General features: G+C 32.3%; 11 protein-coding genes across 12 annotated transcripts; 4 read left to right on the forward strand and 7 right to left on the reverse strand.

Moving 5' to 3' along the window:
- Positions 1-2,189: 2,189 nt before the first annotated feature.
- On the reverse strand, positions 2,190-4,779 carry LOC123886516 (60S ribosomal protein L7-4-like). Its single transcript, XM_045935832.1, has 7 exons — positions 4,673-4,779; positions 4,398-4,578; positions 4,200-4,297; positions 4,052-4,109; positions 3,084-3,163; positions 2,889-2,991; positions 2,190-2,594 (listed from the first exon to the last, which is right to left on the reverse strand). Exons 2-7 carry the CDS (start codon positions 4,575-4,577, stop codon positions 2,379-2,381), a joined length of 735 nt encoding a protein of 244 aa, XP_045791788.1. The 5' UTR covers position 4,578; positions 4,673-4,779; the 3' UTR covers positions 2,190-2,378.
- A 2,117-nt stretch (positions 4,780-6,896) lies between these two features.
- LOC123886535 lies at positions 6,897-8,251 on the forward strand. The gene is made up of 4 exons (XM_045935846.1): positions 6,897-7,124; positions 7,261-7,379; positions 7,601-7,728; positions 7,878-8,251. Exons 1-4 carry the CDS (start codon positions 7,073-7,075, stop codon positions 8,011-8,013), a joined length of 435 nt encoding a protein of 144 aa, XP_045791802.1. The 5' UTR covers positions 6,897-7,072; the 3' UTR covers positions 8,014-8,251.
- Position 8,252: 1 nt separating this feature from the next.
- LOC123886523 (pentatricopeptide repeat-containing protein At5g09450, mitochondrial) lies at positions 8,253-11,204 on the reverse strand. Its single transcript, XM_045935838.1, has 3 exons — positions 11,054-11,204; positions 10,683-10,962; positions 8,253-9,501 (listed from the first exon to the last, which is right to left on the reverse strand). The coding sequence occupies exons 1-3, from the start codon at positions 11,092-11,094 to the stop codon at positions 8,608-8,610; spliced, it is 1,215 nt and encodes a 404-aa protein (XP_045791794.1). The 5' UTR covers positions 11,095-11,204; the 3' UTR covers positions 8,253-8,607.
- A 1,058-nt stretch (positions 11,205-12,262) lies between these two features.
- Positions 12,263-16,217, forward strand: LOC123886540 (gamma carbonic anhydrase 1, mitochondrial). The gene is made up of 5 exons (XM_045935851.1): positions 12,263-12,582; positions 13,648-13,791; positions 14,038-14,163; positions 14,247-14,398; positions 15,612-16,217. Exons 1-5 carry the CDS (start codon positions 12,468-12,470, stop codon positions 15,894-15,896), a joined length of 822 nt encoding a protein of 273 aa, XP_045791807.1. The 5' UTR covers positions 12,263-12,467; the 3' UTR covers positions 15,897-16,217.
- Positions 16,218-18,444: 2,227 nt separating this feature from the next.
- LOC123886550 (proteasome subunit alpha type-1-B-like) lies at positions 18,445-20,678 on the reverse strand. Its single transcript, XM_045935859.1, has 2 exons — positions 20,142-20,678; positions 18,445-19,134 (listed from the first exon to the last, which is right to left on the reverse strand). Exons 1-2 carry the CDS (start codon positions 20,490-20,492, stop codon positions 18,646-18,648), a joined length of 840 nt encoding a protein of 279 aa, XP_045791815.1. The 5' UTR covers positions 20,493-20,678; the 3' UTR covers positions 18,445-18,645.
- Positions 20,679-25,434: 4,756 nt separating this feature from the next.
- LOC123886555 (auxilin-like protein 1) lies at positions 25,435-31,839 on the forward strand. Its single transcript, XM_045935863.1, has 7 exons — positions 25,435-26,189; positions 26,934-30,103; positions 30,205-30,302; positions 30,398-30,463; positions 30,532-30,621; positions 31,142-31,318; positions 31,636-31,839. Exons 1-7 carry the CDS (start codon positions 25,822-25,824, stop codon positions 31,669-31,671), a joined length of 4,005 nt encoding a protein of 1,334 aa, XP_045791819.1. The 5' UTR covers positions 25,435-25,821; the 3' UTR covers positions 31,672-31,839.
- A 77-nt stretch (positions 31,840-31,916) lies between these two features.
- Positions 31,917-34,674, reverse strand: LOC123886563 (ornithine carbamoyltransferase, chloroplastic-like). Its single transcript, XM_045935869.1, has 5 exons — positions 34,461-34,674; positions 33,323-33,657; positions 32,971-33,102; positions 32,600-32,875; positions 31,917-32,513 (listed from the first exon to the last, which is right to left on the reverse strand). The coding sequence occupies exons 1-5, from the start codon at positions 34,672-34,674 to the stop codon at positions 32,331-32,333; spliced, it is 1,140 nt and encodes a 379-aa protein (XP_045791825.1). The 3' UTR covers positions 31,917-32,330.
- Positions 34,675-38,288: 3,614 nt separating this feature from the next.
- LOC123886574 (dihydroflavonol 4-reductase-like) lies at positions 38,289-41,171 on the reverse strand. Its single transcript, XM_045935880.1, has 6 exons — positions 40,788-41,171; positions 40,502-40,671; positions 40,214-40,408; positions 39,908-40,067; positions 39,198-39,390; positions 38,289-38,660 (listed from the first exon to the last, which is right to left on the reverse strand). The coding sequence occupies exons 1-6, from the start codon at positions 40,903-40,905 to the stop codon at positions 38,477-38,479; spliced, it is 1,020 nt and encodes a 339-aa protein (XP_045791836.1). The 5' UTR covers positions 40,906-41,171; the 3' UTR covers positions 38,289-38,476.
- Positions 41,172-43,570: 2,399 nt separating this feature from the next.
- On the reverse strand, positions 43,571-46,822 carry LOC123886567 (dihydroflavonol 4-reductase). The gene is made up of 6 exons (XM_045935873.1): positions 46,615-46,822; positions 46,306-46,475; positions 44,868-45,062; positions 44,458-44,617; positions 44,132-44,324; positions 43,571-44,002 (listed from the first exon to the last, which is right to left on the reverse strand). The coding sequence occupies exons 1-6, from the start codon at positions 46,730-46,732 to the stop codon at positions 43,780-43,782; spliced, it is 1,059 nt and encodes a 352-aa protein (XP_045791829.1). The 5' UTR covers positions 46,733-46,822; the 3' UTR covers positions 43,571-43,779.
- A 4,127-nt stretch (positions 46,823-50,949) lies between these two features.
- On the forward strand, positions 50,950-51,600 carry LOC123886582 (50S ribosomal protein L31, chloroplastic). 2 transcript variants are annotated; one of them, XM_045935893.1, is made up of 2 exons: positions 50,950-51,055; positions 51,146-51,600. In XM_045935893.1, the coding sequence occupies exons 1-2, from the start codon at positions 50,990-50,992 to the stop codon at positions 51,488-51,490; spliced, it is 411 nt and encodes a 136-aa protein (XP_045791849.1). In that variant the 5' UTR covers positions 50,950-50,989; the 3' UTR covers positions 51,491-51,600. The 2 variants fall into 2 exon arrangements, with proteins under 2 accessions (XP_045791849.1, XP_045791843.1); XM_045935887.1 differs by having other exon boundaries at positions 50,952-51,055; positions 51,140-51,600.
- Positions 51,601-53,348: 1,748 nt separating this feature from the next.
- On the reverse strand, positions 53,349-56,284 carry LOC123886605 (probable jasmonic acid carboxyl methyltransferase 2). Its single transcript, XM_045935912.1, has 4 exons — positions 56,146-56,284; positions 54,861-55,304; positions 54,467-54,739; positions 53,349-54,007 (listed from the first exon to the last, which is right to left on the reverse strand). The coding sequence occupies exons 1-4, from the start codon at positions 56,221-56,223 to the stop codon at positions 53,678-53,680; spliced, it is 1,125 nt and encodes a 374-aa protein (XP_045791868.1). The 5' UTR covers positions 56,224-56,284; the 3' UTR covers positions 53,349-53,677.
- Positions 56,285-69,235: the final 12,951 nt, after the last annotated feature.

The following is a 69,235-nucleotide window of genomic DNA, read 5'->3' on the forward strand; positions in this document are numbered from 1 at the left end:
CAAGTGGCCATATCTATCATGCCATAGCTGGGTGCTTTCTTGCTTGGCAGTTTGCAGACACATAGGCATTATAACAGGTGCAGAGATCACATACATTCTATTCTTAGACATGTGTGAAGTGAACAATAAGCCTCTATCATCATGATACACCTTACATTCATCATTCTTAAACACCACTGAAACTTGTTTTTGCTGTATCTGACCAATACTCAGAAGATTGGTCTTCAAACCAGGCACATAATATACATTGCTAATCACATGAACAATGTTATTAATGCTGAGTTTGATGTTGCCTTTCCCTTTCACAGGCATCTTTGAATCATCTCCCAACTTCACAGAGTCACTATAACTATCATCAAAATTAAACAGTCATTCTTTGTGTCCTATCATATGATTACTACAACCAGAATCTAGAAACCAATTTTCAGATTTTCCAATTGTATCAGAGAATTGCTGTTCAGTTTTAGCCATAAGCAATAATTCTTCATTACCATCATAAAATTCAGCATAGTTGGCATTACCTTCCCAATCTGGACATTCAGATTGATAGTGACCTAGCTTGTGACAGTTGTAGCATTCAACCATCTCTTTGCTTTGTCTACCTCTTCCTCGACCTCTATTGGAATTTCTTCCTCTCCCTCTACCAGATCCAGATCCTCTTCCTTGTGAAACTTTCAAAGCTTGTTCTTCTGTGTTCACTTGTGATTTTGCTGAAGGTTTCTTCATCCTTCCTTCATGCACAATTAGACTACTCTGCAATTCATCAATTGACATTGTAGTTACATCATTGGATTCCACAATTGAACACACCACATAATCAAACTTTGTCACCATGGATCTCAGGATCTTTTCAACAATTGCAACTTCTTGCAATCTTTCACCTTGTGCAGACATTCTATTTGCAATAGCTAGGGTTCTTGAAAAGTAATCTTCCACAGATTCTCCTTCCTTCATTTCAAGAACCTCAAACTCTCTCTTCAGAGCTTGCAGCTGAGCTATCTTTACCTTTGTAGAACCTTGATACTTTCTTCTCATCGCATCCCAAATACTTTTGGAGGAATTACGATCAAGAATCGTATCAAGAATGGAACGATCGATCGATTGCAACAAGTAATTCTTCACCTTCAAATCCTTCAGCTTGCTAGCATTAGCAGCTTGAATTTCTTCAGCTGTGGCGTTTGCAGGTGCCACCGTGACTCCATCTTCAATTGAGGACCAAAGTTCTTTGGAACGAATGAGATTCTCCATGAGCATTGACCAATGGTCATAATGTCCATCAAACTTTGGAACACGAGACTGTGAGTGTTTGGATTCATCCATTAATGGATCAAGGAAGAAGCTTGAAGATGAAGAAGAAGCTCGCGCAAAAAAAAACGGTTATAACGGTTTTGTTCTTGAGAAAACTGCAGTTTTCTCTCTTTCCTCAGGTTTAGATCTTTTAGGCTCTAGATACCACTTGTTAATTGCAAAGTGGAATCTCTCATCTTATTCCTCATAGGCAATGTCTTATATAGGCTTATTTACAACTCAATTGTTTAGACTAGCAAATTGGCCAAGCCAAGCCTAAGCCCAACAGCAGGCCAGGCCAGCCTTGCGCGCGCGCCTGCATTATGCTGCTTGCTGCACAAGCCAAGCCACACAACACTAAGCCTAAGCACATAAGCCTATTCCTAACAGTTTAAGTTTGTCATTTTTTTTCCAATAGAGTATTTAAGATCATCATTATATTTACATTTACATTAAAAAAATTAGAATAAAATATTTTTATACTAAATTTGTTATAAAACATTGTTATAATATAAGTGAAATTATTTATAAAACTTGTTAAATTAATACAGTCTGTGTAAATCTTTGTTTTTATTTAATCTAATTTTATTTCAGGTTAAAAATAAATGTTTTGTTTTTTTTAAGTAAAAAAAAATAATTTTGGAGAAGTTATTGTCCCGTGTATATTTTATAAATAAATTATAATTAGTATGTTCTATTTATTCAAATTTTTATTTAAATGACCACATGTTTATCAGGTTGAAGTGGACAGATTGTGTATCAAGGTGAGCATAAAAACAAGTGATCACAGTAACAGATTTATATTTAAATGATCACAGCGAAGAAGGGTGGTTTAGGATACCATAATTCCCATCCCCCTATAAAGCAAATTATCAAATATATATCTAAGGACATCAAATGAATCAGAGTAAGCATTGAAACTAAATTTACCAAAATTAGTGATAAATAAGTAAAAGTAGAATTTTTCACTGCACTTCAGGCAAGACATCAGTTCAAACAACAGATGAAAATCTTTTAAAGCAAAACTGAAATTAAGAAAAAACAATATCTCAACCTCGATGATTAATCTTAACAACACAATATGACAAAAACTAATTCATCCTTCTAATGAGTTCATTGATCTTATCTTCCCTGTTGCCAGCGTCACCGCCTTCAACATAGTGATTTCTTTTCTTCTTCAAACCACCTAGGGGAGCTTTGAGCTTGAAAGGCCACAGGAAGTTATTTGCCTCTCTGAAGTGAGGACCAACTGTCAGTATCTCATGAATCAGATCTTCAATGCAAATGATCCCGTGCTTCCCGAGAACCTGCCATCGAATATTAGGTCAGTCGAAGAATAGAAAAATACAATCAAAAGTCAGCATAACCATTCAACAGCATCGTACATGGGACATCCAAATTCCCATCAGTCAAGAAATCACACATAAGATAATCTTACAATCTGGACTGTTGAATCAAAGATCAAACAACTCGTGTTCTGATTTTGTCAAATTGGGTCCAAAATACAAACTCAGAATAAAGAGCCATCTCATCTAGGTCCAACAGTTCAGATTGTCGATTACAAGATATATGATTGCAGTGAATCCATATCACAGACAAACCTGTTCGATGATAGAGTTGTCTGTCAAAGGAATTCTTTGTCTGTCCACTTTGCCGTAACCCCTCTTGTAGATCAATTCCTTGACACTCTTCAGATTAGGGTACCTGAAAGAAAGTACCGTATAGTAAGAACCCATACTGAGTAATAATGAAGAATGATATCATCTGGAGGCTTGATAATTTGAAATGTTGTATACCCGTATGTAACATATGGCTCTACCCTGTGGAGCATATTCACAGTGGCTTTGTTGACTTTGAGAAAGACACCATTAAAGATCTGCAGTCAAAAGTAACGGAAGAATAAGTCTACACTGTAATTGAGTCTTGGAAACAGTATTTGAGGGGTTGGAGAAAGAGAACCAGAAGCAAAACAAAAAGAGAAATAATAAAGTAAAAACTTTGTGAAATAAAGAAAGGAATAAAATATTTTATATTAGGTGAATGCTCAAAAAATGTTGTCTAACATAACATATCGCTCTCCATGAGATGATCAATCAACAATGCAGGAGACAGAACAGAACAGCACACAATCTATCTAACAAGGACCAATTCTATGAAAAGCTATAGTTGTAAGGTGCAATCTTATCAAACATGGAAATCCTAACTAGTAGTATCAAATAGTGGAGTATAGATATACAAAAACAATAGATCATAAGTCGATGCACAATACCTAATATCTTACACATTGTATTAAAATTATATTCAATTCAATAATTCAACATTCAAATTATACCCAAGTATTAAACATTATAGAAAGATTATAGATAAAAGAATCATTTCAAAGAGCAAAGAGCTTTAGGCTTATCTCATGAAGGAAAAAAACAATAATACTTAACAATTAGCTGAAAGCTTAGTTCAACAAACTCTACGTGTATTAATTTAATAATAAGTGCTGATAAGTTCCCTAAAACAACTCATTGAACAAACCTTTAATCAGAGGTGCATTGCAATTGCTTGTATACATAATAATACAGTCACACAATAAGTATACAAGTAAACAAACATACAATTCCACGCTAAAAAGTAGTACACAAACAACCCTTGACAAATTTCTCAATCCAAAATGAAGTTACTAATCAACAAATTCAACACCAATCAAGAACAAAACCAATAAACACTGAACCAATTCATTGAGTAGCAAATTAAAACACCATTTTAAAGTTACCTGTCTCAAACGCAAAAGCTGCAAAATCTTCCTTGATTTTGGGTCCATAGCATTGATACTGAAACCCCAAAAATCATAAAATTCCAATTAATAAAAAAATCACATAGAATACAAAAATATATATACTATAAAATAAAAAATAAATTACCCTCTGATCCTGATAATGAACAAGAGCTTAGCTTCAGGATCAACATAAAATCCACCCTTAAGTTTAGCTTCACGCTTCAACCTAATCAACTCCTTTTGCTGATAAACACAGATTAAATTAAATTAATAAATAATCATACAAATTAAAAATGTAATTGGATTAAATTAACGAAATTTATGAAAATTATTAATACAATACCTGTTCATCATATTCCTTAGCGTACTGTTTGGCTCTACTCAAAATGAGTTTCCTAGTTTCAGATCTCTTCTTCTTAGCTGATTCAAGTTCTTGCTTTTTCACCAAAGCCCATTCTTCGTTCCTTTTCTGCTTCTTCAAAACCGATTCAGGAACAACTGATTTCACTTCCTCTTTCGCCATTCTGAGATTCAATGAATGATTCAGAATATGAAATTGAAATGAAATCGAAAATTGATATGAAAAATTGAAGAGAGATTGAGATTGAAAAATGTTACCTGGTGCCGCGCAATAGAAGGTGATGGAGAAGAAATGTTGCTAGGGTTTTGTACTTCTGCTCTCTACCCTAATGGGCTGGGCTATTCATACCAAACAAATATGTGGGCTTTGTTTTTGTACAAAACAATAAAATATATTTTTCTAGCATTATATTTTTGGAAATTGCTGTAAAAAAAAAATAGATTAATTTTTATGTTGCGACAATGCAAAATATTTTTATGTCTTTCAAGTGTGTGATTTATATTGTAACATAGTCATATTTATAGGAGATTATATGGACCAATGATATAGGTCAAGACTAATGAAGATCTACTATAATTATTCACAACACTCCCCCTTTGGTTGTGAAAACTTTGATTTTAATATTATTAACTAGTTTAAAGACTAGTGGATTCGCACGAGTCAATTGAATTTTATTCGATATTTAAGTTTGTTATATAATATATTAGAAATTGTTATATGATATTGTTAACATATAAGTAGAATTATTGTGTTTTTTTCTTGTAAATTTGGAGCAACTTATTAACATAAGTGGCTGGTAATTTCATTTACTCTTCCAATTATAGTTATTGGTTCACTAGTTTAATATTTTTACACTTTTATTGTTATTGTTATGGACGATTAAATCAAATTAAATTTGGTATATGGTTCGACTAATAATTTGAGTGCAGGTGTGGACAAAGAGTAGATGTGCATTTTTGAATGAGCTACCAATTATGGAAGCTGCATCAAACAAGTATGCAGCGGAGTTTCATGTTACCAACTTGAGATGAAATTAGAGCTTGATCATATAAATCTAACTAAACACTAAATATGTCTAGTGTGAAACATCTTGTGTTGCTATGTGAAAGCTTATTGTAGTTGTAGTGTTAAGAGTGTGTTTATAAGGAGTGGTAATTCTAACCATATAAATCGAATTTGTAAGGTTAAGTTAGATTCAATCCAAAATTTTAAAATGGTATCAACAGACTCCACTCCAAAATTCGTTGAGCTATTGGTTATCATTTTTTCACCATCTGATTGTCCACTATTTATATTCACGTATCAATCTAATAATGTAGGACGTGAGAAAATGTGTTAAAACTTCACATTAGATAAAATAAAGATAATTGTCATTTTATAAACTGATTTTGTAAAATTGAGGTAGGTTTTCCTTCATAATTTGGTTGAGTAGTAGCTAATTAGAAGAAGATTGTCACTAATTAATCCCACTGAATAATTGAACACACAAAAGTCATCGTTTGGAGTGATATGACATGAGTGAAAAATTTGGTGGAAATATATATTTTGTCGAAGATAAGATTCTTTTGAGGGTGGTGGATCCTATCTCATAAGGATAGAGATGATTTAATTTGTAATCATACATAATAAAGAAATGAAATTTTAGTGACTTTAATCTTTGGAACTTTGGTGATATAAAGTTAGCTCTTATTGTTGGAGTAGAAGAGTACAAAAGTGTATTAATATGGAGGTTGAGTATCCAAGTATAATTAATACTAACAACAATACTAGTTGTTTCAAAAAATAAAACTATATAGATCCAAGGTTATCGTAAAAATGTTTTCCACATGTGTGATATTTCTTTTTTCTAAAATTATTGTTCATTTTAAAATTATGGTTGTAGTTGTTTTAGTCCTATTATTTTGTAATTTAGTTTTATTCATAATTCATGACATGTCTTGTGCTGTGAATAATCTTTTGAAAATATATTGTTTGTTTGTATTTAAAAAAGAAAAGTGAATCAAAGTTTAAAGACCTATTATACCTTAGGCTTCTTACACAGTTATCAATCAAATTTTTACTTTGTTATAACTACAAAAAGAATTGTTAATAACTCCTCAAATAAAGAAACTAGGAAATGAAAAAAAGAAATAATACATGAAAAAATTTGTTAAAAGATTTTTAAGGTTTAAAAACCATAAACTTAGGCACATTGTTTTCTATATATGTGGGCTACATGAACTGAAACATAGAATATTCAATAAATTATCACACACTTCATTGGAGTGATTTGCTGTAGTTGTTTTCACACAATTTTGAATCTCGAGGAACGATCCAGATTAATGCAGTTATAAAATCATTTAAAACAATTTTGACCACATATTTTAGATCGGACATATGTAATCTACAGAAGTATCAAAACTGTAGGAAATCTGTTTTCCAGTGTTACTATTTTGAGTGGGACCCATTTCATCCATTATATTATACTATGCATGAATGAAAATATCATCGTAGGATAAGACCAAAAAAAAGAGTAAATAGTAGCACACCCCATCAACAATATATAAAATTAATAAGAAGGCTAAGATAAGAACAATACAAAGTGGATTGTGATCTATCATCTATCCACTGTGATGTAGGATTGTTTGATTTTATACAAAAAAAATTAAGCAACAAAAATGGGTTCTCTTATGGCAGGATGGGGTTCTTCCTCCATTGATCCAAAATCAGGTACCATTTAATAACATTATACTATTACTATACACATATGCTTTGTGCTTAATTAAGCAGTTCATGTTGTGGAGTAACTAATCATATTAAAAGCTAGTTTTTTTCTGATGGGGGAAAATTTTCCATATTATTTCAGCCACACTTAAAAGGAACCAGTCACTCACTAAAGATGAAATTGATGCTTATTGGAAATCAAAGAAGAAAATAGAGGAAGAACACCTTAGAGCCATTTCCAATCTTTCAGAGACTATTCAGGTTAGATATTTGAAACCTCTACTTGCCAACTTTTATCTCTTCTCTACTCTTTTCAATATTTTTCTTTTCATTTTTCTTGTTTTTATTTTTTACCTTTTTCTTGTGTGTTTGTGTAACTGTCACTACTAAATTATTGAAATAAATTAGAGACAAAAGATTAAGTATTAAATAAGGCTGTAGTCCTATAAAATTAATGTATGATGATGCAACCTGATGAACAGGGTAACAAATACAATGATCCTGAAAAGAAGATTCAGAGGTCAATGACTATGCCTGTGACCCATGTAAGGGACTCTAATATGGACGTACTTGACACAAGTTTGGAGCAACTTATCAACAAAAATGGCTGGTAACAGATAATTTTCTCTTTCAATTATAGTTATATATGATTGACTCAATAGTTTAATATTTGTTACACTTTTATTGTTGTTTTAGAGGAAGTAGTCCTATGGTTATGAATCATATATATGGTTGGTTGGACTAATAATTTGAATGCAGGTGGACAAAGAGTAGCTGGGCATTTCTGAATGAGCCTCCATTGATGGAAGCTGCTTCAAACAAATATGCAGCTCAGTTTCATGTTGCCAACTTGGGACCGTCAAAATTGAATCCTGAAGATGAAATTAGTGCTTGATCATATAAATCTAACTAAACACTAAAGCATGTATATATTAATTGATCAATCAAGCGATTAATCAGTATTTATGTCTACTTCAATATAAGATGTCTAGTGTTGTAACAATAGTGGTGTTCGTTTTTGGAGTCTCGTGTTGCGATGTAAGAAGCTTAATGTATGTTAATCAACGTGTGTTTCCTGCTTTGTTTGAAGAGTGTAATGAAAATACCGAAACAGTGTGTTCATTTGATAGAGAGTTTTTATCGTAACATTTAACAGTTTCTTGATTTGAACGCTAAAAACTAAAACCACTAACTTACTGACAATCGTCTATAAGAAAACAAAACATTTGCCTATAAAAAAACAAATGCGATCATAAAAAAATTGATCGTTCTGATAATAGCAAAGATGTTAGCCAAGTGAAGGCTGTGAAGCATAAAGGGAAGTTATAAGAAATGGAGAACACAGCCACAAAAGCAATAGAATCTTACATTGCAGGTTATTCATTCGGGATGTATTAGCGAATTGCACAATTTCCTGCTGAAGGTTGCAATGTAGTTGATCTTAAATTTGTATACGCTAAATCAGATACATGACTGAATAAACTCCTAGTTAGTTATTTTCTGGATTGAGGTTCTTCTCAGTGAGAATCATATTCAAGTTGTTGGCTGCTTCATCCAATCCAAGGCCTGTAAAAGCATCCATAATTCTTTTACAAGCAAGCGTATCAAAATCTGGTGTTGTCGCTTGTTTCCATTGATCAATAACTTCACCAGCTTCTTTTGCATGATCAAGAATGAGATATGCAGATATGATGCAGATATAATTCCTGCTAATCATTTTCTGTTTAGTCCTTCTCAATGAATTCCATATCATATCAAGTTTATCCTTATTTCCCAACCCACCATAAAGAATGATCAATAAGTCATATGTTATCCATTGACTTTGCGTGATCTTTTTCTCAGTCTCGACTAGTGAGTTGGAACTTGCTCTATCAAGATGACCCGCGGTAAAATATACGTTGGCCAGGTTCAAGTATCTAATCCAACTTTCATCAGAATCAGCACTATTGCGCATTTCTTCAAGAATCCTTCTAACTTCATCAATATCAAGAGAAGCAGCACATGAACTTATCCATAGATTAAAAGTAAAGATATCAGGGGTAACCTTTTGTTGTTTGAGGTCTTCGATAACCGATGGGACCTTTTCGACCTGCCCGACTGACATGTAAAGAGTCATCATTTCATTGTAAGTAAGGGCATCAAAGGGGAGGTTTGAATCTTTTATCCTTTCATATAGTTCCTCAGCCTTTTCAGTCATTTTTGCTCCTGCATAACAATGGAGGAGGGCTGTGTAAGTCTCGCATGTCTTTGCGGAAAGTGGTAAAGCCTCAAAGTAGCGCTCTGCAGCATCAATGCCAAAAACCTTGTTCATCAAATCTATGCGGTCTGCATAATCAGAGTCTGATAACTTGTATTCTTCATGACTAACCATCCATTCCGATAGCTGAAATCAACAATATTAAAAAATGGTGAAGCCCTATATCCAACAGAAAATGAGAGCCATGTTCATAATAAAACTTTCCAAGTCCAAATCTTATTACTAGAAAAGACTGCAACATTATTTAACAACCATCGAATGCATTTGATTCTGAGACCGTTTTATGGAGCAAAACTAATACATGAAAATACAATGCATCAGAAAAACATTCAGGAATAGAGGCCCTTAGCCACTGGATGACCCTTTATTATTCCAACAATTTTAGGCATTACAGAACTACGTAAAGTATTAATTTGTGGACCTTACAAAGTCTATTAATTAGGTAGACACCTTGCAATATTCCTTCTTCTAAACCTTATAAAACTAATAATAATCATCGGTGAAGATTCAGTAAGAGTCTTGATTTGTTAATAAAAGAATAAGATCATTATCTTAAAAGCAAAAAGATCCAAAAACTTCTATGATCTGCTACTACTTCATGTGTTATAAAGATATTCTCTTCTTTTTTTTTTCCACTTGATCTAAACAATTTCCAGAAGTTATCGCTAATTCATGGTCAGATAACTATAGTACCCAAAAATAAACTTCAGAACTCAAAAAAACTGCCATCTAATGAAAGCCTGTTTGGATAAAGATCTTAAATAAACGCTTATCAAATAAGCTATTTCTGTAACAAAATATCAAAAAGAAGTCTAACAATTCTCCTAAAAATTATAAGTTGTTTTCATGAGCTATCCTAAAGAGCTTATTTAAATAAGCTGAAAAATAACGTCATAAGTTATTTCCATATGCTCTCTCAGAGACAATCTCACAAGTACCAGTACGGCAGTACCTATGGTGCTGTTTGGATAAACGCCTCAATTTGCAATTTATAATAGCATAAGCTCTTATCATAATATACTCTTATGTATAAGCTATTTCTATAACAAAAGATAAAATAAAGCCAAACTATTTTTGTATAATCTATAAGCTGTTTTCATAAGCTATCCTCAATAAATTATGGAAATAAGCTGAAAACAGTTTATGAACATATTCATAAGCTCTCTCAAACAATGTCACAAGTGATTATGCCAGTAAATAAGCTCAAATAAGTCAATCCAAACACACTTTTTATAAGCTATTCTAAAGAGCCAATTGCAATAAGCTATAAACAAATTCAACACGAAGAGAAATGAAAGAAACAAAACCTCTAAAGCGTGTTTATAACGCTGAGAATCTCTAAGTTCTTTAGAAATATCACGAAGCTGAGAAACAGGAATAGAATTCCCTTGAAGAACCCATTTCTGAAGAACATTAGTAGCACTTCGTTTGGGAAGTCTCAGTCTCAAGATTCTGCTTCTTAGATCATCATCATCACCCTCCGCAGAGTTCGGAGTTTCTTCTACATAATCACTGCTCACAGCATCTGAAGAAAAAAATCTTGCTGAGCGATGATGGTGATAACTGTTATTGATTAAACCACTGTTTCTGCATCAACATGGTTAATTGAACTTTGGTGAATTCTTAGCTATGAATCTGAATGGTTATTTGGAAAATTGGAGAATGAAATTTGCGTTACCTTCGTTTGATGAGAGAGAGAAATAGAGAACGGTAAGACATTGACGGCGTTTGTTGTAACTTGCTCCGTTTGATTTGGTTTTGACGGAGGAATTTGGTCGGAGATGAGAGACTCTGCTTTGTTTCAGAGACTGTGTGAATGGGAAATGTTTTTGTTTTTGTCAACTTCAAACGAAATGGGTGTGGGCCTATTATGGACTTTGGCCCAGATATTGACTAATTTTTATGCAGAAGTGCACTAAGAGAATTTCTTTTGAAGCCCCCGTGTTTCTCGCGCACTCTGCTGATTTTCATTTTTGTCATTTCAGTTACTTCAGTAGCGGACGTTATAAAAATGTGTAATTTAAGTAAGATTTCCCCGAAACATAAAATTTTCAAAATTTTACACTTAAATAGCTTAAGGAGTATTTTAGTAATTGCATGGGGAGAGAAAAGAAGCTCTTGTGTACTAGTATCATTATGTTCCAAAATGAAGTAAAACAAACTCTTAAGCCTAAAAATAGTGTAGTATTGAACAATATACACTCTCTAATAATAATACTCTTTTTAAAATCATACATTTATACATACTAATTCAACTCAACTATTGAACTGAGATTGATCGACTTAGATTACATCTTTTTTTTTTATACAAACTTAGATTACATCTTGATTAAACTATTGTTACGATTTAAATCCTCTAAATATCATTATGTAGTTGAGACTTGAGATGAGTGTAATTGCTAAAACTAGGTAAATGGTACACATATGTATTAGAATTTATTTTAACTTCAAATACTAAATTCAAAATTTAATTTGAGTTGTCTCTTCACAATTGCAATTGTATAATAGTTATAGAAATGCAATTATGTTAAAGCTATTGCAAAAAAAATTTATCATCAAGTTCAACCGTAATTTTATTCAAACTCACTTGGGTTGATATATTGGTATTGACTTGAGACTTGGGAGTGTGCTCCTCTTGAGGTCTGAGGTTCGATTCTCTCTAATGTCAATTTGGATGGACTAATTTAGCTTCTTCAAAAAAAAATCCGTAATCTTATTCAATTCGATTCAAAATATTAGTCTATTTACTATAATTTTATCTGATTCAAGATGATATTAATCTCGTTACAAATTGTATCTAATTATTAAAAAAGAAATTCATAATTACTTAATTAATTATACCATTACTTTAAATTTATGATAATTACAAAACTAACCTGCTATTGAAAACCCGAAATTACCCTGCCCTCCCCAAAAGGGGGAATATACTAACCTACGACGCGCTACTACAGGCAACACAGAACGTTACCGTGTTTCCTTCCTTTCTTCCACTCGCCACCATCACCATTTCCTTCTTCTTCGATTCCATTACATCACAGAGAGCTTGTTTCAGATTGGTTGACGAATTTTCGAATTCGAAATCAGAATCGGAAATGGGAACATTAGGCAGAGCTATATACAGCGTTGGATTTTGGATTCGTGAAACTGGTCAAGCCATTGATCGCCTCGGTTCCCGCCTCCAGGGAAATTACTACTTTCAAGAACAGCGTCAGTCACTACTATTCTCTTCTTAGATCCATTTTCTCTTTCCGTAATTACCCTTCATCTATGTCTTAGATCAATTCTCTAATCCATTTCTTCAAATGCAGCGTAATTGTTTTTATTTTTGTAGCTTTTCATTATTGTTCTACTTATTTATTATTAGTACTTGTGCTCTATGTATTGAAAGCTTAATGGAATAATTGGTACTAAGAAATATGATGGTATGGTTGTGGCAAAATGTTGGAAAGAAATGGATATTTATGGGTAATTTGTTTTTAGCGTATAGTGGCTTGCAAGTGGAACAAACTATGAAGCACACACTGGACACGCACAGACGCTGACATGTCGACAGTGATAATAATTGGAGAAAATGACATAATTCAATGTAATTATAAGTATTTGTGTCATGTCAGTGTCAGACACCGGGACAGCATAATTCGAGGAGTGTTTGTGCTTCATAGGGAAAAACATACCGAGATTCTGGAGATTGAATATATAATTATATTAGGCTGTGGTGTAGTAGAAACTTGTTGATTTGGACTTAGGTGTATACTCCAAATGTTGTCTTGACATTGACACTTGGGAAGAAAACAGAAGATGAAAAGTGTAGTTATTCTTGCATCACAGAAGATGTTTAAATGAAATGTCCAATTCACGTTAAAACCTCTGAATTTGTATCCTACAGTGACTCAACTATATTGGAATTACACATACTTCTCAATCTTATTCTCACAGACATGCAGTGCTTAAATTTGTTGGGAATGTTTTGGTTTTACTTTGAAATAATGTTTATTGATGTGATTAGAATCTTAATTGGCATGGCAATAGTAATGTATGGATTTGTTTGTGCATTATCTTGCTAGGACCTCTTAGTGTTTATAATTTGTTTCTTTTTCCTCATTTTTTGATGTTATGAAATCTTCAATAACTTAATAGTATTATTTATTTTTCTAATAGCTCTTCATCATTTAGCTTGTGGAAAAATGGTTCTATGGGCTGTCTGTCTTTACTTGATTTTCCTTTATGCTATAAAACATAATATCAATTATTCCTCTTTGTTATTATTTTTAGTGTCCAGGCATCGAACTCTGATGAACATATTTGATAAGGCTCCTAGTGTTGATAAGGATGCATTTATTGCACCAAGTGCCTCCGTCATCGGTGATGTTCATATTGGCAGAGGATCATCCATTTGGTATGGATGTGTCATGAGAGGTAAGGTCTTTGATTTTATCAATTAGACATTAAAATTTTGACTGGTTTATCGTTTGGCGCTTTAGTAAGCAACTAACCAGATCTATTCGTGGAATACATTTTAAAGGAAAAATAGGAAAAATCTGTCCAATACAATAATGTTGCATTTCTCTGATCGTCGAATGTAATTTATAGGTGATTTTTTTTGTTGAGTTTCTGTTTTGTGATATAAATTGTAATCATATTCAAACTTCACTTTATGCTTAGGTGATGTGAACAGCATCAGTGTTGGAAGTGGAACCAACATTCAGGATAACTCCCTGGTGCACGTTGCAAAGTCAAATTTAAGTGGGAAGGTGTTGCCTACTACTATTGGGGATAATGTTACTGTAGGTGAGTCTGTGAGCAATACTTTTCCATGATCATGAATGATAACACATTTTTCCTCTCATGATGTTAAAATTTGCACTGAGCAGGTCATAGTGCGGTTTTACATGGTTGCACTGTTGAGGACGAAGCTTTTGTTGGTATGGGTGCAACTCTACTTGATGGTGTCGTTGTTGAGAAACATGCCATGGTTGCTGCTGGTGCCCTTGTTAGACAGAATTCACGGATTCCAACTGGAGAGGTATGTGTGCGTGTGTCTTTTTAGGTTATTATGTGTGTGTTTTAGATTAATTATTACAGTACCGCAGATCTAGGTAAAGGGGTGACATGTAATTGTGCGTTCGTGTGTGTGTGTGTGTGTGTGTGTGTGTATGTGTGTGTGTGTGTGTTCCTTTCTGATTTTGTATACACTTTATTTACATACCTTAAAGAAACCATCTTTGCAAAATTTGAGGTTGCTATCACGGTCAAAATTATGGTTGAATCTCATCTTATTTGATTTGGATGTGTAGAATCACCAATAAGGACAGTGTTAGACCAGCTGACTGTAACCCAAGTAATAGGAAGAAGCCCATAAGCAGGGAGAGAGTGGGGACATCAATGAATAGGGTAGGATTGCATACAAATTAATATAACAGAATGTTTATTTTAAGGGACCAGCGATGGGGATTATTATAACAGAACATGTGTGAACTGAGAAGATAGAGGGAAAGAAGATTTAGGGGTGGGGGCGGTGTAATCAGTAGGAAGGAACATTGCAGCCACTCAACATGTCGTGTATCCAGCATTTTTTATTTCTATTATGCATTTCCGCGCTGGTCAACTTCTTCCATTATTCCGAAATCAAATAAGATGAGAATCCCTTCATAAATTGCATCAAATCTCAGCTTCCTATCTATTCTTACTACTTGGTTCCCAGCAAATAGTCCTATATCTAAAGGCGAAGGGAGACTAATTAAAACTATAGGTCTAATCATCGACAGATTTAGCATGAGTGGTCTATCTTTATGCCTAATACTAATACATGATGTTATGACGTTGATCAATCCATGTAGGGTACTGCACCTGGTGAAAAAAAGGCTATGTGATTGTTGCTGGTGTGTAAAACAACAAAGATAGACCACGCATGCTATGTTTAGCGATCTTACTACTATTATTATTTCACCCCACCTCGTTGCTCCCATTGTGAACTAATTCATGTAAGATGGGTTTGTGATTGCGATAATTAACACCTCTCTTGTTTCAAGTATGACGCCCTTTGCTCATTTAATGTTATCATTAACCGAAAAGTCAGCACTCCTTAATGTTGCTTATAATATTTACATAGACTACATATTGAACTTTTAGTTTTAATTACGCTAAAACTACGCTACTATTCTTGAATTCTGTTTATGCTTGTAATGTGTATCATCAATGATCTGTAAATTTAACCATAAAATTGCCTATATTTGCAGATTTGGGCAGGAAACCCTGCAAAGTTCCTGAGAAAACTCACTGCCGAAGAGATATCATTTATCTCTCAGTCAGCCATCAATTACAGTAACCTTGCACAGGTCCATGCAGCTGAAAATGCCAAGCCTTTTGATGAAATTGAGTTTGAGAAAGCGCTCCGGAAGAAGTTTGCACGTAAAGACGAGGAGTATGACTCAATGCTAGGCGTTGTTCGTGAGATCCCTCCAGAACTCATTCTTCCAGATAATGTCCTACCTGCTAAACAAACAAAGGTTTCCACACAATGAGATCTTTTAAGAAAAGTGTCTTTCAATTCAAATCTTGAAATGACATCGAGCAATATACTTGTTTTGTTCAAATTCATGGAAGATGGATTATTTTTTCTTCCCAATAATAACAAACATGTCCCAGGCTAGGGTATGACTTCTTTTCAGATTGAGGAATCAATTGTTCCATAATATTTCAAGTTGTTATCTGCTTTGGAAAAAGGAAAGTTCCCTGAACGATCGTGTATGTGGATCTTTAGTGTTTGATGTATCCAATGCACGTGAGTTTCACATGAATGTTTGTTTAATCATGGTATTTATGTGACATTGTTTTGGTCATTAGTTACTTTAATGAGTTCCTTAATAACAAGGTGATGTGGGAACTGTCCCAAGTGATTTCACCACAATGAAATCGCAGTCTGCTACACATATGCTGGAAGACACAGAGTCATGAGAGAAGCCTAAAATTTTGGGAGGCCTAAAGTTGTTGGTTAACTTCAAAAAAATACAAATAGTAATACTTAATATAGCATAGCTAGTTTAAAATACAATGGAGGTACTTGAACAAAGTTGCACGCAGCTATTAATCCTTAATCTTGATAGCACACTTTGGGTTAGGATACTTTCCACTTCTTAAATAAATAAAGGGTTAGCTGGTGTTGATCCCATTGTAAGCGAGTTTCGGATTTTCCCCTATAATTTTTTCTTTTTTTATTCCAAGTCATATAAAGGGAACAGTCAGAGCCCAAGTTGTCCACTAAGAAAGGTACTTCCTCCGGCCACAAATATAAGCAAAAATGCGTTTTTTAGATTTATTGAATAATTGATGTATTTTGTAGTATTATAGTCCACATATATTAGTTATTCAATGAATCTAAAAAGTACATTTTTGCTTATATTTGTGGCCGGAGGGAGTAAATGATAGAATCTTCACTTTTTTTTTTTTTTTTTTGAACAAGTAGAATCTTCACATTACGAAGAGGAATAAAATAATTTTACGGGAGTAAACTTAAATTCGCTCATTATTGTTACTCGAATTTGGACAAACTCCACATATCTTCAAGTATCCGAACTTCCAAAATTGTTTCCAATCCATCAATGTTATCGAAATTTGGACACAATTTCCTCATATTGAATTTGAGGAACTAATTTTCCGATTATTTTATTAATTTTTCTGATTAATTCGTAAAATAAGCAACAAAAAATTCCGATTATATAAGCAAAAAAATTATTTTAGCACTTAATAATAAAAGTAAAATATGATAATTTGAAGTATGACTTTTTGTGTTTTCTTTGAAATAAATTTCATGGGAATAAGTAAAAATAATTTTGATTGGTTATTAATTATGGGGAAAAGAAGAGAGAGAGTAAATTAAACGTAGTTTGCATTTAATTTCATGAAAATAAGTACGGAGATTTCCTATGACATCTCAAGATGAAACATATTCCTATTTAAAAACAGTTTTAATTTTAGTCACAAGAAACACGAACAATTATATATTGAATACACCCCAATCTATTTTGTATAAAATACATATCTCTCTCTTTTTTTTGTTTTTCATGTATATAATATGACTTATGAATTCATGCATGTCATGTGAGAATAAATATTATATATGATGGAAAAACAAAGCGATCATACATTTTAACCACTATTAATTATTTTTTTAATGAAACTCCTATTACATTTATGTACGATATCTTTTACTCCGTGTATATTAAATAATTTATTAAATTTAATTGATAACATAAAATTTTGTAAGATTTTACTATTTTATCAAAATTCTATTACTTATTTGTTTCACCTCAAAATTTTATTAAAAAATAGTAAAATCTTACAAAACTTACAAAATTTGATAACATAACTTATTTGACTTTATATATATATATATATATATATATATATATATATATATATATATATATATATATTGAGATGTATATCAAAACCAATTTGGTGAAGTTAAAATATAAGTTGTTTGATTTTCATCGAACGATCGAAATTCTAGACTTTGTGCGCTTATGATTACCGAGAATCCGAATATGTAGTGTACTAACATCTCTTTAGTGCCAAAATGGTTGGTTGACATTCTTCTTTTAAATGTCAGATTGTTCGTTTTTCGGCTATAGGAGAAGCAAAGGCAATTGGTGCTACAGGTGCTCAATTTCTTCATGGAGTTGATCAGCTTTTTGCAAGTGAATTTCTTCATGGAGTTGATCAAATTCAAAGGTCTGCAGTGGTGGGTCTATTGTGTGCTCTTATGATCCATACTTTGATTTAATAATGTAATGAAAAAGACTAATTCATGCATAGAAATTTGTTGCGAACACCAAATTCATGGAAGCTTCAATTTCCTTAACTGTTAATTGAACAAATTATCCGAGTTGTATGAGTTTATCATCAAAATTTAAGCTTTAATATAACGATGTTAATATTGGGACCTGTTTGAATTTGACTTATTTTTTAGTTTATAAAAATAAGTTATACTAATAAATAAACTTTTATGTTAATTCATGAGTTTTCACTAAAAATTGTATTTTTGTAAGTTGTTTTTTATAAACTAAAAAATTTATAACAATATATAAAAATTCATTTAATTGTCTCATAGAGAATATTGTAAATAGTGTGTTCAAATCCATCAAAAGCAGCTACTACAATGTTCACAATGATCAGCCATGGATTAATTTAAAAACAAACAAGATTAAGCAAATAAAATCCATCAAAGAGATCTCCTATGACACACATGAAACCTATTCAGATTTGTTATCATCAAATATCCATTGGAGAACCACCTTGATTTTCAGCGCCACCTTGGTTTTCAGTACCACCTTGATCTGCGGCAGCACCTTGCTCAGCTGCTGGCTCAGGATCAGCAGGTGCAATTTCTTCCTCCCTCACAATCTCAAAAGTATCGATCAACTGTTGAACAGTTTCTTGATCCAAAATGTGGAATGGCTCACCGACTCCAACCACAGCAATGGTGCATACGGAGCTCTTGAGCTTTTCACCTTGCAAGGACTCCCTAGTTGCAATGAGTGCATCTTTGATCAGATCTTCCCGGGAGGAGGCCGTGAAGTTGTTAAACTTGCGTTCCAAATACGTTTTCGCCGCTTGTGAACGTGAACCAATTGCGAAAGCCTGATATTCGAAGTAATTTCCGCTTGGACAGTTGTAATAGAGGTGAGCCCCTGATTCATCTAATCCAGCTACCAAAAGACCAACCCCATAAGGACGCTTCCATGATCTCTGAGTGCATACCTGCCACTCAAAATTGCAACAAGAATACTGCTTAGAAACAGAGTTTTCAGTTCTAATAAATTTTGCAGATAATTATGTTTCTTTCGCATAGATAAAACACAAATTTTATCATCAATATATCACAAAAATAATGCAGACTGCAGGGTAGGCTGATGATTAACACACCTATTTTTTTGTTTATTGTAAATTAAACACATAAGCTATACCCAAAGTAACTACATCAAGAAACAGCAGAAAGAGGGGGTATAACTAAAAGTGTGGTTTACCATACATTGCATCTCTATCAACTGAAGAACATTGAACCCAGTAAATTCGATTCAAACAGAGAGTTATTATTTCTTTGATTAGCTGAACTCATTCAACCAGTTCACTTTTACAAGCAAGTTATATTGAATCAATAGAACAATGATTAACTAAAACAACGATGAGATGCAAAACTTGAAACTTCAAACATAAATATTAGTTCCATTCAGGCTTTCTCTCAGTACACTTCAAACATACTAATCGCTGTCAAATCTATGGTTAACTAAATCAGTTAAGAGACTAAAGTAAATACTCTCAATTTTTTGTTGAAAACTTGGTATCAGGATCGACTAATCCAAAGGGACTAATCCCACCGCCCACTTGCAGGGCCCATTTAAAGCTAGAGTTTTTTTTTGTTCCGTATGGACTAAGCCAAATTGGCACATCGGGAATCGAACCTGAGACCTTGAGAGGAGCATACTCCAAGATACTCCAAGGAAGGACCCAAGCCAAAACCACTGGACCAACCCCAAGTGGGTTAATAACCTCAAATATTGATGTAAAGATGAATATAACCTTTGAAAATTGAAATTAATTACTTTAACCTATAAGTGAATTGCTAAGCTAAACCCTAAAAAACCCTAGGTCAAATATTCAACATTCAAAATCAACTAAAAGTTAAAACCCTAATTCAAACACATAGAACCATAACCTAACCATAACCTAACGAGTAATAATCGAAGAGGTCGAAGACGGAGAATAACCTGAGCCTTATCAGCAAGCTGAACAACCAAACGACCAACCGGAAGTGGAGATTCATAAGTGTAATTATAGTTAATGCATTCAGATCGCATGTAACGAGAAAGAACACGACCGTCAGCAGTGAGACCGGCGATAGCAACACCGATATGATCATCAACCTTAAAGATCTTCTTCTGATGAGAAGAAAGTTCAGAATTTGCTTTGTTAACACACGCGAGAACCACGTGAGTTTTAGATCGGAGACCGATTGCGGCTGAACCTTGTTTAACTGCTTCCATGGCGTACTCTACTTGGAAGAGTCTTCCCGCCGGTGCCCATGTGGTAACGTCGGTGTCGTATTGGTTTCTGAACATGATGACAGATTTTTCGATTTCGATTTCTGAGATCAAAGTAATTGAGTTTTGTTTCCAATACTCGCAAAAACACTTTCTTATTTTCTCTTTTTCTTTTTGAACAAGCCAGAAAGTTTAACTTGGGCTTTTTTGTATTGGGCTTAGATCTGTTATGATGTTAAGAAGTAGAAAAAAGAAAAAAAAAAACACTTATTATGGTTCTATAGGTATCTTTTTATTATCGTAAAAAAACAAATAGGTATCTTTTTATTTTTTTTTTGTTAGAAATCATAGGTATAATAATAATTAATATTGTCAAAAAAAATAATAAGTAATATTTCCTTGCTTAAAAAAAAAATAATATCGCACAATGGTCAAACTTATAGTTAAAATCGCACAATTGAAACTTGGGGACCAAAATCGCACAATTGTGAAACTTGGTGGGTCAAAACTGTAATTAAACCTTAAGAATTTAACATGCAATCAAATTATTTTCCATAAGCTATTACTATTTAATTTGGTTTCAATTCATCACATTCACAGCAATATCAGCGTTATTTTTCAACATAAAAAAGTCTCAAAATAAAAGAAAGCACCAATAAAAAAACAACAACATTAAAAAAATCTCAAAATATAAATTCAAGCATCAAAATAAGTCTCAAAATAAATTATAAAGGAAAAGGAAGCAACAAAAGAAAAAAAAAAATAGATTGGATTTACTTGTGAGTTTAAACTTCTCCTCCATTATACAAGGTCCATTTTTTCAATTTCACCTAATGTCTAGGAAAAAAAAACAACAAAAATGGTTTTAAAATGCACGTGGGCTAACCTAGCCCAACCCGTTTCATACTAGTTTTTTTTTAAGAGATTATTATAGTATTATAAAGATACAATTAAAAAATCATTCTAAAATTTGAAAGTTCACAAAAATTAATTAAAAGATGAGACGAAAAAATGATGAAATTTTTATAAAAAAAACTAAAAAAAAAAATTCAAGATATTTATAGAGATAAAATTTTTTATAATTTTATTCATACGGATAAAAAATGTATACAGTTCCTTACTTTTTTATATATGCATGATAAATTAAAGTGGTATTTAGATGACAATTGTGCATTGAAAATTAAATAAGATATTTACAAGATTCTTTAGTTCATCCTTTTCAAAAATACTCCTATATCCTGTAAGTGAAAGAATGGGAATACCAACGTGAATGGTAAAGGTCTAAAGGAAGAAAAGGGGATCATAAATTCATAATTAGATCTCGCCTCTTTTACCAAAAGCGAATAATCCAAATGGCAAAATATAGAATGGTCCATCTGATTAGTACCAAAAGAACAGGAAAAAAAATAAAAATGGTCCTTCCTCTTCCTGATAATTGGCAAAATATAGAATGGTCCATCACACGTTTTCCTGATAATTGCCTGCTTGAGGTCTACTTCTACTTCTAATTGCCCTTCCTCACACAACAGTGCATTCCACAATGGTTTGTGTTATTCTCACACAAATTTACATCAAAATGTTGGAAGGTAGTAATAATTGAAAACTTGTTATCCGGTCATAGGATTTACTAATTTGAGGTGTTAAAGTCAGAGTATTTTTTTTTTGCTAGTAATTCGCCGAAATTGGTACTAGGGAACATTGAACCTTAAACCTTGAAAGACAGAAGGGGTTTGGAGGGAGTTCTAGAGGAGCGACTGTACAAGCGACTGTACAAGACACCAAAATTTTATGGCACCATTTTTTTAACTTACTGTGTGCGTATGCGCGTGCACTCGCGTGTGTATCACCAAAAAACATGAAAGTTAGTGTCCCTAAAATTTAAGTGCACAAACATACATACACACTAAGTAAAATCAGGGGCGGCTTGCACACATGTGCAAGGTGTGCGACGGCATCGGGCCTCAAAATTTTGAGGGCCTCAGCTCAAAATTTTGAGGTACTATAATATTACTTATATATTATTTATACCTATAAAATATCATATATTTATTAATAGATTAATTTTTAGGCCCTAAACTAAAAGTTATATATTGTTAACAACCCACTTGGGTTGGTGCATTGGTATTGGCTTGGGACCTCGGAGTGTGCTCCTCTTAAGGTCTGAGGTTCGATTCTCTCTGGCGCCAATTTGGGTGGGATAATTTAGCTTCTTCAAAAAAAAAGTTATATATTGTTAATGTTCATATAATATCATATGAGTATTAATAGATTGATTATCTATACTCGTAAATATAGTTTTAGTCCATTTTAATCTTTCCATAAAATTTAAACTTAGATTATGAGGTTCCTTTTTGACGTTATATACAAAGATAATTATTTTGTATTTCTTATCCCATTTGATTTGATGCAATTGGTTTAATATTGATAATCTATATGTTTACAAAAATAAAAATGATTTTTTTTATATTATACGCAATTTAAATGACAGTTTTTTTATAAAAAAAAAAATTAAATTTTTATGTTAAGGGGCCACTTTTATATTTTGCACAGGGCCTCCTAAAACCCGGAGACGCCCCTGAGTAAAAATAAAAATAAAAATTGATGTCCCTAAAATTTTAATGACGTGTGTGGTCGCTCCTCTCGAACACCCTCTGTAACCATCCAGCACACAATAGTGCATTCTACAATGATTTGTGTTATTTTCACACACAAATTTACATCAAAATGTTCAAAGGTAGTAATAATTATAAAACTTCTTTAATTGATACTGAAATTATTAATGTCAATATTATTATTTTTTTAAACTCGGTATTGAACCCTAAGCCCGACTAATCCAATATATTAAAGTCAGAGTTTTTTACTCTGTATGGAGCAACCCACTGAAATGTGCACCGGGGGAAGTCAAACCTATACATTGAGAGAAGCATATACTCTAGGTAGGGGTGGACATGGTTCGGTTTTGGAAGAAAACCGAACTGAACCAAATAGTTTTCAAAATTTATAGCAACTGAACTGAACCGAACTGAATTGTTAAAGTGGTTCGGTTTTATGATTTTAAACCAAACCATAACTAATTTTTTACTAAAAATAATTGAACCATTAAATTAAACCGAACCAAACTGATAATCATTAACCGAACTGTTTCAGTTCAGTTTTAAAACCATTAGTTATGGTTCTGTTTTTTTGGTTCGGCTGGATTTAGTTTGCCGGTTTGGATTGATTTTTGGGTTTTTTTGTTCACCCCTAACTTTAGGGACCTTGGGAATCATACGCGTCTTTGTGTGGTTCTTCTTCTATCCGGTTTTTATGCCAATACCACTAAAACAATCCTGTTCATATTATTAAATTTAATCAAATGCTAAATAGTGTCTAAGGAACACTAGTTAAGAATTCAAATATAGAAAGTTTATCTTGAGTATTGTGTAGTCAACACATGAAAAGTCTAAATTTTGATTTTTTTCAATGCATAACTTTTCTTTTATTTCCTTAACTAGTGCCCCGGGACACTAGTTAGCAAGTGCCCCGAGGCACTAGTTAGCAATACCCTTAGATTTAACATTTTTATTCGACTTAAACCTAAAATCTTAAAATTGTATATACGAATTTAATTGTATTTGTCATTTAGTAAAAAAAAATCTAATTGTCCATTTGATTTGAAATAATCCAGGTAAGAAGAAGCCAACAAAAGAAACGAGTAAAAGTATGAACATGTAGTGAGTGGGGATGACCAATGAGTAAGCAATAGACAGCTGTAGGCATGATCAACACAATAAACCAGACAAACTATAACATTTTTAAAGCCACCCCCACCCCCTTTCATGCCTACACTGTCATACCAAAACTATCCCTAATAATGACGTTATAATATCGTACTTTTCATTAAGCGACAACAAAGAGTAAAATAAACTATTCCCTCTTTATTCCTTTTGGCTCTAAAGATTACCTATTACTTTTTGAACACAAAAATATTTATGTAAGTGTAGACCTTAAAAATTCAAAAGACATTTATAAATCATCCATTAAAGAGATTCTCTATAGCTTCATAAATGTAAATCAGTTGGTAAATACTTAAAAATGTTATTGGAATTGAGATTTAAATCTCGATTTTCTATTTTCCTACACATAAAGTGTGTTCGTTTAATACATATAAATAAAGAAATTTTATCTTGAAACTTGTGCATTCAATGCATATACAATAAAATGTAAACAGTGCCACGTGACACTAGTTAAACATATAAATAAAAAAAAAATATCTTGAAACTTGTACATTCAATGCATATACAATAAAATGTAAAAAAGCTAAATATCTTTCAAGCATTAATTGTGTCTTTTATTTTAATTTTTAGTATGCTTAACGAGTGTCCGGAACACTGTTTAGCATAACATATTTTTAAATATTTTATCACAAAAAATATTATCTTTAAGGTCTATATTTAAACTCAAATAAATATGTCTAGCTTAGCAATTTTATATTGACAATTTTTTTTGAAGTTATTTAATATTGACAATTGAATTATGCGTCACAGACAATTAGTTCTTATATTATAGTAGTAATAGTTAAAAATTAAAATATTGTTCCATATAAAAAATATCATTACTAATTTAGGGGCAAGTTCTAACATGCACAAGTGCATTATATGGTGCACAGTGCATAAGTTAGCGTTTTCATTATATCGAATACGAATTTTCCAAAATTCACCGTTGGATTGAAAGTTTATATCATATAGATCATTCGTAAAAAAATTTAAAAAAATTTAAAATTATTTGATATGTTATTGAGACTCATAAAGATTAATGATATTTAATAAAAATTTATAAACCGTTAATTTTGACGAGTCTCAATAACATATCAAATGATTTTCAATTTTTTCAAAAAAATTATGGATGATCTATATGATATAAACTTTCAATCAAATGGTAGATTTTATAAAATTCGTATTCGATATAATGAAAACGATAACTTGTGCACCGTGCACCATATGGTGCACTTGTGCATGTTAGCCAAAGCCCTAATTTAGGTATTTGTTTTTGTCTGAATACTAAATTGAGAAATACCGACTCATCCGGTCACCGGTGCTCCTTCCGGTAACCACACCTCTCGAAAGCCACCAACGGCTACTAATAAAAAACCAGAATCGCCGGTTACCACAAACTCACACGCATTCATTCTTCATAGCGTTATTTTTTTTTTTTCTTTTCTGAACGGTTAATACCGCGATATTTTTGTTTCCCTCTCATTCATTCCGTTGGAAAAGTCACTTTCACTCTCTTTCTTCACCGAATCACACGTTTCGTGCTGTTTCTTACTCTCCAAAATCAATTCGTACTTTCGCGGAGTTACAAAACAAAAAACACGAACGAAGAAAAACAAAGACGAGAATCTCTCTCCGTCACCGTCGCCGTCGTTATGGAGTTCGGAGCCACCACAGCGACGTTAACGAAGAAACTATCTAACAACTACAGTGTTTCCGGAAGATCTGCTTACGACGGCGTTTTCGCTGCTCCTATCAAGCTAAGAACTCCAAATTTCTCTCAACTCGATGATTACAACGAGATTTTCGGTAGCTCCGGAGCTTCTTCTTCTTCGATTCCGATTCTCGAACTTCCGGAGCTCAAAGAGAGGAGAGTAATGACGGAAGATGTTCGTCACTCGAAGCTCGATTACTCGAATGTCTTCGGCGGTTTCGAGAATCTAGACGCTGCTGTGCCGTTTGAGGAGGTGGTTGTTAAGAAGCCTAAAGAGAAAAGTAGTTTCAGAAACGGAGCAGCGAAACGGTGAGTTAACTCGTTGACACAATTTTTTTTTGTATTTTAGGGTTTTGTTGAATTTATTTTGGATTTTGAATTGTTTTTTGGTGTTTTACTTGAAATCTAGATTTGATTGGAGAATGTTTGTTCTTAGATTTTGACGCCTTTTCCTTCTGACCCGCTTTGTCGGTGATTTTTCTTCTATGAGAAGTTAACTGCATTTTTTATTTTGCTCTTTATTTTATTTGCGTTGTGCTACAGTGCAAGTATGTGGACATTAAAGTTCATAACAAATTAGTAATTAGTGATGCTTTATTATCTTTTTCACTTTTTTGTTTATAAAATTAAATTGGAATCATTGAGAATCTACTGTTGTAATTGTATACTTTTTATACAAAATTAGCTACGTGTTTGGTATCACGGTGAATTATAGAAATCAGGGCGAAGTAGCTTTTGCAAAATCACGGCAGCTTTCTGTGATTCTGCTAAATTCATTGATAATCCAAACATGCACTAAGCAAAAGCTCTCCAAAAGGGGTATGGGTGTGAGATTGTGAAATGTTAAGTAGATTCATAAACTGGTCTTCCGGGAAAGATGGAGAATTGAACAGATTCTGGCTCTTCGTATTTGAAAATCTACTTCTACTTTATTTTACATGTGTACCAACCGATTTTGTTGCATTATTAGCACACTGAGTGGTTGTAGCTTGTTAGCTGCTTAAAATACAGACATTAAACTTAATGGTGTTCTTGACATGTGTTATTCTATAGGAACAAAGTCAAAAGTGGAGAACAAACTTTCCGGGAAGATCATACTAATTCTTCAAAGGAAATTCCGGCGGTAGCACCTTCATTTAATGGTGCCAAAAGGATCAATATGTCATATCATAAAGTTAGCCAAGGAAATGAAAATGGAGAAAATGGGACAACGCATATTGCTCAACTTCATGCTGTTCCTGCTTACACTCGTTTAATTGAAGAAGTCAATTCAGTGAAGATGAACGGCACTAAAAAGTCCATACCAGTAGCAGTAGCACATGATACTTCTTCTGGTAGTCATTGTGATGAGGGGATAAAAGAAGGTGGGAGCTATGCTAAATCATCTGTCGATCCTTCACCTAATAATGCCAAGAAACAGTCTTCCAACAATGGAGGGAAAGATATAAATAGACCCGAGTCTGACTCTATTGACCTGTTTTATGATGCGTGCGAGACTAGCTATGGAAGTGATGGAATTCATGAAGTCAAAGCTCCTTCTTCACAGACTGTGACAGCTAATTTGGAGGATAATAATATTAATAACTTCGATGCTTCGAGATCAATGGCAACCAACTGCCAAACATCTAAAAGTGGCAGATATGAAAGTCCTGCTGGTGCCGATTCGCCAACATACTTAGAGGATACGGTTGACTCAAATTCAGCTGCAGCAGCTTCTGTAGCTGCTTTAAGGAAGGCAATAGAAGAGGCTCAAGTAAGAATTAAGGTTGCAAAAGAATCAATGAGAAGAAAGAAAGAAGGCTATCCTGATCGTGTCAAACAGAAGTCTAGTATTGACTTGAAAGTCAAAGAAAAAAAGGAAGCTAAACTTGCATACAGAACAATGAAAGTTAAAGAGATTAATACAAGGCAAACATTTGGAGAAATGGATGCTTTGATGCCAATGAGAACAGAGAAAGTAAGATCAGATATTGGGGTTAAAGAAACGTGTACTGCCAACGAAGCACAGAATAAATTGAAATTGTCTCGAGCAGAACATAAGGAAGATGTTGAACTGAAAGAAGCAGATCAGAAAGGAAAAGATCTCGAGCTTAAAGAGGCAGGAAATGCTAAGAATGTCCCATATGATAGGAATGCTTCTGAAAAACCAGAAGAATTTGATCATTCAGTAGAAATGGTTAAGGAATATTTGGAACGGGAGAACTATAAAGAAGTCTGTGCAGATAACGAAGAGGGTTCTAGTGGAGAACATGTCCACGAAACTAAGCATAGGTGTCAAGAAGTTGTTGGTGAAACAATACTGATTCGGGAGACACTTGACAGTGGAGATACAGACAAAAGATTGAAGATTAAAGAAGTTGAGAACAAGGTTACACCGTTTAATGAACCAAATGGCCATGTAATTAACCTCGGCGGGAAACCGTCAATGACAGGAAATAAAGAAAATATTGGCTATAAGCCAGAAGATGGTAAGAAGGCTAAATGGTCCATTGATCCGGAAGAATGCCAAAAAATATTGAGAGCTATTCAGGAACTGGGAAAAGGTGAGAAACACATTTCTCAAGAGCAAAAAGAAAGTGATGTTGAAGTGGTCGATGGGCTGGAAGAATGTGAATTGACAGAGTCTCTGGAGCCAACAGACAGTGAGGGACCGTGCAGTCCTGATCGTTCAGAACTAATAAGCACGGACAAAGAAATATATAACTCGGGGTGTTTAGAGGATAAAAAAAGAAGGGATACATCTGGTTTTTTGGATGTAAATCAAGAGATAAAACATTCCTATTCTCAAGAAGCCACTGATAGTACATTTAGTGATATCTATGTGCAGGAAATCATGGAAGATATTGTTGACCATATTCACGATGATGAAGAGATTTATGAAAGAAATACAAAGGCTTGTGATTTAGATGGACATGTGAGGCTTCAAGATGCCCATCCTCGTGAAAATGAACTCGAGGGAGCCACGCATCTGATGGAAGAAAATGAGATGGAAAGGGAAGATAACAAGGTGCTAGAAGAAGTTATAGAGACTCAAACTGATCCAATTTATGAAGAGATAAGAGAAGAAGAATCTGGCATCGACACAGAACCCAGTTCTAGCTATGAGCCGGTTGAAACTGAGAAGTTGAGCAAAATTCAGGTTTCTAATACAGTCAATGAAACTCTTGAAGTAACTCCAGAGTTTTATTCATGTGATCTGCAGGATGATATAATAGTAGCAAGTAATGCTTCTATACAACATCAAGAGAAATACGAAGAGCCAGAATCTGTTCAAGAGACTAATGATTTCTGCGAGAAACATGCAGGCCAGACTTCTTCCTTTGATCAAGGTGTCCCTGTATTCGGTGAAACAGTGTATCAAATGAAAAATACATTTGAAACAGTTATCACTGAAGATGATTCTACAAATATTGGTGAAACTGACATGAAGGTTAGACAAAATCAAGATCAGTGTTTGGAAAAGGCAGAATCTGATTCTCATTTGGTTATGCTTGTTGAAGAAACAATTCCCGAGTCTATAGACATATGTAAGGATGTGAAGGAGGCTAGATTTGTGTCAGATGAAGAGATCAATGAGAATAGATCTAACTCCTCTAGTGAGGAAATGTTATTCGACAATGAACATGATATAGAAGCATCCCAGATGCCTAGTATGTCTGAATGGAAACAAAGCCCTATCGAAGAAGAGGAGGTTAAATCAATTCACAGAAATATAGAGGAGAGTCATCAAGCATCCAAAGCAATGGAAGAGAAGAAAGCCAATGATAAGTCACAAAAGGTAGAGGTGGATAAGGAACTCCTAAAAAAAATTGATGAAGCAAAAGATAGAGAAAGAGAAAAGGAGAAATTAGCTGTAGAAAGAGCTATTCGTGAAGCTCGTGAAAGGGCATTTGCTGATGCAAGAGAAAGGGCAGCTTTGGAGAGAGTTGCAGCTGAAGCACGTCAAAAGAACATTTTGAATGGACGAGAACGGCTAAAAGCCACTAGTCAAGCAACTGAGAAAACACCGGCTGAGAAGGCTGCTATAGAAGCAAAAATTAAATCTGAACGTGCTGCTGTGGAGAGAGCAACTGCAGAGGCAAGAACACGTGCCCTGGAGAGGGCACTGTCTGAGAAGGCTGCTTCTGATGCAAAAACTAAATCTGACAAGTCTGTTGCAGAGAAACACGGTGCTTCAAGAAGTAATGGAACAAAGCAACATTCAAAGTCTTTCAGCCATGGAGGTATGTGAAGTTAAAACGTTCAGCTTTACCTGAAATGTTCCTTATCTTTTTCTTATTTCATTGATTATTTATTGATTTTGTACAAATTGCATTCTCTGAAGTTCGCGGTTCTACCGAGGTCTTTGATGGAGCTAATGCCGACTCTGCTCAGAGATGTAAAGCTAGGTCTGAGAGGCATCAGAGAATAGGGGAACGTGTGGTATGGTTACTTGTTTTGCGCACGAGTTTTGTACTTGTACATATTGGTTTATATGTCAAATGGTTCTTGCAATGATCGTTCTGTACATTATGCAGGCAAAGGCTCTTGCAGAAAAGAGTATGCGTGATCGGCTTGTGCAGAAAGAGCAAGAGGAGAGAAATGTAATTTTCTATTGTATTTGCATTTTACTCGCTTATCATTTTGTTTTACACAATATTTGTTCCTGCAGAGGGTAGCTGAAGCTCTCGATGCTGATGTTAAAAGGTGGTCTAGTGGGAAGGCAGGAAACTTGAGAGCATTGCTTTCGACATTACAATATGTATGAATCAACATACTAAATATACCTCCTTTTAGAATATAACCTCTGATGAATGCTTTAGATTGTTATTTCTTGATATATTGCAACCAGCCATGCATTTTTTCCTTACTGTTATTGAACCTTTCCTTGTAAACTTCACTGGAGTAAACAAGAAATTAAAAAACCTTGTAGTAATTTGTGACTCAAAGGGGAAGATTACATGGGGAGTAAGAACTAGGTTGATATAGAGGAAGTGTTCGTTTTACCTTCAACTGATTTATATACTTTGTTTTGATTGAAATATTAAAATAAGACACATGAATGAATTGATAAGAATCAGTATCACGTATTTGAAGGTATTGGGAAGATGAAGTCACTTTCATTAAATACACCTAATGTTGGGTTGCTTTAAATTTTAAAACACGATTACTTTGTTACTACTACCTTGCCGTTTCTCAGTAGATCCATTTTTGTCAATAGCATTTCTCAGTAGATCCATTTTTGCTTTGGAAATTTTCTTGATAAAATTAAAATTTCTCAGATCCTTGGACCCGATAGCGGCTGGCAACCAATTACTTTAACAGAAATAGTAACCGCACCTGCTGTAAAGAAAGCTTATCGTAAAGCTACTCTTTGTGTGCATCCTGACAAGCTGCAGCAGCGAGGGGCCAGCGTTCAGCAAAAGTACACTTGTGAGAAGGTTTTCGATCTTCTAAAGGTTTGGTTTTCATCCATTATCCATCAATAAACATGAAAATTAGTTCTTCATATTTACTCCATTGACCATTCTTTCTCCGAAAATGAAAAAATTTATTACATTGTCCTTAACGAGTTATACTATTAATTTGCTGATTTCAAGCTACAATCACATTGGTTCCCTAAAACTTTTTTTCTTTAAACTTATACAGAATAATATATGTTGAGTTTGGGATTGGCGTTACTAACATAGCATCCTTGTGTTTGGAAGTGACAGTTTAAAAAAGTACAGGGGAAGTTTCAGATTTCTGATTTTCTGATTATTTTGATTGTCTTCAGGAAGCTTGGAACAGATTCAACATGGAAGAAAGGTGAACAATGCATGATAGTTTTCTGATGATCATGCGCTCGGAGGTCACAATTCTTTCAAGTGAATAATTCAATGAAAAGTAAGATCATATTCGAATGTAGTAGGCAAATTTAGATGGCCTACAGGTGAAAACTTTCAATATATATATAAAGCTCATTGTTATTTATGTTCTACAATCTTTTCCCCATAAAAAAGAAGTTACTCTCTACTTAAAATAAGTCTTTAATCGAAGAATAAATAACCTAGAAGATAGCTAACTGACAAAGTAACTTAACATCCTCTAGGCTGAAAAGATAGAGATGTGAATAGTGTAAAAAGTAGTAATATATAGAGGCAACTTAGTCAATTTCTTCTTAGGTATGTCTGCTTGATTGGTCCAATTCACAGCTTTTTTTTAGAACTCTAAATGATACAATACAAGTCAAATACATGATCCCATAAATAACATGTTTGACAGACGATTCCAATTGATAACAATGATAATAGTACCCACAGAGGAAACATATAGATAACAGAGAACCGAAACTAAACTTGCAATTACATACAACTTGACATTTCTTCATTGGATGCTATATAGACTCATCATCTCAAAGTGCCAACTCTGGACGTAAAACCAGTTTTATTTTATTCGGGCAAGATGATTATCTCTCACCATGCTTACTAGTTACTCGCCAAGCACATGAAGCATTATAGCATTCTGTGCATGTAATCGATTTTCAGCTTGCGCGAATATAATTGACTTTGGACCTTCAATAACTTCCTCGGTCACCTCCACTCCTTTTTCTGCTGGCAAGCAATGCATGAATAATGCATTTGAGCCAGCTAAATCCATGAGACTCTGGTCCACCTGCAGAACAGGTTATTATTTCACGTAGACACTAAACCCTGAAAAACTTATATTTTCTGGATGAAATATCACATTATGTAGTGTACCTGAAATCCTTTGAACATCAAACGACGCTTTTGAGCCTCTTCCTTTTGCCCCATACTTGCCCAGACATCTGTATAAACAATATCAGCTCCTTTGACTGCCTCTTTGGGATCATTAGTTATCACAATCTTGCTGATTCCAGCTTGGCACGCCTTCTCAACTGTTTTTGCATCTGGTTCAAAGCCCTTTGGAGTTGCACAGGTGAAGTGAATAGGAAATAAGCTTGCCAGCTCCAGCCATGAATGGACAACATTGTTTCCATCTCCAACATACGCAATCTGATGTATATACATTTATATTTTTCTTAAGCAATGAACGCAATCAAGATTGTGAAGAAAAATGAAACTATAAAAACAAAGCAACATAACCTGACCTTGGTGCCTTCAATCCGACTAAGATGCTCAATTACAGTAATGGCATCAGCCATTATCTGGCAGGGGTGATTGTAATCTGTCAGTCCATTGACGACTGGTACAGTTGCATACTTTGAAAGAGTAAGTATGTCCTGCAATAAAACAAGGTAAAACAACATCTAACAATACTTGTAAATACTTGTTTAATGACAAAAAGATAATCTATATAACACTAGGAAGAAACCTTTCCCACAGAAAAAACATTTTTTGTGCCGTCCGAATGTATATTATTGGATGAAAACACAAGTTTCTTTCTTGTTTGGACGTTTATTTTTAGAATCATGTGTGATTTTATTAGAAATGTTAGCATACCTCATGAGTAAAAACACGAGCCATAACAATGTCAGTAAAACGAGACAAGATGCGAGCAACATCGCGAGTCTCCTCCCTCGATCCCATTTGGATATCCTCAGGTGCTAAATAAACAGCATGTCCACCCAACAATGAAAAGCCAGTCTCAAATGATACATGTGTTCTCAATGATGGCTTTGCAAATACCATTGCCAATGTTTTCCCTTTAAATGGTTGAAATGTCTTGTCCCCTGATTTTATTAATTCTTTCACCTCAATGGCTCTATTCAAGATCTTCTTTATAGTGTCCCTGTCAAAATCATTTATATGAAGAAAATCCTTCACCTTGGTTTTTTCTGCAGAGGATCAAGGAAAAAGTAAGAATATAAGTCAGAAGACAAATTCACCTTCCATGATGATCCTACAAAGGAAATCAAACATCGTCAAACAAATTTCTCACCCCTTTTCAAACCAGCATTTTTTTTTCTTAACTTGGGTTATAAGAGCTTGTTATTTTGTCCCAAAAATTTGTTCATTTTGAAGTAACTTTTTTCCATTATATTATAATTTATACTTACTAAGAGCATATACTAGTATTCTGTCAAAAAAAAGAGAGCATATATTAGTAATTGCTATTTAGGTATTTGTTAAGATTCAAACGAGTTATCTCAAACAATTCATTTTTAATAGGAGTTTATTAGTCACTTGAATCCAATCACTTATTATTTTTTTTTGGTGAATAATCCAATCACTTATTTATAATTGTTTTACCTATAGATATTAAATTAATATCAAACTATCAAAGAAAATAGTTGAATTACTACTCCGGTCTTTAAATATACGTTTTCATTGGCTAAGATACATCACTTTTTAGAAGAGATTTTTGATGACTCTGTTATGTTCAATATTTAACTTTTTCTACACAATTTTTTTCACTTTCTACACCTCCTAATGTGTGTGATCAGTCTAGCCGCGCTAAACTACTTAACACAAAAATTAAAATAAATAAACAACAAAAATGCTACTACGTGGTTATGATAACATGCATCTATGGTATGATTATGTAGCTTAATTGGTCCTCATTTTCAGTTCAAATATGGTTTCAATTAATAAAACAACGTTTTAAGATAAAGTTATTTGAAGATATGGAAGGTTTTACCCACAACAGAAGCTGATTCAATGGAAGTGGCACGGCACGATATTTTGAGGGGAAAATATGAAGCTTTTGAAGTGTGAGGGAAATAAGCACGATGGCAGAAAATTTGAGATAAAGAAGAAGAAGAAGAAGAAGAAGAAGAAGAAGATGGAAAAAATGGTGGGAGGAAGCTTGATCTCTCTGATCGCACTGAAACGTTGCAAGAAAGTGTTGCCATTTTCTCTTGTTCGTTTTTTTGGTTTCCTTGATGCGGCTATATATAATGAGAAAATAGATAAGTTATATATAAATTATCAAATTAAGCACTAATTTGTAGGATTGTTTTTAAATGGTTCTTGATTTTATATTTCAAAAATATCTTTTGCTCTGTCAAATTTTATTTATATTAGTTTTTACAAAATATGTTAGAGACTAAATTAATAGTAACTAAGTTTAGAACTCCGTTTTTTTTATAAGAAACAAAAGTGATAATATTTTTTTTTGGTCATTTTTATAAGAAACTTTGATCAATTTTAAACTGTATTAAATATTTAATTTCACTTATGTTCTTATTTATTATAAGAGAGAATATTAAAAGTAAGTAAATTAGTGGAGTTATAACTCATAAGTAATTAAATAAGGGTTTTTATTTAGAAGAGTATTAAATAAAAATACTTATTTATAATGTGTTTCACTGTCTTGAAATTTTTGTGTTTTGTTTCTTGTAAAAATAAAAAGGACCAAAGTCGTAATTAAGTTATAAAATTATAAAAATTTATAAACCAGTAGTGCCCTATTTAAGGTGCCATTTTCATTATAAATATTAATTTATTTTTAGTTTTCATCATCAATATTCAATCCATTGGACCATTCAATCTGATTTGAGAGTCAGTTTTGACATCAAGTAATTTCAGTCATCTCTCGATCGTAATTATGGGGATCGAACTGTAATCTTCTAATTAACATGAATCACAATTAAATTTTTGTTTATTTTATTGTTAATTATTTTCATATTATATTAATGATCAAACGTAAATGCTTATATAATATGAAAGTAAACATTCACCTATATTTTTTAAACATGAAAGTATGCATTTACCTATATTTTTAAAACATTTTTAATAGTCCCTTTTTGTAAACGCTTCCCATTCATTTTCATTGTCAGTCCCTCTTCTCCTAATTATTTCCATTCTTTGTGCCATTGAATAGTCAATTTTGTAATCTCTTTGTGCCAAGACAGCCAAGACTAGTATATAAAGTACATTATTAATAAAAATAAATAATTATTTTTAAAATAAAAATAATTAATTAATATTTTTATCATGTACTCCGTATTTAAATTTAAAAGTCCTAAAGTCCTAACATGATAATTTGTCATGTCATTGAAGTTTACGACAGGATAAAGAAAGGAAATTAGCTAACCCCGAGCAATTATTTCAAGGGAAATGGACAACCAAGAGAGAGGAAGAATATATGTTTTCTCTTTAGGCTCCTTAGAGTTCTTTTTCACTCTCTGGATTTTACTTTTTCGTCCTTCAATAAAAATTTCGATTTCTATGAATCGAATTTTTTTTGTCTTAAAAAAAAATTCGGTTTCTGTTAACCGAAATATTCATGAATTTGAACTAGAAAAAACTTCGGTTTCTGCGAACCGAAATTTATATCAAGGACAAAATTAAAATATTTAGGGGTATAAAAGATACATCGGGGGCTCGAAGAGAAAACATCGGAAGAATAAGGTCCATAATTTGTTTGCATTTCAATTTTAATTTCATAATCCAGCCCATCCCTTTGCATGCACTCGTTTCCCTTGCATGAACTCAAAATGGAAAGGCCAAATGATCAAGAACACTAAAATTGATTAAAAGATGATTTGATTAGACGCAAAAAAGATTAAAAAAAAAATGATGATTGAGTTTGAGTAGATTTATTATTCAAACACGAATACAACACACATACATGTATAATACAACACAAAAATACATACATTTTAGGTGATTTTTTTTTGGGGCAAGAATGCTCTCCTTTTCTCAAAAGTAATAAAAGACACACATTCTAAAAATTAGTGACATTAATTAAATAATTATACACCAAAATTAAGTAATGATGCTATCCAAATAGAACTGGAATTTTGTCAAAACAAATATTACAATAGTATTACATGTGAGAGTGATTGTTTGGAAGCTGTTGAATTGGTTAATGTTGGACAAGATAATACCTTACAAATTTATGCTCCAGACATCCGTCATATTATTGATGGTTTGCACATGATTGATAGCACTACACTAGTGCATGTTCTTAGGGAACAAAATATATGTGCAGATTTTAGTAAAGGAGGAATCACATTCGAGGTGTTCTTCCTACTAAAATTGGTTATCGCTTAACTTAGAGTCTCTCATTTTAAGATATAAATTGAAACTTAGTTTCTATTTTTTCTTTTTGTCCGTTATTTTGTGACAAAAAAAATTCCGTTTATTTTAAGAAATGAAAATGATCTCAACTTCTTTTATGACTATTCCTTTAAAAAAAACTTAAAATTTATAACTCTTTCTCGGGTGAATTTTTTTGTAAACTTTATATTCTTAAGATTTTATCTCTTAATAATGTGAGCCTGGCTTTCTCAATAAAATAAAATGCAAGAGTAAATTTAGAAGCATAGCTCTTATATATGTATTAAAAGATAACTTTCCTCATAAACATGGATATTATGATCAACAATTCATAAAACATAAACCTTATCTTTTATATTATAAGCTTGTATACACAAGCAAACTCTAAACCCTAATTTATTTTCTCTATTTTCCCTCCATTTTATCTTGCAATTTTTATTAAAAAATAATACAATTTTGTCTTGAATAAGATTCGAACCCGCAACCCTTTAGTGCAAGGCAATATTTCCAACCACTATGGCAAGTATACCAATTGTGATTAAAATTATGTGCAATAATTGATAAGCACCATCAATTTTAAAAGTATATCATATCAAAATTATTGTTGACTATATTATTCATCACGAAATATTTTTATGTCTTTCCTGATCAATGATTTTTTTTCTACCGGATCATAAATTTAGAGAATAATTATCATGTGAGATTTAGAAAGTTATTATCATATGTAATTTGGAAAGTTATTATGAAACTCAATTTTGCTAAATCAATTTTTTTTTGCAATACAACCAAACACAACCATAGTCATGTCACTAATCACATTCATTATTTTGATTTTAACATTGCAGATTTAATATTAACCGATGATCAATTGATACAATATGCACTAGCAGACCAATTGTGATTTAAACTATGTCCACAAAGTGTTAAGCTCCATCAACTTTCATAGGAAAGATTTCATACGACAATTAAGCACCATCAATTTTCATTGCACAATTTAAACAATTAAAAACCGATAATCTCATATATTATAAGCTTGCTAACATAAGCTAACCCTAAACCAAATTTTTTCCTCTCTCATTTTCTCTTTCTTTTTATTGCAGCTTTATATTAACAAAATACAGATTTGTCATTGAACATGCATCCCTTACTTACAATAAAACCTTTCAACCGCTAAAACATGTTCTTCAATTATGAAAGAATTTAGGAATCCTAATATGTTAACCCTGTTTTCAATAAATTTGAACGGCGGAATTAATCACAATTTTTATTTATTTATGGATATCTACTTAATTTTATGTTCTTGATTATGTCTTTAATTTTTTTTTAACCTTTAATTATCATCAATTTTTTAACCTTTAGTTATCAGTAATTTTTTTTAATAAGTAAACAAAACGATGGGGTTCCAAAATTTTTTAAAAAATATATAAAATATAAAATAAGCACATAAACAAATATAGAATAATTAGTCCATGAAATTTCTTATACTACTCTTATTGAAAATACTCTTAGAATTTTTGTATTTTATTTTTTATTGTTACATATTACACCCAATTAGACTCATGCACCGCATGAGTCAAAGTTCTAGTTTAATATGAAAAAGAAAAAGTAGAAAATAAATTAATCAATCTGAGACACAAAGTACTATTTAATTTATTCCTTCTTGGTACCATTGGCTGGATTCTCCACAGCTTTAGGAAGAAGCCCTTTTTCTCTACAAGTTTCTACAGCTTCTGTGAACATGTCTTCTAAGCTGTACTTAAATTTGAAGCCCAAATCTGTGATCTTCTTTGAACAAAATTTAATAATTTCCAATTCATCTGAGATTCCATTGAATCTAAAAATCAAATGAACAAAATTAGAACAACAAATATTTTATCAATTGTATCTTATTTTTCTAAGTGAACAATAATCAATTACTTTTCTGTAGCTCATCTCATCTAAGCTCTTTTAAATTATATTTTAAATTTTTCCTTGTATTTATTATTTTTTAAATATACAAATTATTAATTTATCTTAAGAAATTAGAAGTCGTGTTATACAAAATAATCCTCTTCACAAAACTCTATAAACAAAATATCTTAGAAACATTTATATACGAAACAGATACCTTAAATATGAATTTACTTTCTTTAGTATGCATGAAATATGTAATTTTTTACTTTCCCCTAATTAAGAAGAGAAATTTCTCCGCAAGTTAGTAATTATATACTATTAACAACTCTATTCGCATCAAACTCAACTTAATTTTTTACTTTCCGCTGATGCTATAAGAACTAGTGTTCCTCGATTAATTACTATGTAATTCTTCTTTTTAGGTTTTTTCAGCCCTCCATTTAATAAAAAAATCTTATAAGAAATTGGAAAATCTTACTTTGTAGGGACATTGAACTCTGGATGTTTTTCTTTAATAAGTTTTGCAACTTCATGAATGGTTGCCTCATGTGAACAGCAAATGTATCTCCCTTGAGCTTTTGGATTCTCAAACAGAAATATATGAGCAAGACAAAGGTCATCTAAATGGACGTATTGCCCTTGCTTTATGATTGAGTAATGTGCCTCATTTCCTGCAATATAATCAGTGGCCCAATTATATAATCAGTGGCCCAATTATATAGTATCATTATTTTGTTTTTTTAGGCCAGTGGCTAAAAATTTCACTCTTAAGGTAAATAAGTGAAGTATTCGGGGTTCGATTCCCAACCCCTACATATAAAATATTGTGTCTTTACCAACTGAGTTAAACTCACATGGACATAATATAGTATAATAAGGATGTTCAAAATTCAAAAAATAAAGTGTCATTATAATAAGGTTTTTTAGGTTTAAATATTATTTTGTCCTTCTACTAAAAAACTAAAAAAATAATTTTTTTTACAGTCTTAGATGAAGTGGTAATCTACTGAAATTAAACTCACATATAATTGTGAGATCCCGGGTTCGAACCTGGGTCACGACGTCCGACCTAACAATATTGGCATTTTTGTCAGTTGAGCTAGGACTTATGGAAAAAAAATAATTATTTTATCCTACAAATATTTTACTCTTTTGAGGTTAAAAACTTATTTAGTCCTATGTATGCACCTGTGATAAGGGAAAGTGCAGTGATTAAACTAGGTGGCATTGAGGCCATAAGAAAGGGGCCAACAACAAGAGGTGGAATGATGGAGACAAAGTCTATGTTGTGCTCTTTCGAATACTTCCAAGCTTCTTGCTCTGCTAGGGTCTTTGAAACAAAATACATCTACAAAAATAAAATGGATGAAGTAATAACATTATTTCATAGAATAACCTTTATTAAAAAAAACTCACTAAATATTAAATATTTTCTTTTGTTATTAAAAATAAATAAGCTAACTATAAAAGATGATTGAGTAATTAATTACTAACCCAACCGGTCATCTTGACTCTACGGCAAAAGTCAACGTCACTCCAATCAGTTTCATCTATAACATGCTTTAGATGCTCAGTAACGTCCAGAGTTCCAGCCGATGATGTGAAAATCAATCTTCTAATTGTTTTTGTCTTCTCACATGCTTTTAGTATGTCTATTAATCCGTTTACGGTAGGCTTTATCATTTCCTTCTGTACTTTTAAATAATTTCCAATTATATTAGGTAAAAATTAACAAATAAGAATCTTGTTAATTGCTAATAAGTAAAAAATTAATAAATATACCTCAGGGTCCTTGGATTCAAAATCCATTGGTGTAGCAACATGAAAAACTCCTGTGCACCCTTTAATTGCTTCATCAAAACTCCCCTCTTTATCAAGATCAGCCTTCCAAAGAGACAATTTGCTATTTGCACCCGGCAGTTCCAACAAATGTTTCACCTTCTTCATGTTATCTGCATTTTTAACTTAATTAGTGTTATATTATTTTGATTTGATGGTAGTACATAGGGAATTCATTAATTTAAGCATCATCAACATGAAAAATGATGCAACATTTTGAAAATAGAACCTGGATCACGAATAGTGGCTCGAACAGTGTAACCACGCTCCATAAGTCTCATAACAAGCCACGATCCGATGAAACCTGAAGCTCCGGTAACACAAACTGTTTCCGACTCCGAACCCATGTCTATTTTCAGTGCACTTCTCTTCTCTTTTTTCCTTTTCAATTTAGCTTGAAATTTGAATGGAAGACAATGTATAGATATATGTGGTGGGTGCTTCTATTTATATATATAGATAAAAGAAACTCTGAGTAAGTGGTAACAAATTTTGTATATACTAAGAGGAATGTTATTATCTAAGGAAAATTTGAAATATTTAAACTTTTAATCAAACATCAACAAATTATTTTCTCAACAAATCGAGTAACGATCCTTTCATTTCTTAACATACTACAATTACTAAAGTTTTGATGTATAAATATTGAGTTGGGATCATCTCCATTTCTAATTATTTTCATTTTTTCTATTACCAATTTTTTTAAATATTTTAGGATGCATAAAAGTAATTTCACCTCATTTAATGTCACACTTTTGTATTTATATTTTCAAAACTATATAGTAATGAAAGAAATGAAAGTAATTGGAAATGGAGAGGATCCCAATTTTATTTTATTTTTTTGATAAAGCAGGGGTCCAACTTATAAATATTCAAATAATGTCAACAATTCTTAAAAAATGTGCATTTATATTATTGATTTATTTCAAAACTTAATAGTAATGGACAACTTCATTTCTTTTAGGAAATGGAGACGATCCATACTCCAACAAATCTGATATTTGGACACTCATATTATACTTCATTTACATAAACTAAGTAAGTGATTAATGAATTCTACCAAAAAATAAATTGTTTGTAGAACTCAAATTTAATTTTTTGTCAAACTTTATTTAAAATCCGAAGGCTAACGGTAAAAAAAAATCGACCAATCTAAATCTTAAAAGAGAAAAAAAAAAGATCATTATAAAAAAAAAATAAAAAAATAGATAGAATATTGCAATAAATGTGCATAGATCGATGATACGATATAAATGAAGAGATGAGAAGCAAGTGAAATGTTGAATTGTTTAATGAATGTTTGAGAGTTCTTCAAAAAAGTTTAATACTAATTTTTATTTTGTTTGAATTTTGAATTTAAATTTTAGAAGAAGAGACCCTCATCTTGTTAGCTAAATATTTATTAATATATTCTTCGGTCATATTGTGTATTTATCTAAACTAAATTTAAGACCTAAAATCCTTACTTGAGTCGTTGGAGGCCAGCACTGTTTTATTTTTTTTCTTCTATCTCAAATATGCATGATTGAATTCATTTTTAATAAATTAATATATTGAGAAAATATAATATTCCCAATATAGTTTTTGGATTTGGTAGTATTTACTAGTCACGCATATCATATTCAACGCACGTGATCACTTGCCGCTACGGTGTACTGTTAGATGAAGTCAAGAGCTGGTAAGTGGGAGCTTACTAACTACTCTCTTGCGTAATGCAACTCTCACGAGTCACGACTTCACGTTAGTGTATTAGGTATCGTTTGTACTGACTTTTTTTTCTTCTTATTTAGAATTTATGCAAACAACTTAACAATTTTTATATATTATAATAAGTTTGTCAAGGTAGTTTATGATAAAATAACTTATAAAATTACAATTTTTACTAGTGTGAACTTATAAAATAACATAAAATTTAATTTATATTGCATAAGCTATTTGCATAAGTTCAAAAAAAGCTAGGCCAAACGGACCCTTAGACTACTTTTTATTTTTTGACAAAAATGTAATAGACTACTTTTAATTTTGCAGTACATTTTAAATTTGATGGAGTTTGAAAATAAAGTATACTATCCGGTCAAAATCCAGAGTTTAAACATACTACTCATACCATTCCAAATTTTTAGCACCAAAAAAAAAACACTATATTTTTTTTATTTTATTTAGATATTATTTATTTATATATAAGTATTAAAAATATAATTTTATATTATTTAACACATGTGATCAAATAAAATATTGAGACTGAACATTCTATAAGCTCTCTTTAGAATTCTCCAAATCTAGTTGAAAACAATGAAAATGAAGATGATCATTTTGATGAAGTGGAATGTTTTGAATTTTGATGATGTAAACTAAGTGAGTCAGCCCACTTTATCATCTCTAAATAACATGTATAAATATATTGAAAAAAAATATTGAAGGTTAGATTTTGATTATTTTGTTAGGCATAATGTAGCATTCAAATAGACTCCCAATCCACTTAAATTAATCAAACTACACTATTAGAAACATTCTTGGGATAAACTCACTCACCGCGTTATTTTAGGATAAACTCTCTCAAATTTGATGATTGTTTTTTTTGCTCACACAAAAAAATACACTATAATATCTCTCGGTACGTTAGATTTACATTATCAGGAAATATCTTTCAATAGATAGAGTTTTGCAATCCAAAAAGATTTAGAGGCGTAGCTTATTGCTCGTTTACCTTTTATTCATATGTAATTATTATAATTATAATATATCTATGATAATTCATAGAGGTAAACAGCGGAATTCTGATCAATTTTAGGGGAGTAAAGGACAACCATGTTCAAATTTTGTCGTTGTAATTTTTATTTTGTGCCTTTGAAGTCAACTTTATGTGAATGCTTAGTCCAAAAAAAACATATTAGGACGTTTTTTTTTAGTCTTAAACACATGAATAAAAACTTTTAAAAGACAACATGGGCTTTTGGGCTAGCATTGAAATTCTCAATCAAGAACAAATGAAGAAAAACAAGATCCTAAAGCCATCACACACATGAAGACCCAAAGTCTATTTATTTAAAGATCTACTTTTATTCTTCACTACTTTCTTAAATATCACACTCCTTAGATAAGGAAAAACATCGTTTATTTCGCGTTTGGATGAATATTTCGGACAAAACGATGTTCTTTTCCATCTAAGGGTAAATTCTGACAAGGTGAATTTTAAGAATTAGGGCAAAAGAAGCTCCTATTTATTCATGAGTAGTGACTCCAAGGGGAGCTTCAACAAATTTAGGAGCTTCAATAGATTTAGGAGCAGCTTCAACAAATTTAGGAAGAAATCCTTTTCCTCTGCATGTGTCAATTGCTTCGGTGTACATATCCTCCAAGCCATATTTAAACTCGAATCCCAAGTCTTTGATCTTCTTTGAAGAAAATCTAACAAGCTCCAATTGATCAGGAATATTTTTGAACCTAAAAATTAAATTTGAAAATATTGTTAGGAAGTAAATTTGCACTTAAATTTTTCACAATTGACTCTACTATATTAATTTACATTTCAATTATCAATGATATTTAAAGTAGCTAGAATGAAATTCTTACTTTGTGGGAACATTGTACTCTGGATACTTTGCATTGATCAATTTTGCAATGTCATGAATATTAGCTTCACATGCACAACATATATACCTCCCTTCTACTTCCAAATGTTCAAACAAGAATATGTGGGCTTCACAAAGATCATCCAAATGGACAAATTGACCTTGCTTTATGATCGAATAATGGCCCTCGTTTCCTGCCAATTTATTTAAAAACAAGTTAAACATTTCATCGTCATGTAAGTGTTGGTTTAGGGTTTATGATTCGGTAGTAAAATTTTGACATTTTAATTTTAAGGGACGAAATTCGAATCTTTCGAGAATGTGTACCGGTGATAGGGGAAAGGGCGGTGATTAGGCTAGGTGGCATAGATGGACTAAGAAAGGGACCAACAACAAGTGGTGGAATGATTGTGATGAAGTCCATGTTGTGCTCTTTGGCAAATTTCCATGCTTCTTGCTCCGCAAGTGTCTTAGAAACAAAATACATCTAAACAAAATTTAAACAAGTAAAATCATTAGTAATTGGTAGTGATTATGATGTAACTTCAATTATAAACTTCTTTGACATGGAAAAAAGTTATTAAAAAAAATTTATTATTGTAAAAAAATTATTATTTAATCATCATCGATTCAAACCACAATTTTAAACCATCAGATGGTGAACAACCTAACTATGAATTAGGTAAACATTTCAAGTGCTTTGAAAGAGAGTGCGTTATTGAAAATAAATTTCTAACCCATCCAGTCATCTTTACTCTCCGGCAAAACTCAACGTCACTCCAACAACTCTCGTCCCATGAGGACTTTTGATTTTCAGTAACATTGACGGTTCCGGCCGATGATGTGAAAACCAATCTACGGACAGTTTTGGCCTTGAGGCATGCTTTCATGATGTCAAGGACTCCATTTATGGTAGGCTTGATCACTTCATTCTGCAATTCAAGTCAAATTTCAAACAATATCAAACTCAATTAATTTCCCTCTACATTGCATTTCAAGATTTTCCTAACTAACTTTCAATATTAAATTATTAATTATCTTTATTTTTCTACCAAAAGGCATCACTAGTCAGGGTCGTGGGAAAATTCAAGAAATTTACATATTGTTATAGCTACCTATATAGGTTGCATGACTAGAAATTAGAATGTTAGCTAGGTTTGCGATTGCGACTATACATTTCATTAGTTTTGGTCACACATCAACAATAAGTTGTCGACATGAAACTTTTCTAGGTGTAAAATTCATTTTTTTAATGAATGGTTATACTTTTTATATTTTTAGAATAAATTATTCCTTTTTAGAGAATCATATTTTTTTATTCGTAAAAGAATAATTTTTTTAAATACCATTATGTTGGATTAATGGTGAATAACGGCTAAAAAGGAACCAATTCATACATTTAATGGTAATTATCAATGTGGTAATGGGATGGTTACAAAAATTATAATGTAATACACATATTTTTGCTCTTTCTGCTTTACCGTCGTTTTCATTAAGAAACTTTTGCTCCTTATTTTTTTTTTTCCTTTTGAAAAAAATTAACTTGGCGAATCTTCTACTTTGGTCACAACCTATATGTCTTGTTGATGTGGCTGATCCGCACAAAGTTGCATTTTTTGTACTGAAAAACTCGAATTGTTCTTGAACTTTATAAAATCATTGAGTATTTTTACTCTAGAGGACAATGTTTGTCCGAAACAAAATAACAAAATTATATTAGTGACTAATATCAGCGTCATCCGTTATTTCTATCAAATACCGAGTTGAATATTTGACCACTATTTCAATTTCAAGAAAAAATATATATAAGTTTGTAATTTTGTGATGCTCTTATGTTATTTGCTACACATATGTGGTGTAGTAGTTAATTCCATCAAGTCATTCTCTAAATATGTAGGAAATAAGAATTTTTATGAAACAAGGCAAGGTCAAGCCTCTTTCACTCCTACTAAATAATAAGTCATTTATTATTTATATTTTTTAGGAAAGTTCAATATAAGTTATTTCTTATTTTTATTTTTAGGAAAGTTCAATATATGGTCCCATGGATCATGTATATACCAAAATAAAAAAGTAAATAATTAGAAAAATAGAATTTATAAAACTTTGTGGTATGTGTGTCAAGTGTGAAATTGATAGATGCCTAAAAACTTGTATATATGTAGATAGATATACCTCAGGGTCCTTGGATTCAAAATCCATTGGTGTAGCAACATGAAAAACTCCTGTGCACCCTTTAATTGCTTCATCAAAACTCCCCTCTTTATCAAGATCAGCCTTCCAAAGAGACAATTTGCTATTTGCACCCGGCAGTTCCAACAAATGTTTCACTTTCTTCATGTTATCTGCATACCAAAATGTGAGCATAAAAATTTTCCTTAGATAAATTTTCAAATCCTTTGTTACATTTGTTAGAATAATGTTTTTTTAGGTATAAAACATGTGAATTGACTTAGGCATTAAAAAGAAGGGAAGAAAATGGACCTGGGTCGCGAACAGTGGCTCTAACTGTGTAACCACGCTCGATGAGTCTCATGACCAACCATGAACCAATGAAGCCTGCAGCTCCCGTAACGCAAACAGTTTCGGACAAAGAACCCATTGTTTTGTTTCTATGATTTTAATGCCTAGTCTTTTTTTTTTGCTCTTTGCTCTTTGATTTTGGTTGGCCTTTGAAGGTGGAATGGAGACAATATGTGAATTGGTGATGCTTTTGTAGAAAAAGTTTTTGTGCTACATTCCAAACAAAGAAGTACAAGATGGGGATATGTATGGCCTACAAATTTATGAAAGGTATGACCTTCACCTGCCAATCAACAAATTTTTTACATGAACTAATATTAAATATTGGAATGTAAGACACAACTACATTTTCTCACAAAAGACAAAGAAGAAAAGAGGAAGGTAAGATCAAAGAAAATTGATTGTTAGATTAAGTAACGTAGCTGTGCAATATTTTACACGAGTTACACATTTGTCTCTATCTATAAATCTATACGATAATGATATATTGGTTCGTTTTAACATCGGTACATAACTTACTTAATGATGTGATAACATTTTTGAGTTTATATTTATTTATAACGTATAGGAGTTTAGTAGAGAAATATTGTCAACATCTAACTCGAAAACAGAAGAAACTGTACAAGAACAAAACGGATCCATTGAAGAAAATGTTGCTAGTTATATTTTTCCGAAAAAAGATATTGATGACGAGAATAATCTCTTCACATTTGAAAAGATCTCTTTTCAATTATAAAAAATTAAATAGGCCGTTGCGAGATATATATATATATATATATATATATATGTGTGTGTGTGAAAGTGATGAAAAAGAACTAATATCATAATTTATGATATTTCTTTGTAAGTTCATTCTGTAATCACGTTTTCAAATACTTTTTCTTTATTGGAAATCGGTGTAAAATTTATTTACACTGATAATACATGACTCATTTATCTTATTAGACGACATTTAAAATATAATCTTTGTCTTGTCCTGTAGAATATGGTAAAAACTCTTTTTGATGTCGCAATCTTACCAAAACCCACTCATTCTCACCCCTCCTTGTGTTCATCGTGTAGTCAATCCTCACTACCTACAACCGAGGTTGACTACGTGATGACCACTCTATGTGGTGGTTAGGTTTTTACTTATCTCTACCACTCTCTCTCACCGCTTCATAAATAATTGTATAATTGTTTTGCTCTATCAATTTTTTTTAATATACGTAAAATTTGTGGTGGCTGTATTATTTCCTAATCTCCGGATAGAACGGGAGGGGCTGAAACCACTTGATATCATAACTGACCTCCGAACTAGATTAAACTTGTGGTGAAAGAAAAAAAATTCTCGAATTAAGACACTACTATTATTGGCAGTTTGTTGGTGAGACAAATTGGGTGCTTGATGGAGTTATATATGATTAGAAGGTGGAGGTGAACTATTGAAACTCTAAATCTAATTAATATGTTGGCAAATATTGCGGCATGAGTTAGATTCAGTTAAGATGTTTTTTGAGTCGTGTTAAACTCATCTTAGTACTTTATTGTTAGCTGATTTCTTGTGGATTACTACCTCTTATTGGATTTTGTATAATTTTGTTAGTATATTTTGAGCTTAAGCTCTCGTCGGTATAAAAACACAATTGTTTATTCATTTATTGGAATTTGTTCTATTTTTAATTTTTGGATTTTGTTAACATGTGTCAAAAAATAGGCTTAACTACACATTTGGTCTCTTACGTTTATTTTAGGTTTCAATTTGGTCCCTTACGTTTATTTTAAGTTTCAAGTTAGTCCTTTCCGTTAGTTTTGTCACTAACACCGTTTGAACAGTACACGTGTCAGTGTGTCCAAGTGCCACGTGTTAGTCCACGTATGCAAATTGACTGCCACATGTGACAAAATTGACGGAAAGGACCAACTTGAAATCTAAAATAAACGTAAGGGACCAAATTGAAACCTAAAATAAACGTAAGGGACCAAATGTATAGTTAAGCCCAAAAAATACATATAATAACCAACCCAAAAATCTAATTATTGTATCGAAAATTTAATAGTATTTTTTTTTTTTTTTTTTTTTTTGGGTCAAGTAGCCTAGTGGCTAGAAATTCCACCTTAAAGGCGGATAAGTGGAGTGTCCGGGGTTCGAACCCCGGCTCCTGCGTATATAACGCGATGTCCCGACCAATTGAGCTAAGCTCACGGGGACAATTTAATAGTATTTTAATTCTTGAAAAGCTAAATCATAATTTTTTTTAAAAAAAACTTCTATATTAAGTTGTTTATGTGTCTTTAAGACATACATTAATATTTGTTTTTTTTTTCTTCTTCTATGTTATAAGTACATAGGTGGCTTAAGTTTTAAATTTAAGGTATTATAAATAAACTTCTCGAGCAAATGTAATGTTTTTGTAAATAGATGTATTAATTAATTATAAAGAAAATACTAACATATATTCTAAAGGCACGTGATAAACAAGTTAATATAGAAATATTAATTTTAGAAGTTGTACACTCGACTTGTCAAAAATCAAATAACAATTTTACTTTTAAATTTCTTACCATGTGCTCTTAAGATAACCATTAGCAAGACCATGAGTGGTTCTAAGGCAGCAAGTCTGAGTAGTTGCTCGGACTCTCACCAAAATTATTCATATTTTTATGAGTTAATTTAGGAAAAAATTGAAATTTTAAAAATTAGTTTAAGGCAAAATTATTTTTTTTATATTAAAATATATGTTATATCACGTGAAATTTTGCTCAATCTCTTTAATAGCATGAGTATATTTATAAGGGGTCAAATAACCAGCTGCCTAACCCTTTGCTGTGTACCTATCCGTCGAGAGTGATGACCTTTACGTTGAGCACGTGACCCACCAAATGGTTTTTTTGGGTACACATCTTCTTCTTTTGGTACATACCATACCACTATCACCAAATGGTTTTGTTGTTTGGTGGTTATTACTTATCAATATTAAGATAAGAAAAATAATAACTGATTTGTCGTTAACCCACTCAATTGATAAGCAATAATCATTATTATGGATTATTTGAATTAGCTTATAGAAGTAGTTTATAAAATTGGTTTGGGGTTTTAGTAGTATGCATGATGTATTAAGTTTGATTTTCATTAGCAATATTTGTAAATAAAAAAAATAGTTTATAAAAATAAATAAATTTTATGTATTGTTTATAAATTTGTTAAGATGATTAATGATAAATAATAAAGAACACTAAAACAAATCATGTAGTCCTACTAATCCTACTAATACCTAAAGATGACAAAGTGTTAGACTACAGACTATTCAAATCGTAGTGAAAACATTTTTCTTTGTCTTCAACCATCAACAAACAAGAATTTTAACAATACTAGTAAATAGTAAAGTGATTGTCATCTCATTCCGAACAAACACCATGTTGTTTCTCTCTTTCCAAATTTGCCAACAAGCCATTCAGATTACATGTAAACAACTTTGAACCTCTTTTCCAAATTAAATAAGTAGATACTAGAAAATTGTGAAACATGAGATTGCACATCAATAGAAAAAACACTAGTCACACCCAACGAATGACGAATATCACGCAAATGAGAATCGAAATATTTACATTCGAAAAACAAATGATTAGAAGATTCAACCAATCCATATCCACCTACACATTGTAACGAGCCCAAATGAATTGAACCTTGACGAATCAAATTATCATTAATCGGTAACCTGTTTAGGAGTAACCTCCAAGCGAAGATATAGACTTTCAAAGAGAGAAATTTATTCCACATTAACTCCTTATTATAGAGGATTCACATGAGTTAGGAAATGATACACTTTTGAACTGAATACCCCTTAATTGAATCAAGATGCAATCTCCAAGTATATATACTCTCTCCGTCCCAAAATATAAGATCTAGTTGACCACTGCACGCATGTCAATGCATAATTTTGATTACTAGTATCTTTAATTGTCTATTAATAAAAATTATAAAAACTTAATATTTTTAAAATATTCATCAAAACGAATCAACACAAAATCTTATATGATAATATTTACATCTATATATTATTAAAAAAATATAGTCAAAACAAGATAAATGAATAGTGCATTTAGTCAAATGAGTTCTTATAAAATGGGACGGAGAGAGTATATATATAGAATATAAAATAGTCGGTTCAATTAAATTTGTAGGGTTGAATGGTTAAATGTAAGGGGTGAATGGAATTTTTTTTCACATTATAATTCTTTATTGGGCTAATTGGGCCGAATGGTATGAAATAGAAAAAGCCCATTTTACACTGTGAACAACAAAAACAACATATATCCACACAATCTCAAATTCTCATCTATCTCATCTGAAAAAATGGCACAGTGCATAACCAATACCTTTGTACAAGGAAAACCATTGATTCCACTTCCCACAAAAAACGTAGTAATCAATTACATCTTCAAATTATTCATATTATTGTTTCTGAATTGAACTAACGAACTTGTTTTTTTTGTGTGTTTGTATTTGCAGAATCAGCAAGGAAAAAAAGTGGGCAATTTCGTAGTAGTTTCTAAGAAGAAAGACATACACCCAAATTTCTACGAGGATGCTAAGGTTTATTGTAACAATGAGCTTGTTATGACAACTGGTGGAACCCAGAAAGAGTATGTTGTTGATGTTTGGTCTGGGAACCATCAATTTTACCTTGGTAACCGTTCTGCTAATATGGTGAGTGATGATCAGGTGGAAAAGTTCCGTAAGAAATATGGTGAACTTGCAGAGATTATGGAGATTCCTGTACTTCAAGGTGAGATTGTTATTCCTTCGAGACGCAAAGGGATTAAAGGTGGTGGTGGTGGAAAGAAGAAGAAGTGAGTATTTCATTTTGCAATTGTAATTGTAATTGCTTGTATGCTGTTTGTTGAATTGTCTCTATGAATATTTATTTTTGTATTTTAAATGTGGTGAAATAATCGTTTATGTGATGTTGTTTTGTTTGATAGTAGTAATGTGATTTTGATGTATTGATTTTGTTGATAGACATTTTGATGGAGGAATGAATTCTCTAACTTTCATAGTTGGTGAGTTTAGTTTATTTACGAGAGAGATTTCTGTGAGAGAATGATTAGTTAAGACCTATGAAGCACGGACATAGACACGAACATGGACACTGGACGTCTGGACGCGACATCGACACGTCGACACCTCTAAATAATTTGAGAAAATGACCTAATTCAGTGTAATCATAAGTGTCGGTGTCGTGTCGGTGTCAGACACTGATGCGTGTCCGACACTGGGACACGCCTAATCCGAAGAGTGTCCTTGCTTCATAGGTTAAGACTTAAGAGAGAGAGAGAGAGAGATAGAAATATAGTTACTCATGTAGTTAGAGAATCCTATATAGTTACTCATGTAGTTAGAGAATCCTAGTCCAAAACAAAAATGAAGTTGGATTTCTAAGTATCACACATTTATGCAATCGTGAATCAATGTTGTAAAATATTGGCCATGACGGATTTTTGGAAAACCGATATGGCCATTTTGTGAGGGATAGCGGTGCCCGGTGCCATATGTTGGATTTTTGGCTCTCTGCCATCCGTCATCAATAACATTGTTGTGAATTTGGACCATTGAATTGGATGAAGTTATATTTTAGGTTCTATTATAAATAAGCTTTGGTAAAGTTTGAACATAAATGGTTTGATTTTCGTTCAATGGTTTAGATCTTTTGGCTTCTTGAATGCACGATTCTTCCCCCTTACAAGGAATCTAGATTTTACCCTGTTTCCAATAGAAGTTGCATGTTGAGTATGTTCTATAAGGATGTTTTAAATGTTAGGAAGTTAGTGGCTATGTTAGATTTCTAAGGTTCGAATATTGGACCTTTTGTTTAAAATTCCTTCTATGTCACTTAACTTGCTCAACCAAGCTATCTATTAGGGACATGTGCTGTATGATTCTAAAATATTACTAGTAACTTTGTTGAACCTGTGTACTATCATTACCACACATAATTTTGTCTGGGTTGGACAATATTGTGATTTTGCTGAATAGAAAGAAGGTTGTCTTAGGAATCTAATCCAAAATCTCATGTGTCATCATACTGATACGGTGATAGCCTCTGAAAATTTTATATCTGTAGAGTTCTTTTAGTAGTGATGCATCATGGGAACATACCCTCTCAATTGGAGAGTTCACTGGATTTCCCCCTGTTTCAATCCCTACCACTAAAACACTCTATCTCTTGTTTTTATTTTATATCTTAAAATCTCTCACTTTTGTTATCCTAAGGCTTAGATTTCACTGGAGGCCACTTGAGATAATCGTCTCCGGTGCATCATAGTTCAATGTCAGTAAAGTTTGCATTGTTCAATTTGTTGGGTTGAATGTTGTAGTGAACCAATACAATACAGTGGTGAGTGTTGGAGCATCAATTGTGATTAAGATCAAAGAAGTTTTACATTGGATGAAAATGTTAGGGTTGAGCAACATAAAAGTGAGTGGATTCATATATCCAATACCTTAAAATTTCGATGAATATTTGATGCCCTATCTACTTATGTGTTTGCGCCTAATGTGAGGATCATCGGTTCATTAGACTTTAATTGAGTGTGAACTATGAACTGTGGAGATGAAACTCAAGCCATCTACATGTTCCAAAACTTTCAAAGTTTAACCACTAAACATGTTACGTTCAATTTGCTTTGATTGATTGATAGATTGGTAGCACTACTAACTACAACGTACACTTTCATTCATACTAGCACTTTGCTAATACAATATACAACAACTAAACCATTTAAGACTAGTCTGATATAACTCTATGCTCAAGTTATATCAAAAGCACTCCAATACACAAAAGCACTCCAATACACCAACAAAAAGGAGCGGAAACTCAGAAAAAGAAAACACCAACAAAAGTACAAACTACACACCAACTTACTTCTCTACTGAACCCAACACAAGACCATCAACTTACTTCCAAACTACACACACCAACTTACTCCTCTGCTGAACCCAGAACATGACTATCAACATATATAATTGTTGTTGTTACTGTTGTCACTTGACTAGAGAAATGTTGAAAGCCAAAAATTTAGGCCTAGTTTTGGAGAAATGGTGATCCAAAAGTTGAGCATACCTTCCAAACAAGTCGTCCATTATATGACTCCCAAAATGATATTCTAGTAGGGACTCATAAGCAGCCCTTACGAGCCTTGCGAAACCTTCTCCTTTTTCCGATTTGATCCCTTCATCCCAATCAATTTCATAAGTTTCAAGGGAATCCACTGAGAATGACCCTTCGTTTTCAATCACCATTTTCAATTCTTCATAACAACATGCATAGTAAGGAGCGTTAAAAGAATCCACTTTTTCTTCTTCAACAAGACCCTATGCACGGAAAAGTAAATAAATATGAGAAAGTTTAGAGTTTCCCAAGTATATACCATAGTATAAAATATTTTTACGGAAGTCTTTAATGGGAGGTGTGTCTAATATGAACCTCGGTACAAAGGTGAACTTTTACCAAATTTTTTTTTGTAAGAAATGAGTTTCATACAAATATAGAATGGAGTATAAAATGTTCATGTTAGAGGCACCCATATTTTATTATTATTATTATTATTATTATTATTATTATTATTATTATTATTATTATTATTATTACATTTAATTTTTATTAAAATTTGTAAAATTCCACCTTTGACTTTATATTGTTCGTCTACCTTTTGTTCATGTGTAATTATATTTAATATAAATATATGATAAGCGTTTTATTTACCTTTGACCTTTTTTAAGGGGTCCATATTAGATGTCATTATAAGTACGTAGGAGATATATATTATGTACCTCTGGAACCATGGTCATAAGGGCTTGTGCTAAAAGTTCCCAATGGTAGCAACCATAGGGTGCTGCTGGGTCCATGGATTCTCTACCCATAAAAGAAAGGACCATGCGTCCCCCATCTACCAACTCTAGAGAACGTGACTCAAGGAAACATGAAAAATCATTTTGAAATTGTTGAGAATAAGCTTCTATCACAGAATTGGGAGTGGTCTTTGATATGTAGAGTTTTCCCTTATTCGATCTCCTCACACTTTCATCCTTCAAACCACTAGGAACCTATAGAAAAGAGGGATCAAAAGCTTGATTTTAGGAATAACAAGCCAAAACTTTAATTTAAATAAAATAAAAGATCAAAAGTGCATCTAAACATTTTAAATAAAAACATTAGAAAACGTACCCGAGAAAGCCAATGGAGGCTTGAAGAAGAGTGAAAAAAGTTGATGGACTTAGTTGGGAAAAGTCTACCGTAGAAAGTTCCCGGTACGGCAGAAACAAAACAAGTAGAACCGAAATCCCTGATATTATTATTTTTACTTTGATTATTTTCCTTTTCTTGCTTAATTTTTTTGTGAAAAGATGGCAATGAAGTAAAGATGTTGTTGAAGTCATTGGTGAAAAGGTCATTCAAATACAACATTAATTCCTTTGGTGCTAATCGATTCAAAGTGTTTGAGGTTGCATATATTGTTTGAACTAGCTCCGAGATTACCATTAAGGTATTAGGTCCTGATGAGCAACCTAAGTCAGCAATTCCCATCTTCATTATTGGCCCTCTTTGTGAGCATAGAATTTCTTTAATAGCTTTCTCTACTGCTTGTTTTGTCAATGATATTAACTTCCTCTACAAAAAAAAATTATTTACACAAAAAAATATGTGATCTTTTCATTAATTGTATGTGTTTCTGCTCAACAAAACAATAGTATGGTACAATTATGAACATGAATTTGAATCTCCACTCCTTTACGCGATTATAAAAAAGTTATAAAAAGTAAGGTTGGAAGAACAAGAGTTATGCGAGGTGGTTGGAGGGGTGTAGAGTAGAATGATCCTAAATTTGAATCCTTGACATTTATATGTGCTCAGTACAATTAGATTCAATGACACCAACTATAGATATTTGATTGAACTATTTATTTTTATCAATTAGTATAGTGATTATAATTTGATAGAACCAAGGTGCCTTTGTTTTATTTTTATTTTTTATATGATATTTATAGTATTATTTTTATGTTAAAAGTTTTTTAATAGAGTTTTTATTTATTTATTTATAAAAGCCCGAAATAAAAAATTGGTTTAATTAGTTTATCTTAAAATGTCGTTTTAACTATTTCATCATTTTGTTACAAATTTTTTTATATCATAAAATTTCAAAAAAATCTCTAAGAAAGAAACTATTTTAAATAGCATTTTATAAAAGTCATTTTTTCGAGATAAATTTTTTAAAAAATTGTGATTTTTATTAAGTTAAATTTTTTAACATATTTAATGAATGTAAAAATCACATTTTTAATTTATAAGAAGATGACTTTAAAATAATTTTTACTATTTTTAATTAAGTTATCATAAAAATAATTTTTAAAATACAAAGAAAAAAAAACTTTTTTAAAACTAAAACAAACGCACCTCTAATTGCAGAAAAAAATTACATACTAATTTTATAAGATCAATAATATATATATACCTGGACGGAGGAGTTCATGGCATAGCTAGTTTCGCCAGCTCCTTTGTTCATGTGAAGAGTTTCCACTACGGTTTCCATTTCTTTTTTGTGGGATTAATTGAGATGTTCAATGTTCCTTTCAATTATAGAACACTACTATATATATACTATTTTAAGCAAGTGAATACTCCCACGTCCCAAAATATAATAACTTTTTAACCACTGCACGTATGCTAATATATAATTTTGATTCCGAATATTTTTAATTTCTATATTAGTAAAAATTATAGAAATTTGATATATTAAAAATATAAATCGAAACAAATCAAACAAGATCTTATATGATAATATTCACATTTATATACTTTTTAAAAAATACGGTCAAAACAAGACATACAAATAGTCAAAGAATGTCTTATATATAAAATGGGACGGGGAAGTAGATAGCTGAAAAGCTAGTTGATTTAAATTTGTGTGTTTGGTAAAATTAGTTTTTCAAGTCACTAATAAAGATAAAATGACATAAAAATACATGTATGTGTAATTTTATTTTTAAAAACATTTTTAACTATAATTTATTTTAAATTAAAGTTTGAAAATTATAAATGTGATATATAAATTTAATTGAGATTTGTTTAACTAAAATTGTTTAACTTTATTATCAAATTTTTATATTTTATTTTTTAACGGAAAATTATATCATTTTATTTAAAATGATAAATATGTAAAAAGAAAAACAATAAATATTGATATGCATGCAGCAAAAGGATTTGGTTGAAAATAAAAATTCAACAAGAGGCAAGTGCTAGTGTAGTTACTATTCCTAAAGCAAATAACGTGGGTAGTTTAATTTTTTGAAAAAAAATAAAAATTATCAAAACTAATATAATACGATTAAAAATAGAATAAAATATAAAAATTTATAAGTTATAAGCTCAAATACTAGTTGAAATAGCATATTAAAAAATGCGATAAGCTAGTTTGAACAATTCGTTACCAAATACTTCACATTTTTATCAAACAAACTTATAAACTAGTCCAATAAACTATAAGCTAGCTTATTGAACTTATAAAAAACGTGGTTTAAGTATAGTACTAAACGTGTGTCTATAAAATAGTGCAAACTACGGTCTGACTACCCCATATGGAGGTACGACATTCATTAGTCATATCATGCAAGGGGTCCTGTCCTTACATAGCTACTTAGTAGTTAGTACGTGCTAGTACATATAGCAAAACAATTGTCTAACGACTTAAGTATTCCCTATACGATACCAATACGATACGATATTGATATAGTGATACGAGAAATTTTTTAAAATTTTTGACATGATAGGCCACGATACATTATTTAAAAAATAAATTTAAAATTAAATATATATAAATGCACAATATACAAACATAACTAAAATTGATAATGATAAAAAATTAACATTCAAATTGCTCGGTTTGAGCAAAAAAATAACAATTACATATCTTAAGTTAAGTAGTACCCAAAAAAGAGAGTGAGCTGGGTAACTTAACTGGTTAAGCTAGTTGAGCTAAGAGTCAATGAGTTGGAGATTCATGATTCAAGTCCCGACAAGAAGAAAAATTAACATAAGAATATAATATACTAACAATTTGCTTATAAAAAAAAATACGTACTACCCAAAGACATAGTTGGTAACGTCATACTCTAACATTCAGTACTTAAGAGAAAACACGAATTGTATCAGTTTCCTTTCTTGCGTTTTCATCATCAAAGAACATTAATTATCTGACACTTTTTCGATACGCGTATCAAAGAAATATCTGACATGTATCGGTTATATTTTTTTTAAAAGATAATATAATCTCCGATACGTGTATCGGAAAGTATCGGACGAGTATCAATATCAAAACACGGGTATGTATGTAACATTGGGGTCAGTTGACCCCACATCTAATATGTTCTTTCAACTAATAATGAAGTAATTTGATCCATTGACCTAGGTAGAAATATGTTTATGTCCCCACACACACAAAAATCACACAATTAGGCACACCCTCATTCAATTTATATGGTGTATCCGGAGAAAGGATCTTTCCATTTGTTTTCTTTTAATTTTTCTCAATTTTCGCATTTCAACCATCAATCAACTTTATTATTATTATTTTTTTAGATTTAAATATTGTTTTATATTTACAGTCCAATGATCCAAATACCAACATTATTTCCTCAATTTTTTATTGTAATAACCCATATTTTTAACAATAAAATAATTTTAAAAAAAACTTTATTTCCTTAAAGAGTATGACTAAATTCTTGTTTTTGTAAAAAAGAATAATTATCTGCGATTACGAGTAATACTTACACAATGATACAATGTTTCATTTAAATTATAAGTTAATAAAAACCCCCCAATTGTTTATCCACACGCACGCATCAAGCAAAAACACCAATCATGATCATCTCCTTGAGTACCTAAAATGTTAATTGTAATGGTCAATTTTCTTATCCAAATTGAATCATACTCACCATAAGAAAAATGCCATAAAATAATAACAAAACACTTCATCAATCAAAAGATTTCTAAAAAAAATATATAATTATTTATTTTCCAAGAAAAAGTAGTCGAATAACTTCTCAACAGATAAACAATTGGGCACATAATGGCAAACTATCTCTCTTAGACGACCAACCATATGCATATCAACTCAACAATTAATAAAATGAAACAACTCATAACAACAATAAGGGCAATACGACAAATGGCAGTTCAACTACCACCGTAGCAACACGACAAACGACAGCTAATCGGCCACCAGCGCAATCAAGGCAACAACGGCATAATCACACGCCTTATAAGTATCAACTCCATTAAATTTGATTCAACTATGTCAATTCTAAATCAGATATTTCGAATATAGTGCTTTTCTACACTAAATCAATATGACTAGCGACAAGAACGGATAACTTAATCCTCTCTATACTTTTATTCATATTTCCCTTGATTTATATAATGAACTTTTAATGGATTTTAACAAACCACAAACTAAATATACCATAATCAAATCATCGTCAACTCACTTCTCAAACGACAACACACTTCAAACAAAACTAGTTTCTTTCTATTAGTTTATTTTTAATTATTTCTTTTAAAAGATAAAGGCCCTATTACCACTTCACAACACAATCCTTACGTAGTATGAATTTATGGGGAAAAAACCCTTACCTTAGACGCTTTCCTTCCGAGAACAATACAAGGCTAAATTCGCAACTATAGTTTACACACGATATCTCTCATTCCAAAGTTTGGTTCGACGATCCAAGGTTGAAAACGAAGAACTATATGTTGAGATGCTAACAAATTAGATTGGAGGAGAATAAAATTCATAACAAAGCTTTGTGGTCACTTGAAATGATAAGGTAGGCTTCATCTCTGTTATTTGTTTGTTAGGCATATATCCTCAAATTGATGAGATAGAAATTTTGTTTAATAGGCTTGGTTATCCCCATGACAATAAGTGTCTTTCAATTTATTCAAGAAGATAGGGACACAGGGTTTACGGTTTCATCATTATGGAGTAAATGAAAATAAATTGCAAGTTGTATAATAGTGTAGGATTCATTCCTTTCCTAACTGCTAGACAAGACAATAATGAAGTATGAATAATAATTATTTATTGGCTCATAAAACGTGTGATTAAGAGAATGCAAATATACTGGCCGAATTTTAGGTACATAGAGAGGATTGATATCATGGTCATGTCACTGACCAAATTTACTCTTTATTTTTCTCCACTTATTTAATTTACCAAAATTTCTCTAATTATAATTAAATTATTTATTCTCTTGGTTGAAAAATTATTTATTCTCACTATCCCATCTCCTCTACTCTAAATTCTCAATAATTAATTGGTTCGACATATATTTCTACCAAAATTAATTAAATAATAACGAAATAACTATTCCTAAATTTCGGGGCGTTACATTTTTCACTTGAGAGAATCCTTTCTCCGTATATCCGTATGTGTATGATAGGAAACAAAACTTAGAAAATCACCATTTAATAGGGAACAAAAACATATTTAACCCTTTAAACTAAATACATAACAGGAAATTGGCCAAATTTTATTTATATAAGGGACTGAGTAACCTTGACCCCACTTATTAAAATTCCTGGATCCGTCCTTGTCGGTATCGAGTACGTATTGGACACGATACTTCGTTATTTTTGGAGTATCGAGATTTCACAGCTAACGAAATTATTAATTACTATCTCATACAAAAAAACATTATTAATTTTTATTGATTTCGCAATATGTATCTAAACTATCATGATAAATGAAATATATTAAAATATTATTAATTATCTCAATAAAAAATTATTAATTAATTCTTTTTGTTCGAATATTACTGATTGTTTTATTAGTTAGTTGAAGTGTCACTAAATCATGAACCCAATTCATAAGATTTAGGTTGTGGACCTTGTGGTTCATATCCATATATATATGTTAACAAATTAAAACGAGTGTTGCTATTGGTATTTTTTTTATATATATAAAAGGTTAAAAGTGTACAAAGATGACAACTAAGTATCTTAATTATGTTGGCACTTCAAAACAGCCACTTAAGTACCATAATGAAAATATATTAGATAAAAATAAAATAATAATAAAGGAAAATTGGAATAAAATCAAAGTATAAGAGTTTATCTGTATCATTAAAAATCTTACCAAGAAAAATCAATGAAATAAAATCTTAATGAAGGGAAAAAGAGTGTAGAATCTATATAAAGGTAAACCTAACCTATTATAATTGAAATCATTCTAAATAGAGCTACATATGCTATTGTGATTTGTGAAGTTATTAGGGTGTATTCTAGCATGGGAGACTGAAACATATCTCTCATCAGTGGAAGACTAGTTTCATCCGTACGATGTGTTGAAAAAACTTTCAACAGATGCGATTAAGTACAAGGAACTTATTGCTACGGTACAATACTAGCAGATTTTTAATGTTTAATTTATTCTTTTTACTTTAATTATCTATTTCACTTAAATAATACTTTAAACAAGATCTGAAGATTGTTCCTTGCTTTAAGAATTTTCAAAAGTGCTGAAAGAAAATAATAGTTTTCTTAGTTAATGACTTAAATAATTGTAGATTACTTGAACAAGCTCTGAAGATTCAAAACTTTGAATAGAAAGAAAGGGAAGAAAGTCCAAAGATGGAAGAAATTGAACCAAATGATAATTTGGAACTTTGAGATTTCAAGGGGAATAGTATAACATTAGAGTTTGTTTTAATAGTAGAGTGACGATGGAGACACATGATGATTCCTGAATTGACCAAAAGCACTAATCATAAAAGAAAAAGAATGATAGTAGTACTTTTTTTGTTTTGGAGAGTCTGATGTATTAGAGACTGTGGGAAGGTTGAGAGTGATATCTAACAATTTTTACATAGTGATATTTTCTGGTTGTCGGTTTAAATAACGCTCGTGATTTTTTCTCCGGTTTTAGGGTTTGCACGTTATAGTCTTGTGTTGTGATTGTTTTCTTTTATTTTCTCTATATCTGTTTTTCCCAACAAACAAGTTTCACATCGGTTGCGAGATGAGTTGAATATATGTTTATAAAGTAGAGACAATCACCACTTTACAAGCTGATTTTGTAGAATTAAGTTAAGTTCAACTCTCAATTTTAAGACACTATTTATTAACCTATCACAATTGTCCACTTCAACAAAGTGTACCGATATTTTTAAAAAATTACACCAAAGAATTCACACATAATTATAAACTATGGAAAACGAGTATCATGAACGCGGGTGAAACACATATAACAGTTATTTAATTTGTCCTAACTAGGACCACATTTCAGAAAACGAAAAGGAAAAGAAAACGTGCATGGTATTTCTAACTTCAATATGAAAAACATGTTTTTTTTATTAAAAAAAACATTTTTGAGTGTTTCCCATATGCATGCAAATGCCAATAATCAAACTCCTTTTTTTTTTGACAAATAATAAAACTCCTGACCACATGTTTAAGGGGATCAAGACCGTTACCGCTTAGACTCATATTGATTGTTGGTTCGTGCATGGTATTTCTAATTCAATGAAAAACATAAGTTTTTTTTTATTAAAAACATAAGTTTTTTTTTTTATTAAAAAAAAACATAATAACAGTACTTTTCTCGCTCTCTCTCTCAGCCAAACGCGCTCTCTCTCGGCTGGCCCTAATTTTCTTTTCTTCAAGTCGTCTTCTTCTTCTTCTTCTTCCTTTAGCGGTGAGGGGTGGTTTTCGGTCTTTTTTTTCCTAAAATCACCCCACCACATTTTATTTTCCACCCGTTTAATCTAAATAAGTGATTTTCACATAGTCAAGTTTTTTAGTTTTTCTTTTGTTGTTATTTTAGTCGTCTAAGTGCGGCAGTGTGTTGATCGTCGTCCGATTGGTGCGGCGTTTTGGATTATCCGTCGTGTTACGGTGTTTGTTTAAGTCATATTGAAAGATCAACTTCAATCAATTGCACATTCAATCAATGATTTGGACGTCAACGTTGCAGATCCGGAGCATGGACATTCCGGTGACTTTAATTTTATCATATTACTTGTAGGCATTTTTCCGTTGTATGCTATTAACTTGGATGATGTGAGTTTGTTCGCAGATTCATCCTTTTCGTTTTTAGCTAAGTTGAATTTGAATTTGTATTTGCATATGATGTATTCTATCAATTATTGGAATGAATGAACATCTTATTTTTAGTTAAAAAAAAAAAAACTCTGCCTATAGATGCAAAATATTTGATTGCAAGATTTTAACACTAGTGTTTGGGATAATTAACTCCAAACCTGAAAAGCTTGATTTTAGATATATACTAGACCAACCTCCTTCTTTATGGTTTCTTGGGTGTTGTTTTCAGATTTTAAAAAACCGTTTAAAAAAAAATTAATTTTTAGTCACCGAAGATATTACTGGATTGAGTCGCGGACTAGGCCGCTCTCTTTAAGACGTTTCGTGGCACTGCCAAAAATTGTGCAAGCAGACTATCAATCATACCGTCCCCAGGATTAAACAGTCCAGTTACAACTGTATACCGATTTGCTACCACACTGTAGAAATCAGTCAGAGAATACACCTTCTTGAATGGTACTACAATACCACTCAAATTGATTCTACGACATCAGTCTATGATTCATCGGTGATTCAGTGGTACTACAATACCATTCAAATTGATGCTATCTATAAATCATTGATACTACGATACCACATGTATTAATGATACTACAATATCAATTAATATAATCGCACTGGCGCCATTCCAATATGGTAGTTAGACCATTCTCAAATCAAAGGAATAATAGTACTAAGACCATTTTTAATTTTGAAAGAACTAGTGATACATTGATCACTCTTAAACCAAATTAATCAATACCAATAAGATTTCTCACTTATTCAAAAATTTCAACTATTGAATCAATCTAACAATAGATACACATGCTTATTTGCATATACAAGCAATTATGTAAACAAGTTGAATAAATTAGTATTTCATCTAGAACCAGCCAAAAGAATGTTTAATTGAATACTCTCATAAGAGGGACTGTAATTACAAGACATATGTAACTAGATTATAAACAAATACTTCCCTACTAGTATAAGATATCCCAATCGCTAGGGTCTTAAAGAGTACATATAATCAAAAGATGTTAAGATAGAAATGAAAAGGAAAATTGGAAAGAAAGATTCATTGTATTGAATTGAATGAATGTTAATACATGATTACTATCCTTATATATTGCTATCTAGGATCTATGGTAAGCTAAAGTGTATCTTACATACAGTAACTTATTCTACAAGTTAGTTGTAAACTAAGACTAACTATGTACATATTTCTCTAATTCCTCATTGCTTAGATCTTTTCCATTGATAGTTAACATCCTCCCACAAGCTGATGCTTGATATATATCAAGTAATCCAAGCTTGGACATGAAATAGTTGAACTTTGGCACTGGCAGAGCCTTTGTCAAGAAGTCTGCTAGCTGATCTTGTGTGGCTATGGGAAGCAGTCTCATCATTCCATTTTGTAACTTCTCCCTAACAATATGACAGTCTATCTCTATGTGTTTGGTTCTTTCATGAAAAACTGGATTTGAAGCTATATGCAATGCACTTTGGTTATCACAAAACAAGACTGGCTGCTTTGTACATTCTATTTGCAAGTCTTTCAATAAGTATAAGAGCCAAGTCAATTCACAAGTTGCTGATGAAAGTGCTCTATATTCTGCTTCAGAGGAAGATTTTGAGATAGTTGACTGTTTCTTTGCTTTCCATGACACAAGAGATGAGCCAAGAAAAAAACAATAGCCACTAGTAGACCTTCTAGTATCTAAACATCCAGCCCAGTCTGCATCTGAGTAACCAAGAATCTGCATATCTGAATTTCTGTGGAAGATAAGGCCTCTTCCTGGGTTGTGTTTGAGATATCTGATAACCCTGCAGGCTGCTTTGTAGTGAGTAACAGTTGGATTATGCAGAAATTGGCTTAACTGTTGAGTAGCAAATGTGATGTCTGGTCTGGTGTTAGTGAGGTACAATAGTTTTCCAACAAGCCTTCTATACAAACTTATGTCCTCAAATGGCTTACCATTATCTTGATGTAGCTTGATGGATGGATCTAATGGTGTAGAAGCAGGTTTAGAACCAAGCAAACCAGAATCATGGAGCAAGTCCAGGCAATACTTTCTCTGAGATATACTTATCCCTTCTTTGGAGTGAGCAACTTCTAAACCAAGGAAATATTTTACCACACCTAAATCCTTAATTTTGAAATTGTTGTCCAAAATGGTTTTGATTCTAGTTATCTCCTGTATGTCAGTACCAGTCAAAATCACATCATCAACATATATCAATAATGCAGTGAAATGATTTTGTTGCTTGATTGTAAAGAGAGAGTAATCAGATGTGGACTGTGTATATCCCTCCTTGACTAACAAGGATGTAAGTTTCTCATACCACTTGCGGCTAGCCTGTTTCAAACCATACAAACTCTTGAGCAACTTGCATACTTGATTAGGCTTAGCACACTGAACACCATCTGGGATTTTCATATACACATCTTCTTGCAGATCTCCATGTAGGAAAGCATTGTTGACATCAAGTTGATGCACAATCCAGCCCTTAATGGATGCAATGGCAAGTAACATTCTCACAGTGGTAAGCTTAGCAACTGGGGAGAAAGTATCAAAGAAGTCCAATCCCTCTATTTGATTGTAACCCTTAGCTACAAGTCTGGCCTTATATCTTTCAACAGTTCCATCAGATTTATGCTTAATTTTATAGACCCACTTACTCCCAATAGGCCTTACATTGGGTGGTAAGTCAACAATTTTCCAAGTGCCAGTACGAGCTAATGCCTCCAGTTCAGAATTCATAGCCTGAATCCAGTGTTCTGACTTACAAGCCTCATTATAGGTTTTAGGTTCTGTGTGTTGTGTGAGAGACAAAGTGTAGACACTATGTGAAGAAGATAAATGATCTAAAGAATGAAATGAGGAGATAGGATAGAGTGTACCTGAAGATGAAGATTGCAGTGAATCACTTGATGAATTGCACACAAAGTCAGACAGATAAGTAGGTCTTTGTTTCACTCTTGCTGGTCTAACAGTTGGTGGTGAAAGGGTAGATGGATCACTGTGAGGAGAGACTGATGGTGAGGGTGTAGGGGAAATATCAGTAGGGTTAATAGTCTCATAAGTAGTGGGATCAGATTGTAGTGTGGTGAAGGTTTCCATTGGTGAGTCATTAACAGGCTCAGAAGGTGTAATAGTTTCTGAGGGTGTAGAGTCAAAAGTTGAATGGTAATGCCAATGAATGGATGAGTTATTTGTAGTATATGGTAAAATGTGATCAAAGTGGGTGACATCTCTAGAAACAAAAATGGTTTTAGAATTCAGATCAAAAAGAATAGAGCCTTTGACACCTTGCTTGTAGCCTAAGAAAACACATGTCCTCCCTCTTGGGGACAGTTTAGTTCTATGAATGGTCAAAGTGGATGCATATGCAAGGGAACCAAAAACCTTCAAGTCATGCAAATCTGGTAAAGACTGATAAAGCATTTCATATGGGGATTTATTTTGAAGAACAGGAGTTGGCATTCTATTCATGATATATGTAGCATGCAAAACTGCATAAGACCAAAAATTTTTAGGCAAATTTGAATGGTACAGCAGAGCTCTAGCAATGTTTAAAATGTGCTGATGCTTCCTCTCCACTCTACCATTCTGTTGTGGAGATTCAACACAGCTGGTTTGATGTAAAATACCTTTAGAAGCATAAAATTCAGTCATAAAGAACTCAGGACCATTATCTGATCTCACTATTTTGACCTTATGGTTAAATTGGGTCTGAATCATATTTATCAAATTCATAACATGATTTCTTGTTTCAGCTTTTGATTTCATTAAAACAATCCAGGTATATCTACTATAATCATCTACAGCAGTGAGAAAATATGAATGATGATGAAAAGATTTTATTGAAATAGGACCCCAAATATCAAAATGGATTACATCATAAGCATGAGTTGCTTTATTAAAACTAGTATTATAAGGAAGTTTCTTGTGCTTAGCAAGGTGACATATGTCACATATTCCATTTGGATCTGCTATTACATAGGGAAACTTATGGTGCAAGCTAGCTAACCTAAGGTGGGAAGGGTGTCCTAATCTGAAATGCCAAAGGGCTGATTTAGGGATAGATTTGTGGTTAGAACCATCAATAGATGCCACATGAGCTACTTTATCTGTAAGCTTGAGATGATACAATCCATCATGTTCCTCAGCTGAACCAATCATCTTCAAAGTCTTCTTGTCCTGAATATGACAGTGTGAATTAGTAAAATTGACTATATAATGAGGTGATTGACACAATTTTGAAACTGCAATCAAATTTATAGAAAAGCTTGGAACAAATAGAACATTTGTAATGACAAATTGTGGTGAAAACTGAACTGTACCAGAAAGTTTAGCAATGGCAAAATTACCATTTGGAAGAGTAATATTAATAGGATTAATTTCAATGTATGATTGAAACCAAGATAATGAACTGCATATGTGGTGACTAGCACCTGAATCAATGATCCAATTGCCAAGAACACATGCATTATGAAGAGAATGAGATATACCTTTATGAATCACTGATTTATGATCAGTGATTGTGGAAGAACCAACCTTAACTGAGCTTGCAGAGGCAGAAGTAGAAGCAAGATTAGAATTCTGAAGCAGTGACATTAGCTGATGATACTGCTCTTGAGAAATTGAAGGAGAGGCAGCTGCAATTGGTTCAGAAGAGGCTCCCTCAGGTGCAGCATTAGCAGATGCAAATTTCTTCATGTGTGGAGGAACACCATTTTTCTTGAAGCAATTCTCAACAAAATGGTTATCCTTACCACAAAAGGTGCAATTACGAGGAGGCTTAGAACCAGATGCAGCTTTATTGGATTTAGCTGCATTGACAAGAATCTTAGATTCATCAGGCTCAGTGAAGTTACCTTGGCGTTCATGCTGAATCACCATGTGAAAGACTTTGTTGATTGGAGGAAGAGGATCAATGAGCAAAATCTGTGACTTCACAGTGGAGAAGTTGTCATTCAAGCCAGTGATGAAACGAATTGTCTGAAGGAGAGTATGATTCTTGCGTGCAGAGCGCATAGCCTCACAAGCACAACGTTGGCGACAAGTACAAGTAGGAAAGGGAAGGTATAGCTCCAATTCTTCCCAAAGAACTCTGAGATCATAGTAAAAATCAATGACAGAACGATTTTCTTGCTTCAAAGCATGAATTTCTTGCTGTAATTCAGAGATTCGAATTAAGTCACCTTGAGAAAAACGTTCACGAAGATCATTCCAAATGTCAATGGCGTTTTCAAGAAAAACAACCGATTGAGCAATTGAAGGGGAAATGGAATTCAAGATCCAAGAAGAAACCAATTGGTTACAACGGTGCCACGCACGAAACGCCGGATCAAAATCATCCTCAGGCATAGGAAGAGAACCATCAACAAACTCAAGCTTCATCTTAGCTCCAAGTGCACGTTTCATCGAACGCGACCAAGATTGGTAGTTAGAACCATTGAGAAGCGGCGTAACAACCACTGAAGTAGGTCCATCACCAGGATGAACGAAGTAAGGAGAGGAATTATCAAGAACGGGATCGGGAGCGTTGCGCGGAGGCATGATTATCGCCGGAAAAAACGACCGGAAACGAGTAACAGAAAACGGTTATGGCAGCGGAGAAAAACGGTTACGGTGGATCACCAGGCTCTGATACCATGTTAAGATAGAAATGAAAAGGAAAATTGGAAAGAAAGATTCATTGTATTGAATTGAATGAATGTTAATACATGATTACTATCCTTATATATTGCTATCTAGGATCTATGGTAAGCTAAAGTGTATCTTACATACAGTAACTTATTCTACAAGTTAGTTGTAAACTAAGACTAACTATGTACATATTTCTCTAATTCCTCATTGCTTAGATCTTTTCCATTGATAGTTAACAAAAGAATTTAATCATAATTCATAGAGCATGGATATATAATTCGAAGAGTCTCCTTGCTTCATAGGTTAAGACTTAAGAGAGAGAGAAAGATAGAAATATAGTTACTCATGTAGTTAGAGAATCCTAGTCCAAAACGAAAATGAAGTTGGATTTCTAAGTGTCACACATTTATGCAATCGTGAATCAATTTTGTAAAATACCGGCCATGACGGATTTTTGGAAAACCGATATGGCCATTTTGTGAGGGATAGTGGTGCCCGGTGCCATATGTTGGATTTTTGGCTCTCTGCCATCCGTCATCAATAACATTGTTGTGAATTTGGACCATTGAATTGGATGAAGTTATATTTTAGGTTCTATTATAAATAAGCTTTGGTAAAGTTTGAACATAAATGGTTTGATTTTCGTTCAATGGTTTAGATCTTTTGGCTGCTTGAATGCACGATTCTTCCCCCTTACAAGGAATCTAGATTTTACCCTATTTCCAATAGAAGTTGCATGTTGAGTATGTTCTATAAGGATGTTTTAAATGTTAGGAAGTTAGTGGCTATGTTACATTTCTAAGGGTGCGTTTG

Source organism: Trifolium pratense, linkage group LG1 (genome assembly GCF_020283565.1).
Source record: "Trifolium pratense cultivar HEN17-A07 linkage group LG1, ARS_RC_1.1, whole genome shotgun sequence".
NCBI classification, from domain to species: Eukaryota; Viridiplantae; Streptophyta; class Magnoliopsida; order Fabales; family Fabaceae; genus Trifolium; species Trifolium pratense.

Excerpts from the sequence above, each read along its gene's own strand:
- LOC123886555 (XM_045935863.1), top strand. The coding sequence starts at position 25,822 with ATGGAGTTCGGAGCCACCACAGCGACGTTAACGAAGAAACTATCTAAC. Across the intron at positions 30,464-30,531 it reads AAGAGCAAGAGGAGAGAAAT|AGGGTAGCTGAAGCTCTCGA; the intron begins GTAATTTTCTAT and ends TTGTTCCTGCAG. Across the intron at positions 31,319-31,635 it reads AGGTTTTCGATCTTCTAAAG|GAAGCTTGGAACAGATTCAA; the intron begins GTTTGGTTTTCA and ends GATTGTCTTCAG.
- LOC123886516 (XM_045935832.1), bottom strand. The coding sequence starts at position 4,577 with ATGGCGAAAGAGGAAGTGAAATCAGTTGTTCCTGAATCGGTTTTGAAG. Across the intron at positions 4,298-4,397 it reads CTAAGGAATATGATGAACAG|CAAAAGGAGTTGATTAGGTT; the intron begins GTATTGTATTAA and ends TGTGTTTATCAG. Across the intron at positions 4,110-4,199 it reads TTCATTATCAGGATCAGAGG|TATCAATGCTATGGACCCAA; the intron begins GTAATTTATTTT and ends TTGGGGTTTCAG.
- LOC123886605 (XM_045935912.1), bottom strand. The coding sequence starts at position 56,223 with ATGGAAACCGTAGTGGAAACTCTTCACATGAACAAAGGAGCTGGCGAA. Across the intron at positions 55,305-56,145 it reads CCATGAACTCCTCCGTCCAG|AGGAAGTTAATATCATTGAC; the intron begins GTATATATATAT and ends TTTTTTTTGTAG. Across the intron at positions 54,008-54,466 it reads TTATGACCATGGTTCCAGAG|GGTCTTGTTGAAGAAGAAAA; the intron begins GTACATAATATA and ends TTCCGTGCATAG.
- LOC123886540 (XM_045935851.1), top strand. The coding sequence starts at position 12,468 with ATGGGAACATTAGGCAGAGCTATATACAGCGTTGGATTTTGGATTCGT. Across the intron at positions 12,583-13,647 it reads TTACTACTTTCAAGAACAGC|TGTCCAGGCATCGAACTCTG; the intron begins GTCAGTCACTAC and ends TATTATTTTTAG. Across the intron at positions 14,399-15,611 it reads CACGGATTCCAACTGGAGAG|ATTTGGGCAGGAAACCCTGC; the intron begins GTATGTGTGCGT and ends CTATATTTGCAG.
- LOC123886535 (XM_045935846.1), top strand. The coding sequence starts at position 7,073 with ATGGGTTCTCTTATGGCAGGATGGGGTTCTTCCTCCATTGATCCAAAA. Across the intron at positions 7,125-7,260 it reads CTCCATTGATCCAAAATCAG|CCACACTTAAAAGGAACCAG; the intron begins GTACCATTTAAT and ends ATATTATTTCAG. Across the intron at positions 7,380-7,600 it reads ATCTTTCAGAGACTATTCAG|GGTAACAAATACAATGATCC; the intron begins GTTAGATATTTG and ends CCTGATGAACAG.
- LOC123886582 (XM_045935887.1), top strand. The coding sequence starts at position 50,990 with ATGGCACAGTGCATAACCAATACCTTTGTACAAGGAAAACCATTGATT. Across the intron at positions 51,056-51,139 it reads TTCCACTTCCCACAAAAAAC|TTGCAGAATCAGCAAGGAAA; the intron begins GTAGTAATCAAT and ends GTGTGTTTGTAT.
- LOC123886563 (XM_045935869.1), bottom strand. The coding sequence starts at position 34,674 with ATGGCAACACTTTCTTGCAACGTTTCAGTGCGATCAGAGAGATCAAGC. Across the intron at positions 33,103-33,322 it reads CTCGTGTTTTTACTCATGAG|GACATACTTACTCTTTCAAA; the intron begins GTATGCTAACAT and ends GTTTTATTGCAG. Across the intron at positions 32,876-32,970 it reads GTCGGATTGAAGGCACCAAG|ATTGCGTATGTTGGAGATGG; the intron begins GTCAGGTTATGT and ends TATATACATCAG.
- LOC123886550 (XM_045935859.1), bottom strand. The coding sequence starts at position 20,492 with ATGTTCAGAAACCAATACGACACCGACGTTACCACATGGGCACCGGCG. Across the intron at positions 19,135-20,141 it reads AGCTTGCTGATAAGGCTCAG|GTATGCACTCAGAGATCATG; the intron begins GTTATTCTCCGT and ends TTTGAGTGGCAG.
- LOC123886567 (XM_045935873.1), bottom strand. The coding sequence starts at position 46,732 with ATGGGTTCTTTGTCCGAAACTGTTTGCGTTACGGGAGCTGCAGGCTTC. Across the intron at positions 45,063-46,305 it reads TTGAATCCAAGGACCCTGAG|AATGAAGTGATCAAGCCTAC; the intron begins GTATATCTATCT and ends CTTGAATTGCAG. Across the intron at positions 44,003-44,131 it reads GAGTACAATGTTCCCACAAA|GTTCAAAAATATTCCTGATC; the intron begins GTAAGAATTTCA and ends TTTAATTTTTAG.
- LOC123886574 (XM_045935880.1), bottom strand. The coding sequence starts at position 40,905 with ATGGGTTCGGAGTCGGAAACAGTTTGTGTTACCGGAGCTTCAGGTTTC. Across the intron at positions 40,068-40,213 it reads GAGTCAAGATGACCGGTTGG|ATGTATTTTGTTTCAAAGAC; the intron begins GTTAGTAATTAA and ends TTATTTTTGTAG. Across the intron at positions 39,391-39,907 it reads TGCACTTTCCCTTATCACAG|GAAATGAGGCACATTACTCA; the intron begins GTGCATACATAG and ends ATTATATTGCAG.
- LOC123886523 (XM_045935838.1), bottom strand. The coding sequence starts at position 11,094 with ATGTCTTACCGTTCTCTATTTCTCTCTCTCATCAAACGAAG. Across the intron at positions 10,963-11,053 it reads CTCTCTCTCATCAAACGAAG|AAACAGTGGTTTAATCAATA; the intron begins GTAACGCAAATT and ends ATGTTGATGCAG. Across the intron at positions 9,502-10,682 it reads GTTATAAACACGCTTTAGAG|CTATCGGAATGGATGGTTAG; the intron begins GTTTTGTTTCTT and ends TGTTGATTTCAG.